This window comes from Ambystoma mexicanum, chromosome 11 (genome assembly GCF_040938575.1).
Source record: "Ambystoma mexicanum isolate Mex_15411 chromosome 11, UKY_AmexF1_1, whole genome shotgun sequence".
Lineage (NCBI taxonomy): Eukaryota > Metazoa > Chordata > Amphibia > Caudata > Ambystomatidae > Ambystoma > Ambystoma mexicanum.
Genome location: NC_090934.1, coordinates 1,447,312,253 through 1,447,384,341, shown reverse-complemented (window position 1 = coordinate 1,447,384,341; position 72,089 = coordinate 1,447,312,253).

Genomic DNA, 72,089 nt, shown 5'->3' with positions numbered 1-72,089 from the left:
AATTGATGCTAGTCAACACTATCTGTCAATACACAGGTCTATGGTAATCCTTTTGATACCATGCATGGCTTCCCTGCATTTGCACTTGGGGGGAGGGGTGGTTTGCTTGTAGGCATGCACATTGCACGTGATGGTTGAAGTTGACCTTGCACTGCCTTCACATTTTCTGATACACATCATGAAGTACTTGTACATGTGGATAGTGAGTAACATACAAATGTGCTGCACTGCATCGACCCACTTCAGAGCGATATAACACCCTTCTACATGCCTAATCACAGAAGCAATGTCAAGTTGACCCAGCATGCATGGCAGGTGCTCTTTTGTGTGTGATATGTCTGCTTCATGTGTTTGGTGTCTGTGTGATGTCTATGTGTGTGTGTTGTGTGCTTCTAACATGTGTAGTGACTTTTTTTTCTCTCTACTTTTCAGATGATGACGCAATGGAGCCAGAGGATGGTGTTGTCATGCCAGGCACAGGGTTGTTATCACTACAGCAACCCGGCACAAGTGGGGGTTGTGGGGTGGTAGGCCACTAAAACCCACATGTGCTACAGTCCATCTTGTCTTTGGCTGGCAATGAGTCCAGCCCTGATGACCACTCTGACGTCCATGTCGAGTTGGATGTGCATCAGGTCCATATGTCAGGGGTGAGTGATTCTGATGTGGGCACTCCTCTGTCCATGACACCTGCACTGAGGTGTCAGACAGTCTTGGAACCTCCGCTTGTGGTGGATTCGGATGCACGGTCACCCTCCACACCAGTCACTGATGTGCCAGAGCCATCACGTCGACGGGGGCATGTAGTCGTGCAGCTGCGGGCGGTGCCAACACAGCAAGGAACCAGGTCCTTGGGTCCCGTAGGTGTCAAGCCCAGCAACGCGGTCGCCGCACGCAACCACTGTATACTGAGTGGGAGCAATACATGACTGCCAATTCTGAATGCAAGGGAGCAGCAATGGAGAACATCGCTGTGAGCATGGAGCGTGTGGGCCAATCCATGCTCCCCCCTGCTAGGCAGGTGCTTCTCCAGCAGCAGGCGGCACGGTCCACGGTCCGCTCACTCAGGCTGGGCATGGCGGCCTCAGACAGGGCACGCCAGGCTGAAATGTTGTCTCTACATGAAGCAATTGCTGCTCACGCAGAGGCACACATGGAGGCCCTGAGGGAGGAGTATGATTCACTCAGATCCTTCTGATGTCCCAGAGGGAGCGGTCAGAGGAGAGGTTTGCACAGCTTGAGCGTACCATCTCGGCTGAGCTACATGCTTGCCGGAAGGTGCATCAGTTGTCCAGCCAGGCCTTGCAGGAGGAACTCCGAGTTACATGTGTTACCTTGCAAGAGGAAGCATGCATATCACGTGAGGTTCTGCATGCAGACCTACGTGTCATCGCCGCACAGAACCAGGCTCACCCATCCGGCAGACTTGCTGCCGACGAGGGGCAAGCTGCGGCTAGCCGTGGTCAGGCTCCTGTGACACGTCCTCCTTTCCAGGAAGAGCCAGACTCGGACGACGAGGTATCTCCCACTTAGGTCTGGCTGTGCAGGCGTTGAGCCCATGGAGGTTTTTGTTTTCCTCAACATCATCGCATTTGGGTGCTGAGCAGCACTGTGTACCTCTGCCCTCCTGGGTACCCCCCCCCCGTGTCGTATGTGGCCATTTTTGATTTTTTTTTTAGTTTAGTTAAGTTTCTATTTGATAGTTAATTTAATTAGGTAATGTAGGTTTTTGATAGTGTAATTAGTTAATATAGTTTCAAATTGCTTGTCTGTTGTGCTTTCATGTGACGGTGTGGTGATTTGTGGCTTTTGAAAGCATCCACTGTCTTTTCCAGCTGGTCCCTTCAAGCTTGTCTCGTGTATGTGTTTGCGGCTTGGGGTCCTGACTCACATATGCCACTCCTGCTTCCCTTATCCATAGGCTCGCAAGGATGGTTCGGTGTTACAGCCTATTACACAAGGGCTTTGGACTGTCATATCTGTGGCATGTCTGCTGCTGTACTACTTGTGTTGACACCCCTAGTGGGGATGATAGGGGTGATTTTGACCACAGTTCTTCCTTTGCTAGATGGGTGGTTTCATGATTCATGTGTGCATTAATTGCTATACATTGTGTAGTGTGTTTCTTATCTTTGCTGTACATGTGCTTCATGCAATTCGTGCTATAGACAGTGGATGACACACTTTGTCTGGGAAAGTTGCACTGATGGAGTAATTTCTGATGTACGTCTCTGACATGGTCCACTCATGACATGCCTGATGAGACACACACAGGGAAATTCCATGCATTAATCATGTGTTTTCTGCCCTTTCTGCAGGGGGATGAGCCTCCAGAACACCTTTCCCAGCAGACATGGCCCATTGGATGTCTGGAAGCTGGCCACGTTCGGTGGTGCAGACATGGGACATGTGTGCGCACGCAGAGCCACAGGGATTGCGCTCATACATCATACAGAAGCTGACATGTTTCAAGGAACTCCAGGCAAGGTGAGCAGCACAAGGGGCCACACCGCAGCCAACCGTCCACCAGGACAGTTGCACATGCATGCTAAGTAGCACCACTGACGGTGAGCTTGGACAGATATTGGTGTTGAAGCGCACAGTACAGCTAAGATGCGATGGTGGAGTAATGGGTAGTTGATGGGAAAGTTGTCAGGGGCACATGCAGGGGCAGTGGCACATATCCTCCAGTCCAACATGGTCCATTGAGGCAGTTGTATTAGCCATGTAGCGTTCCAAGACAGGGAAAGAAGCAGCTCACAGGGACAGACAGCGAGGGACAGACTTGTGTGCAGTGCATTTCATTTACAGGTTTGAATTGCCACATGCACTACCTACTATATTTAGGTCATACTGGAACATGACTTGTTCTGATGTCGTACCTTGCTAAATGCGTCTGGATGCTTACCTAGGGAACATTGGATGTTGTGTGAATCTTGACACATTGGTCTTACATTTGCCACGCACCCACCGGCGTACTACTTACTGCATTGACTGTGTATGAACCATCACGGGGAAATCTTACGTATGGGTACAGAGCACCAAACCAGATAGTTTGTAGAGTATCTTGTTACTTTGGGGCATGCATGGTGGTGTGTGTGTTATGGGCACGCACAGATTAGTGACTCTGGCTCTCTGTGCAGCATTGAACTGCTCATGTTACCGGACCTGAGAGTGCACAGGCAGGAGGCCAGCACTCGCCCCAGAGATAAGTTTCTCTTTGACTTCAATTTGAGTAATTTGGTACTATGTGCATGATGTACACGTTTGGTCTGACTGTGTATGTGTTAATGTGATTATTATGATTTTGTACATTCCCTACTTTCCCTTGTCAATCCTACTCCCCTCTCCTGCCCCTCTTTACGGTTATCCAGTTTACCAATGCCTGTCCTGACTGCATATCCCTGACCCTCCTTCCCCACCAGGGTCTCAGAGGCCTGTGTGAGTTTGTCCTTGCAGGCACCCAGACCACGGTGAGGGTGGTTGGTTCGTGCCACTCCTGCGCCTATACACAGGAGCTGTGACAGTACAGATCTGTTTGTGGTGCATCATTCAATATTATGTACCACACATGGTACACATCCTGTGTGACATTGTTTTACTGTGCTACCTTGGTTGTTCGATCATTGTGCTAGTACTTGGGCTTTGTGACTTACTGCTACTTCAAGTCATCTACTGGAGGATCTTCTGGTTTGTTTTGCTGCCTGCAGGCTTTTTGCTTTTTGCTTGGCTTCTGTGTTGGCCTGCTTTGAGTTCTCTTTGTGTTTTTGCAAGTCATGGTGGCCTCTGAGGGTGCTGGACACTTTGTACACGCAAGGTAGAAGATGGAGACAAAGGGGAAGGGTGATCCTGTGGCCAGGTGAACTTCAAGGATGAAGGCTACATACCCCATGCGCAGTTGTTCAGTGGGTCATGGTGATATTTGAGGGAGGGGGGATATTTTGTTGTTGGACAGTTGCCTTGCACCACAGTGTGATGGGCACCATGACATTGTAATTGTGGTATCCTATGTACATGATGTATTCTGCTGATCAATGGATGTTCATGTGTTGTGTTTACCTTTCAGGTGTGAGGGTATAGTTGTGGTTTGACATGCTGGGATGTACACATGGGCAATGTTCACATGTAATGAGGACACTGATGGTCACTTGATTGCACATGCATGTATTGAGTGCATGTCCCTACTGACACACACACTCGCACTATGATCCACAACATGTACAACCACACTTCCATGTCCACATGTGCACACAGTTAGCCTTCTGGGGACCACTGTGTCCCTGCAGCACATGATCTATGAACATTTGTGGATCCTGTACATGCGTGATTTGTTTTTTTATTTAGTTTGTCATTTTCATGTGATGCTCAGGGTGTGCATCACACACAATGACTGGTCACTATGCTGTGTGCTGAGCAGTGTGTTGCAGGAGATGGACACAGAACACGTATTATGCAGTGTTTATTTTGCCGTGCACACTGTGCATGTGAACAGGCATTCATTGTTATGTTCAAGCTGCAACTGTTGTTATGCATTTGGGTATGACTTGCTTTGTGTGGGAGGTTGTTGGTCAGTCATTTCATCTGATTCCATGTCAGGCATCATTGTCTGACGCCACTTTGCATTTTTCACATGTCAATGTGTACATTATTGTTATTGTGTTGGTGTTTTGCTATTGCTTGCCATGTCATGTAGTGGTTTTGGTGGCTTTGTGTGGCATACCATTGATTGTCATGGCCTGTTTTGCAGATCTGTGTGATACACACCTTGCATGTGTACATTTTGGTGACACAGGATTGGTTGGGTTTGAGTAGCTAGGGATGCACAATGTGGCAGTTCCATGGCAACATTCTCAGGGTGGTAAGGTTGTGACAGTTGACTGTCTCTTTGTCATCATTGATTGTCACATGATATGTGCCAGGCCTGTGTGCACTCCGCAGGGGTGGGAGTTTAGGTGAAAAATGTGGCCACAAGCTGGGTCCAGGCTGCCTCGCCACTTGCTCTATCCCCTCCCATGGGCAGTGCCTGTGCCTGTGGTTGGGGATGTGGGTCACCACCATGTCCACCGGTACGCCCTGCCGTGTTGCAACATTGTGCAGGACACATGCTGCCACAATGATCCTGCACACTACTGGGGGTGCATAGAGTAGTTGGCCGCCAGAGCGGTCAAGGGAGCGAAAGCGTGACTTGAGCACTCCGAATGTCCGCTCCACTATGGCCCTGGTTGCAATATGGGCAGCGTTGTATCTTACCTGGGGTGGTGTGGTGGGGTTCCGGATTGGCATCATCATGTAGTTGCTCAGAGGGTAGGCACTGTTCCCTGGAGAGGTGATAATGGTTGTGATTATTGGGGTTTGTGTATTTGTCTGTGTGTGACATGCATACATGTGCACGGCCATTTGTACTCACCTAGGAGCCATGTGTTGCCATGCTGCCCAGCTTCCAGGGCCCAGATCAGGGCGGACATTTAAGATATATGAAACTGTCAAGGGTGGAGCCAGGGTAGTTTGCATAGACAGAGGTGATGATTCCCTTGGCATCGCATACCACCTGCACGTTGATGGAATGCCAGTGCTTGCAGTTTCGGTAGATGTGCTAGGTGGACGTAGGGCCACATGGGTGCAATCTATGGCACCGAGCACTTTGGGGAAGTGTGCCACCGTGTAAAAGTCCAGGACGACGGCCTGCCTTTCTGCAGGTGGTCTGGGCATGTACATGTGCCTGCGGACTAAGGGGCGCGCAGTCATGATTGCCAACACCTGGTGTAGGCAGCATGACTGCGTGGCCAGTGAGACCCCCCCACTATGGCAGTAGTCCGCTGAAATGACCCAGTGGCTAAAAAATGCAGGACATTGAGCCCCTTATCCAAGGGGCTCAATGCTTGGGAGCAAAGGGTGGGTGATCTAAGGTCATCTTCCCACTCCCTGACCAGGTCTAGGATGATACGAGGCGGAAACCTATACCTGCCGTAGATCTGGTCGTCAGGCATCCCAAAAAAGCTTGTCCGTGGGAAAAAAATGCGGGCCCTGGCTATTCTCCTACTCTTGTGGTGTCCCACGATCAGTTCTGCGACAAATGGGGCATTCATCAAAGCGGTATGTACGTGTTTGTTGTTTGTGCGTGTTTTTATACTGTGCGCGGGGGCGCTTCCGCCTGCCTTCCTGTGGCAGATGTGTTGATGTCTGTGTGCGTCTTTTAGCGTGCGCTTTTTTACCATATTCAAATCCATGAATACGAGTTGTTCGCGTGCATGTGGGCGTTCTGTGTATTTCCCTGCAGTACTTCCCCAGTTACGCCTTCTTTTTCACACGTTGTTCCACATTCCGTGCGTTACGTCCCTTTTTGGTAAGTGCGCGGATGTTGTTCGCTTTCCCTGTGTGCATCGCGCACGTCGTTCGGGATGTTGCAATGACGTGTGCGCCCTTGTGCGTCACGCACAGGTTTGGCGCACATCCCGAGAAAAACGCGCAGGGACTTTCATGAATCGCACACGTGCACGTGCGCTTCCTTTTTCACGCTTGCGCCTGCTTGCGCCATCTTGCGCCACTTTTTTCGGCACACATTTGTTCCATGAATCGGCCCCTCAATATCAAATAAAAGAAGCAGATGGATCAAATAGGCCCAATTGAACTAATGGATCAAATAGACCCAATTGAACTAATTGAATAACATCTTGAGTGTCTTTGAAATATGATTGTATTTTTATACTAACAGTTTGATTAAAAAAGTCAACATATTTTGCTAACATTTTCGCAATTGAACGGGAAACAGTTGGTCTGAGCAGTAAGATTGGATACAAAGAATATGCAACCATCGACGATCGCCGCTATGTTGTATGTATCAGCTATTAGACGGCATGCTCCCTGTACACCCATCAAAAGGGCTGTGATTTTCAATAATGAGGGTCATTCCTAGGAAGTTAGAACACAGAGTACTTGCAAAAAAAGGATGCTATGTCTCTTTTTCATTGTCCATGTAATAAGGAATGTGTGGGAAAGACATCACAAAAAGTGAATGTATTGATAAATGAGCTTCGTTGTTGGAAGCTGTACTGCTTTTCTGGTGTCCCATTATATGGTGAAATCACTTGGGAGTGATGAGAGATTTTGATTTGTATTGGAAAATAATTCCACCAGGGCGTGTGAAGAGCTTGAAAATACAATGGCCTACAAAGGATATATGCAGATGTATCATCCAAACTAATTTGAGCAAGGGTCGAATTCACACGAGGAACACAATTGCCAATTGTGAGATTATTGATGAAACTCAGCAAATATGTGGTGTTCAAACTTTGTTTTTAGAAGTCTGTGCAATTGAGTTGTTTTTTCCTCCTGTTTGATATATTTTATGTGCAAGGAGAGAAATGACGTTTGTGGACTTGGATGTTTTTAGTGGATCTTTTAAGGATGTGCAGTTTGGACTAATCATTTAAATATGGCGTCCTGTCCTTTAAAGATCTGTTTCCTTTTATTCTTGTGATACTTGTAGGTTTGTTATTTTTGTATGTGTAGACAGGACCACGTAAGTATTTTCATTTTTCCTGGGCTTGTAGATTATCTACAAAATAGGAGATGCCATTTTGACAATCTCTGCATAGTGTATGACATCTACCAATATGGAGTAAGTAACCGCTACAATTTAATATGATGGGGTGGGAGAATGTGCAATTCAAAATAGTTCTCATTTTGATTTCCATTATACATATTAGTAAAGAATATATCCAGGTATTTAAAATGTGGCATTCTCCTGGTCACATGTTCATGTTTTTGAAAAAAGTTGATATTGTCCATCTGGTTAACTGCTTTTTTCACATTATTCCACAGAGTATCTTCAATAAGAGAAATACATATTCCAGACTACACCTTGTAGGGTGGTGGATATCACTTCAGGGTGTGGTGAAATAGTGCGTGGGTTTCATGTACACTGTGCAGTTCTTTAGGTATGGCTTCTAAATTGCATTATGAACCCCACGGATTATAAATATCAGTAAATATATGAGTAATGCTGTCTAAAAAAGACTAGTTTGCCATCCAGATTTAAGAAAGTTTGCTGTTTCTTATTAGGAAATTGTATTTATCCTGACGAAGACGCAGACAAAAATAACGTGGTGGTTCATCGAAACCGGTTGTGATTTGGAGATTTTGCGTTGGAACCCCTTTTGAATTTGTAGGGCAGAGCTTTTGCAATTAGTATAGATTAATATCATCAGCAGGATATGTTTTAGATATTTCTATATGATGAATTACTGACATTGAAAACATATTTCTCAGATTGATTTGTATTGAATGTTTTTCCTATCATTGTTGCTTTTTTGTTGTTTTATAAAATATTTATATGAGTGTTAAAATATGTGAGGTTTTGGTGGTAACTGGTAGATGCCAAACCTTATAATATCATGATTTATTCATGTGGCTATCTATGTTTAATTTATATATTTTTATTTCATTTTTCTTTATATTTTAATGCATGCAGCTCGAAATTTGAGCTTTTCGGATTTATATAAATCACATAACATCATTTAGTAAACCTAATAAAACATTTAATCCACTTTAAACATTGAATCCACAAACAAATACAATACACAAACTTTCATATCCTATCGAATTTCATTAAATTTTATTTAACCCAAACTGACATTTGATACTCCTAAAATTACTAAAATCTTCAAATACTTACTTAGTCTTCTATCTTAATTACCTGCTAAAAGAAAGTGCATTGTACAACAAACTGATTCATAACAGATAAAATGATCATAGCAAAACAATACTTTAATTGAAGGCACCTTGCCCCCACTCAAGGTACCTTCTTCCTGATTGCCAAAATATCAAGCCTGTAATTGTTTATTTCTTACTTATTTTGTTAAAGGCACTTAATATGGGACCAACTATCTTCCAGATGATAAATAGTGCTATGTTCAGTGTGTTTAGCCTTCCACTGAAATGGTTCCATATCATTTCCACAACAAATTTCACTTCAAATTATTTCTTATTTAAATTTGAGGGTTCCTCCATATCCCCTATTCCCCTGAACTACTAACCCTACTCCAGCCCAGTCTTCATCCCCTTTTTACCTCTCAACCCACATCTACATGTATTTTTGGAAGTATTTTTAAAATACTTCTTGCTAATCCCTTCTGCATCCTTGACAAATCTCACCAAATATCTAGAATATAACTTGCTTAATTTGGGACAATCAGTGAGAACATGTCTATTTGTTTCTAAAAGCATCATTGATCTACACAAGCTGCCTGTTCTTGCCACCTTACTAATTCCCATTCTAGGTCCAATAACAGATAACGTGGGCAACAGGTTTAACCCAGGCATTAGAATAAATATCCTGCGCACTGGTGACGGGGTCTTCAACAAATATTTCTGTGGGGACCATATGTGCATGGATTTCTAGCCTATCCTATATTTTACTTAAGTCTCTCTAAATGCACATAATTACAGTTCCATTCCCACAGACCAAGTTTATTTTTAAATTGTTCACGCAGTTTCTGAAGTTGCCCAAATCTCTTCCAAGACCCTCCCATTCATATTTTCAAAATCTAACAGGGAGTATAACCTTAGATGATTACATATTCCAGCCCAGTAAGTTTAATGGTGGACAGCTTCATTTATATTGATTCAACCCACAACAATACTATGCCGTTACTTCTGTTATTGTTCCTAGGTTTTGAGGTTTATAGGGCAATCTCTTTTTCTCTGGAATTTGATGGGCCTTTGAGGGCAGCCTGATGAGGCATATGTATGTTCCTAACTCTCCAGATCCAGAGGACAGGCAGCACTGACCAGAACACATTCTTTCTTAGGAATGTAACGGATGGACTGAGAGCAGTTTTAGGTGTCCTCGTGACAAGAATCGTAGATGGTCCCCATTCAGGGAAATGCATGTAACTCAAGACCAGAGTTTATCAGATCTTCTTAACATGATCAGGGCTGGGTCTAATCCTACGTCATCTTTATGAGAACTCCACATCAGTGCTTCCAGTGTTAGGTATTTGCAAGCAGTGACAGCCCAAGGGCATCAGGTAAGTGGCCCTCTATCTCAGTAAAAGGCGAGATAATATACAGATACTTTTTGGTATGCGGTCCTGCACCACAGTTACAAAACTCAAGAAATATAAAATACCCATGCTGAATTCACTCTAATTACCACCTCACAGACAAGCCACGCATGCCTGCTATTACAAGCACATGAAGCCGCATGCCAAAATACCCACGTGCAATTTCCATGGAAAGAGTGTCAGTTGCTGCCTTTGCCTCCACTTACTCTGCTCCTCCTACTCCTGTTGCGGACTCTCACCCTGACACAGCCCTCTCCAAGCTCAATCTCCTCATCTCTAATACTCTGAACACTATTGCCCCTGTCATGAGGGTTTGACTGAAGCCTACCAAAAAGTGCAACTCTTGGTCCGACTCCGAGCTGGCCTCCCTTAAACACAAGTGCAGGGCAGCCGAACAAAAATGGGATTGTTTAATTTAAATTGTAATCAGTTCATAATGTAACTTTTACAAAATCAATATAATATATATATATATATATATATATATATATATATATATATATATATATATATATATTCACATTTATACAAATTCATATATAATATATAATACTATACATACGTAGAAGTACAAAAACAAAGTACATAAACAAAGTGTTCAATATGTTTCTAATTTTAAACTATTCATAGCTGATTAACTTTATCTTCCTTAAATATGTTAAAAGGGTTTTTAATAGATACCTACACTTGATAACACATTATCTTTGGTGCTTTCACAGTTTAATCAATCTTTGGGCAAAGTGTAATTTGGTTTGACACCACACTCTATATAGAGCTATGTGGGTTGCCCCACATTCTGTGTTCAGACAGTAGGTCCAAAAGTCTAATGATTTTATGGATTCATAGTCATATGTTATATAGCCTAATACGGTCATATACACATGCCCTAGTTTTGAACACTCAATCAACACATGTCGTACGGTATCAAAACATTCAGGGGAGTTACAAATCCTACATAGTCTGCCATCTTTAGGAATTTTCCATTGTGTGCCCGAATTGATCTTACAGGCAACTGGTTTGTATGCATCAGTAACCTAAAACGTCGTACTTCTGATCTGGGCAAAGCAACAGATATTTCTGAGGTTTGATGAACGTATGAGCGATTTGGGCCACTTGATTATAATTATGAAGAGTCTGTAAATGCTCACAATTACTTACCCAATCCCATTTGTGTAGACGACGGGAAAAGGCCTCTCATGGGATTCTTCAGGCACACCCTCAGACAAACTGGCCTCTCGCCTCTCTCAAAGGCAATATAGATTCTGCATCCACTCCAAGAAAAGAGTCTTTATTCAAGTCTGCATCTCTGCAACATCTAATAACACGGCCACATTTTTCAAAGTCTGCAAGGAACTAGCCAATCCGGTCACAGCATCCTCCACCATTGCAACCACCCAGGCCCTATGCTCGGCCCTGGCCGCACACTTTACCGCAAAAACACAGGACATCCTAGCTTCACTCTCCTTCCCACCACTTCGGCCACCAACATCACTTGTGCCTCTCTTGGCATCCACCACCCCTCCCCCTCTTCTCTCTTCTCTCTCCCCTGTCCCACCTAAGGAGGTCACCAGACTAGTCCGGTCTATGAAAGCCTCCTCTAAACAGGAGGACCCCTGTCCCTCCAAACCTATCAAGGACAACATTGACTCTCTCACTCCAGCCTTGGCCAACCTCTGCAACCGCTCCTTTGCCACTGGAGTCTTCCCCACTGCTCTCAAGCACTCCTTTTTGCATCCCCTGCTCAAAAAACCTTGTGCTGACCCTTTAATTCCGGCAACTATCACCCCATTTCCATCACCCCCTTCCTGGGCAAATTCCTAGAGAAGTTGGCTATATCTCGGCTCACCCTGCACACCGAATCTGTCGGCTGCTTCCACAACCACCAGTTTGGCTTTAGAGCATCCAGAGGCATAGAAATTGCTCTTGTGAACACCCGTGAAAATCTACTCTCAAACCTTGATTCTAACTCGCCCTCTGTTCTCATTCTACTTGACCTCTACTCCGCCTTCGACACGGTAAACCACAACACCCTGATCGCATGTCTCCGTGATATCCTGGGCATCACTCCTCAGGTCTGGGCCTGGCTAACCTCCTTTCTCTCTGACTGCCCATCCCATGTGGAACTCGGGCCCTTTCTCTCATCTATCACTTTCTCTACTTGTGGTGTCCCCCAGGGATCTAACTTATCCCCCTCGTTCTTCAATGTCTATATGGACATCCTGGCACACAAAATAGCCACTTTTACCTCCAATTTTCAGTGTTATGTGGATGACACACAGTTCTCTTTCTGGCTACCCTGCGCCTCTTCCTCCTCCTCGCTCATTCCTGATGTTTGTCCACAATCCAGTCGTGGTGTGCTGCAAAGAACCTCTGCCTCAATGCCAGTAAGACAGAGATCATCTTCATCAGGACCCCGGCTCCCGCTTTACCTCTTTTTTTCTGGCCGGTCTCCCTGTGCCCTGCACCTCCACCCACAAATTAGGCAAATCACCTGGGCATTATCTTATACTCCACTCTCTCCTTCTCTTCTCAAATCTCTGACATCTCTATAAAGTCCCACCACCAACTGCACCTTCTCTGAGGTATTCTACCTTTTCTCACTTTCCCCCCAGAGACTCACCATCTCCAGAGCCCTGGACCTCTCTAGGCTGGATTACTGAAACAACTTCTTTCTCAACCTCCCTGCCTCTACTCTCCATCCTCTTCAACTCATCCAGAACAGAACTGCAAGACTTATCCTTGGCCTCAAGCCCAGGGACCTCATCTCTCCGGCTGCATCTCTCCGTCTATGAAATCCCTCCACTGGCTCCCTGTGGCTGCAAGGATCAAGTTCAAGACCCTTTGCATTGGCCACAAGGCTTTCTGGGGCCTGGGCCCACTCTACCTGCAACACTCTCTTCCTAAATACTCTCCCTCCAGAGCCTTCCTCTCGTCTTCCTCCAATGCGCTGCGAGTAAGCCGTTTTTCCCAGCAAAAATATGGGGGAAGATCTTTATCATCCGCAGGTGCCTCCCTCTGGAACAGCCTCCCTGATCCTCTCCGTCTTGAACCGGATCACCTAAAGTTTCGGAAGCTCCTCAAGACCTTCCTCTTTGCCTCCTCCTTCTCTTACTCTCTCCGCTGCTAACCACCTCCCCTTGCTTTCTTTCCCTGTAGCCGCTACTCTCTGGCTGTTTGGTGCACCTTCAGAGCCTTACAGGTCCCAAGCTTCTCGCCAGTCTTCTGCACTTGCCTCCGGGCCCTGCTCTGCCACAGCACTTCTGCACTCTCATAATGCTACCCCTTAGCACTTAACTCATGTTCTGGCTAGACTGGGTGCCCTTGATCCCCATTACCCCCCTCAACCTCCTGCACTTCCTGTTTATGGACTACAGCCTGAATGTACCACGCCTAGTGAGCTTGTTTGTCTTGTTCTCCCTTATGTCTCCCCTCCCATGCACGGTTGCGCTATGAAACACTTGCTGTATAAGCACATAATAAATAAACAATCAATTCAATTCAATGGTGCCAAATCTACTCTGAGGGCAAATAAGAGACTTGTTGAATGCATTTAAATGCATTGATTCCTTGCATTTGCTCAGAGGCAAACATTGGTCTTCTTAAAATTGGTATAGTTTGAAGGACTTTTGTAAAAAAGACAGGTTTGTCATGATGCAGAAATTCCTGGGTGGTCAAATCTCATGGCATGGGATTTCACGGTTCAGCAAGATGGGAGAAAAATGATGGACTGTGAGAGACAAAGGTATGATATGGGGTTTCCTAAAGGATAAGTGGGGCAGACTGTGCTGATCTACTGCATAGGTTCTGTGCCGACTGATATGTTAAAATGATACATGGCAGTTTTTAAGGCTTGATGGGAGGGTTTAACAGTGAAAAGTGAAAAGGATAGGCATTGTAATATAGGGCAACACAATATTAGAGCAGGCCTCTACATCATCATGACAGCCCATTACAGCATCAGGCTAGATCTTCTGATGATCAGGAAAGGCCCCACAGCACTATCGAGACAAATTCTCACAGCATCAGGACTAGTGCCACACCATCACAGCATAGACAGAGGGGCTTTTTCACAGAAGGGGGAGGGTAGATATTTCAAATTATGGGGTGAAGCCATTATGAACAATGAGTGTAATTGTGTGTGGATTCAAAGTGGGCTACAACATGCTAGTGCTCACCCTAAATGGAAGCACACTCTGTTCCTGTCAGTGTCAGTGTTGTGCCACGAACGATAACAACACAAATGTAATGTTTAAAAGAAGAATTTAACAATCTCAATCTCAATCAGAATATAATGCTCTGCTCCCTTGCAAGGCTGCACGTGAGCACTGGAGTTTTGACATTGCCATACAATTTAATAGGATGGCAATATGCTCAGAGTCCATATACAGAATGGGCACACATGAACCAACACATTACATCTCCCTATACAACTAGTAGTCCAATATGGCCCCGGCTGCAACCAGTGTTGCCTCCGAGCTACACTGGGGGGGCTTGATGGTCATATGACCGTGCACGTCCAGACTCAAGCAACCTAGCAACCAATAGATGCTAATCCACAACATGGCCGCGATCCGGGTCCATGTAACTGTACCGCAAAACCACTTTATAAGGTAAGTGCATGGGTCCCTGTCGAGAAGGCAGTGGTAGTACCTTGGCTCCTCCCACCCCACCGTGCCAGTCACAGACAAACTCAAAAAAACACAGCGTCTTTCATATCACAGTGTATCAATACCTGTATCCTTTGTTTCTCCTTAGAGTCAGGTGATTTTTGAAACAAGAGACCGCCGACTGCCATTCCGTACAGAACCAGTGCCCATTTAAGTTGGTAGTTAGGGGGGTCTGCAGCCCTTGGGCTTTGTCTTGCCTACAAATACTGCACCATTAAATCATTTGGGCAATGCAAAAATGGAAATAGAAGCTGGCCCATGAAGCATCCTCTTGAATACATGCTCCCCTTTCTATATAGGTCACAGTATGGCCGCAATGCCCTTACCCTTTTGAGCAATGGATCTCTTTGAATAACACATTTATGAACTACTTCTTCCTGAATATGACACAGTAATTGGAGTCAACCTCTTTTCTTTCGATATCCTTTTATTGGTATAGGATACAATCTTTTAGTTTGCACTACCCGCCTTGGGCTTGTGCTTTGAGCGATGTAGGTATCCCATCCCATACCGCTCTTCCTTTTAGTTTTCAATGTACTTTGTAGATACACCTTGCCCACACCTTGTTTCAAGCACACTGCATTGCGTGTGAATAAAGGAAATTCGCTGACATAAATTCCCCTTTGGAATGTTCAGACTCTGTTGAATTAGTGAACTTTTGGTCTCTGACTTTGGTCAAGTCAGTTTTTTTTAGCAGTATCAAAAATCTATTTATTAGTGGAGGGACAGTTTCTCTTCCATTTTGATTTAGATAGGCAGCACAACACAGTGGACCTAGGGACAGCACCACCTGACAGGCATAGCGCGTGCTTCTGTTTAAGGTCAGCATGTTTAGCCGACTTTGAATCCACAAAAAACGACACTAATAGTTTTCATCTCCTTACATCCTAAGTGTGTTTCCACTAGATTATGTTTATAATGGTGAAGAAGTTAATTGTTCTTCAAGTAGCTGTTCAATGTCTGTTGTTTTGGTGAAGCCATTATGGACATTTGTGAAGTGGGACATCCATGTAACTCTCATGGGGCTAGCGGCTCATTGGCTCCTTATGAAAGTGTGTTGGCACTGCAATGATGGAGGAAAAAGGTGGGTACTGATTACATCATTATGGGGTTAGGGAACTAGAATGTGATAGATGAGGGTGGCAAATGGCACCAGATCACATTAAAGTGGCACTGTGGTCCTTATGTTTATTGGTAGGTGAATAGGTATGCGTGAGGTGCTTGATGCAGGGGGTGGGACGTCAGGCCTGATTGTGGATATTGGGCCCATTGGGACCAGATCGGAACACTGTGAACATATGATTAACAGAATGGCCTCAGAGAACCTGATGGTGGGAGGGTGGGCATTGCGGTATATGTGAGAGGAGGATGGGTGACCACAGGTGACCTGATTAAGGAGGTAGTCACCGAGGACCTCATGGGAGAGGGAGGAAACTTGAATCGTTATTGGGTTTGGAACTTGGTATGTTAATAATTAGGGGCTAAGCATTGAGAACATTTGTAAAGAGTGAAATCCTGGGGCCTCATGTTGAGAGGTTTGGCAGTGGGAAGTTGCTGAAAAGGGCATTTAAGATCCAATAATGGACGCCTGCATTGGGAATGTGGCAGTGGGGACTGGGAACTTTACGGGGTTGGGACACTGGTGACCTAATGGAGGTGAAGTGCACCGTTGTTCTGATGACTGCTGGGGAGCATAGTGAATGAAGGTAGTGTGCACTTTGATCCCTATGGTGAATGAAGGTAGTGTGCACTGTGATCTCAATGGTGAATGAAGGTAGTGTGCACTGTGATCCCTATGGTGAATGAAGGTAGTGTGCACTTTGATCCCTATGGTGAATGAAGGTAGTGTGCACTGTGATCCCTATGGTGAATGAAGGTAGTGTGCACTTTGATCCCTATGGTGAATGAAGGTAGTGTGCACTGTGATCCCTATGGTGAATGAAGGTAGTGTGCACTGTGATCCCTATGGTGAATGAAGGTAGAGTGCACTGTGATCTCTATGGTGAATGAAGGTAGTGTGCACTGTGATCCCTATGGTGAATGAAGGTAATGTGCACTGTGATCCCAATGATGAATGAAGGTAGTGTGCACTGTGATCTCTATGGTGAATGAAGGTAGTGTGCACTGTGATCTCTATGGTGAATGAAGGTAGTGTGCACTGTGATCTCTATGGTGAATGAAGGTAGTGTGCACTGTGATCCCTATGGTGAATGAAGGTAGTGTGCACTGTGATCCCAATGATGAATGAAGGTAGTGTGCACTGTGATCCCTATGGGTTTAGGTAGTTATTGGTGATCAAATTACAAGAGTTGGAAACTAGGTGTCACGTTGGGAGCAGGGGTACCTGGGAACTCAGAATTAGAAATAGGAGGTAGGCCCATTAAAAATAAATGGGTCATTGGGGACATATGGCAGTGAGTTTGTGTACAGGCAGTTTTCTGGGGGTGGCACTCTAGACTTTGCCGGGCAGGTCAGTACTAGCAACCTGACATGGGTAGGGACCACTGGGTACCTGATGGTGACCTGGGGCAATGGATACCTGAGGGGGAGGGGGAACAGAGAAGTGAAGAGTGACTATTATGGACCTGATCAAATGTGGTGATGGTGGGCTCAAATGTTGGGGGGATCTGATGGAAGAGTGGGAATTGGGAACAGACTTTATCACTGGTGGCCCATAGCACAGTAAGGCGAGTACTGAGGATCTGTTGATGGACAATAGACACTGGAATCCTAGATGAGGGAGTGTGGAGATGGTGCTCAGTTCTTCCAGGTGATAGTGATAATTGTAAACATAATGCAGGAGATGACACTGTGGATCTAAGGGTAAGTATAGACTCTGATACCTAATGATGGAGGGAGGGACTATGAATCTGATAGCAAGACTGTGTGCACTGGAACCTAGTAGGTGACGGAGGGCAACCAGAATATGATAGCTGAGTTTGGCCACTAAGAACCTAAAGAAGGGAAGAGAAGGGGTCTTGATGGTGGGTGGGAGGTCAGTGCTTGGATGTCATGGTGGGGGTTCCTGAGCCTGGGACATCATGGGTGGCAGACGTGTGAACAGGGGTTCTGATGATGGGAGTGGGCACTAGGTATCTGATCGGTACCTAATTAGGGTAACATGGGTACTGATGATCAAATGATGGCTATGCTCCAAGGACTTGATGGAAGAATATGTAAATTAGGAAACAAGTGGGTGAGTCATGCTCTTGGAATGTCTGTGATATGGATGGGATTGGACAATGAGAATCTTATGAGAATAGGGAGCATTATTAGCGGATGGGCAAGAGGGGCCTTTGACCTTCTTGTGGGGGTATGACCACTGAGGACTTAATGGTGGAAGGGGACACTAAAAAATAAAGGTGGGAGATGGAGCATTATGAACATGCTGGTAAATATCACTGGCTAATTTAGTAATTTAGGGAGAGGAGGTACTGTTAACCCGACATAATAGGGCATTGGGCAACTGATGTGGGAGTGATACACTGCTGTCCTTTTAAGGAATTAAAGACAGTCCGGACCATTGACACTATATCACATATTGGGGACATTAGCAAAAGAATGGTAACTCATTCCCTGAAGGTGGGATTACTGGGAAAATTATGGGGTGGTCGAGTCATCTGGGCATATTATGGGGAGTGGGTGTTCTGATGGTGGTACCTCAGGACTAGACTGAAGAGGCTACTACTGAAATCATGGGGTGTGATGATCACTGTATAGATCATTGGAGAAGATGTGAACTTGGTCGGTGGGGCCTTGGGTACTGGTAGGGGCAGAAGGACCCTAATAACTTGATGAACAAGGGAGGCCACTGCAGCTCTTATGATTGGGCATGCTTTTCCTAACCATGATGAAAGGGCATTTGGAGATGATGATGGGGGCAAGGGACAGTGAAGAGGGGGTGGGCATCACAGGCCTAGAAGGGGGAGGGGGAACTAGGGCCTTAATGAGGGTGTGTGGCACTGGAGACACATTTTGGAGAGGGTGCACTGGGCTTCATGAGGGAAGTGACACATTTGTCCTAATAATTATCCGATGAAGGAGGGTAGACAGTGAGAGCTGCTGAGGAAGCATGTGCAATGGGTGTGTGATAAGGGAAATGGCACCAGTGACTGGCAGGTGATAGGCCCACGAGGAAGTCCAATTGAGGGGGCAGTTGGCATCTGATGGAGTACAGGGGTTCTGTGTGGCATATAGGGAATGATGGACACTGTGTTCCTGTTGATAGGGGAGTTGTACTGTGGACTTAATGAGAGAGAAGGGCCCAGGGCCTTAGAGAGATCTGACACACTGGGAAACTCATGGAGGACAGGGAGTACACTGAAAACTGTATGACATATGATATTAATAACACCCCTGTACACAAATGTTTCTAGGCCTCAGCTAGATGTTGTTGGTAGGCTATTGTGGACCCAAAGAAGGAACATGTATATGGGTGTTATGACATGCATTTCACATACATTCCAAAATCCTGTCAAAATACATTTTACATGCACGACACATATGAGATATCCAGGATATGATTGTGACACTCATGCCACACACATTTCACAAAAATGTAACTATGAAACAGACCTGGCATGCATGTTCGACACATATGAGTTATGTATGAGAGTGAGTCATGAGGCATGTTTTGTTCGAGAGACAGGTGGTATTCATTTTGTGTGGAGACTCCACTTGCACCATTAAACAGCAGGGTTTCTCCAACTGTTAATTGTTGATAACGTGGTTGGTACAACATTCATAATGTACAGAAAGGCAATGTATTGATATATTGAACATACCCATTCTATTTACTGTTCTCGCAAGATGGACATGTTTATTTAGCAAAGTAACACATCAAAACATAATATATGAGGCGCTCTTCTCTCTCCTTCTTCCTCTTCACCCATTAATGGTGGAACCCGATGGGAGATCCTTTTGGCCTCCTTCCATTCCTCCATTCCTCCATAGTCATCATTAATATCTATCTAAATCATGGTCCAAGGGCCTCAGCCCAACCTTCTACTATTTGATAGGTTCCTCCCTCGCCTCATTGACTTCCTTCGTTCTCCTGCTATTCCTGCCACTACTTTCCTGGCTCCTCCTTCACTGCCTTCCTCTACCATTCTGGGTCCCCTGCACTTTACCACCTCTTTGGCTCCTCCTCCACCTGATTCCTCTACCATTCCATCTCCTCTGCCATCTACCACCTCTCTGGCCAGACCTTAAAGACGATTTTTGGAAAAAATCTTCCTCCCTAGGGTGTTATGCGCCTCCTCCCACTGCTGTTTCTCACTGCCTGCTGCTGCCTTGTTTACTTGTTCTCTACTCTCTGTTGTTGTCTGTTTTTTTCCTGTTTTGTCTCCACCCCCTCCTTATCACCTTCATGTGCACCCTGTGAGTTGTAGCCCTGTGCAGACAGCGATCCTTTCACTTCTCTCTCCATCGCCTGCCCCTCCTCCCTCTATCACACCCACTATGTTGCACTCTATTTCCATCATCTTTTTTAACTATTTTTTTTATCTCCTATCCTACTCTTCTCACTAAGACTGGTAGGAAGAAGCTTAAGAAGGACACCCTGGTCTCCAACACAGGCCTTCCCATCCCTGACACCTTTATAAGTGCTTCCTCCAGTGAGACTCTCAGCTATATCCTCTTAGTTGTTGCCTCACCAAATGTATGTACCCTTCATATAAGCGCTCTTCTCTCTCCTTATTCCTCTTCACCCATTAATGGTGGAACCCGATGGGAGATCCTTTTGGCCTCCTTCCATTCCTCCATAGTCATCATTAATATCTATCTAAATGGTACCATCATGGTCCAGGGGCCTCAGCCCAACCTTCTACTATCTGATAGTTGCCTCCCTCGCCTCATCAACATCTTTCCTTCTCCTGCTATTCCTGCCACCACTTCCCCGGTTCCTCCTCCACCAACTTCCTCTACCATTCTGTGCCCCCTGCCATTTACCACCTCTCTGGCTCCTCCTCCACCTGCTTCCTCTACCATTGCGGCTCCTCTGCCATCTACCACCTCTCTGGCTCTGCTGCCCCTTCCTTCCACTACCATCCAGGCTCCTCTGCTATCCACCATCTGTGTGGCCCCTCAGCAACCTCTGCCCTACACCTCTGTGTCTCCCTTGACATTTGTCTCTCCTCTGGCTCTCTTGCCACCTCTGTCCCCCACCTCTTTGGCCCCCTTGCCAGCAACCTATCTCCTGGCTCCCTTGCCACCCTTGGCCTACACCGCTCTGGCTCCTTTGTCACCCATTACCTCCTTAGCTCCTCTACTTCCTCCTCCCTTTACTTCTCAGGCTGCTCTGCCACTTCCGATGGGTACCGCTCTTCTGTGTACCCCTCCATGGAAGTCTTTCAAAAGTGGCAACCTGCTCCACATTGCTTCTCTCAACTCTCGCTCTGCTGTCAAACACTCCTCTGACATCTGCACCTCCTTGAGATCCTGGACCTAAATGTTCTCACAGAGAGGTTTAAGTCCAGATCTGCCACACGTTTTGACACACTCCTCCCTGAGGGCTACAAGATCTTCTCTGAGGCCTGGCCCAACAAGCCCGGAGGCGGAGTGGCCCTGATCTTTCCTGAGTGGATTCCTGCCTCCATCATCCCCCCTCAAACCTACTCCTCCTTTGAATGCCTGGTCTGCAGGCTCTTTATCTCTCCTGGCCTCACTCTGAACTTGGTCACCTTCTACAGGCCGCCTGGCAAGGTTACCCTTCTACTTTCTGAATGGGCTGGCCTCACTTCCTCTCTAATTTCCTCTAGCTCCAAGCTTCTCCTCCTTGTGGATCCCAACATCCACTCAGACACTCCAGACTCTCCAGACTCCTCTGGGCTCTTCCACAACCTATGCGACTCTTTGACTCTTTCCGTTCTACCCTCTGGTCTGACTCACTCTGCTGGGCACACCTTGGATGCTCTCATCTTTTCAGACATCCCCCTCTGGAAATCCTCTTACTAGTCCTCTGTCCTGGACCGACCACACTCTTTTTTCTCACTTGAAGCTTCTTGTCCACTTGGCAAAGGCCCACCCAGCAATGCCACCTTCCTTCATGGTCGTTCGACCTATGAAGCGAGTGTCAGTTGACGCCTTTGCCTTCACTTTCTCTCCATCACCTATTCCTGCGGCTGACTCCCATCCTGACACAACGCTTTCCAACCTGCACCTTTCTATCTCTAACACTTTGGACATCCTTGCCCCTGTCATGAGGGTACACATGAAGCCTGGAAAAAAGTGCAACTCATGATCAGACTCTGATCTGGCCGCCCTGAAACGCAAGTGCAGAGCAGCTGAAAGGAAATGGAGAGCTTTGGTGCATCTTTTAACAAACTTCTCTCCTTCCTCTCTCATGTCACACCCGAAAATGTTTCCAGACAAGTCCGGTCTATGAAAGTTTCATCCAAACTGGTGATCCCCTGTTCCTCCAGAACCATTAAGGACAACATTGGTTCTCTTGCACCATCCTTGGCCGATTTCTGCAATCATTCTTTCGCCACTGGAGTTTTCCCCTCTACTCTCAAGCACTCCCTTGTGCATCCCCTACTAAAAAAGCCTTCTGTTGACCCCCCCCCCAAAATATCACCCGATCTCTATCACTCCATTCCTGGACAAACTCCTGGAGAAGTTGGCTGTCTCCCAGCTAACCCTCCACACCAAAGCTGTTGGTTGTCTCCATGACCATTAGTCTGGCTTCAGAGCAGCCAGTGGTATGAAACTGCTCTCTTGAACAACCATAAAGATCTGCTTTCTAACCTTGACTCTAGCTCTCCTTCTGTCCTCATTCTCTTTGACTTATCCTCTGCTTTTGACACAGTGAACCACAACATCCTGATCACTCATCTCAGCGATGCCCTGGGCATCACGGATCAGGGTCTGGTGTTGCTGTCCTCTTTCCTCTTGGACCGACCTTCCCAGGTTCAACGTGGGTGCTTCCTCTCCACCATATCTCCCTCTGCCTGGCTTTCAATGTCTACCTGGCCCCTTTGGCCACCTCATCTCTACCTTTTTTCTAACTTTCAGTGTTATTTCGGATGACACACAGCTCTCTTTCAGGCTACCCTTGGCCTCCTCTCTCATCCCTCACTGTCTATCCACTATGTAGGCACGGTGCAGCTCTAATGATCTCTGCCTTAATGCCAGTTCTCATTGGGACGCCTGCTCCCTCTTTTCCCCTCTCACTCTGGCTGGCCTACCTAGGCCCTCTACCCTCACCCTCTTGTGAGGGAAACATCCTTGGGGTAATCTTTCTCTCCTTCTTTCCACACATGACAGACCTTGGCAGAAAGGCCCATTTCCAGCTGCACCTCCTTAGAGGTGTTCTCCCTTTTCTCACCTACCCACAGAAGCTCGCAGTCTCCAGAGCCCTGCCTCTCTCTAGGCTGGACTACTGCAACAGCCTTTTTCTCAATCTGCCTAACTCTACGCTTCGCCCTCTCCAACTCATACAGAACAGGACCGCAAGACTTATCCTTGGCCTCAAGCCAAGGGACTGCATCTATCCACCCCTGAAATCCCTCCACTGGTTCCCGGTGGCTGTAAGGATCAAGTTCAAGATCCTCTGCATCATCCACAAGACTTTCTGGGGCCGGGGCCCTCGTTATCTCCAAATCTCTCCTTCTTCCTAAGTACCTTCCTACTAGAGCACTCTGCTTATCTACTTCTAATTCTCTGCGGGTGAGTCGCTTCTCCAAGCAGAGATTGGGGGTTAGATCTCTCTCCTCTGCAGGTAACTCCCTCTGGAACAACCTCCCTGTCTCTCTCAATCTTGAGCAGGATCTGCTTAGGTTCTGGAAGCTCCTCAAGACCTGCCTTTTGTCCTCTTCTTTTTTGCTTCCTCTCCCCTGCCAACCTTCCCTTGCTCATGCTCCGTTCTGCTGACTGGATGCCTGTTGTTCTCTGAGTCTTACAGGACACCAGCGCCCCCCTGACCAGTCCCCCTGTACTTGCTGCCTGGTCCACCTTGCACTGCCACCTGGCTAACCTTGCACTGCCGGGCTTGGATTGACCCCTGTAGTCACAACCTTGCTTGCACTTAACTCAGGGCCCTGCTGCTCTGGGTGCACTTCTCCCCGTACCCTCTGCCCTGCACTTCTTGTCTAAGCACTGGCACGATATAATTGATACTAGGCCTAGTAAGATTGTTTGTCTTGTCCTCCCTTGTTCCCCCTCCCTTGCCTGGTTGAGCCTTGAAACACTTATGTGTAGGCGCATTATAAATATCATATCAATCAATTAATCAATTTAAACGCCAACGATGGAACGCTTCATGCGCCCACTCAAACAGGGCTGGGAGGGCACTGTCAGAGGTGGTCCTGACAACATTCATCACTGTTTTCTTTAAATATTAATGTTAATGTTAAAGGATATTTGTACCGCGCACTATCACCACCGGCGTGGTCCCCTGGCGCTCATGAGATCTGTTAGCAACTGATATCATTTTCGTACTGCAGAAGTTGGAATGGTGAACAGCTGTTGCTGCCTTGCTCCTTGGAGCAACAGAACAGCAGAGAATCAGCTGTCAGAATCAGTGAAGGTATTGTTTTGCTCATCCTTCCAGAACTGCAGACCTTTAATCCTCTACAAAACTGGTTGGCTTCTTCATCGCTGATGGGGCCTGGAAATGCGCCAAAAAGCTGGAGGATAGCCCTGCTGTACCATTATTATTTCACAGTTAAATTGACATTTCATTTTGCAGTGAAATAGAAATTCTGAGTAGCTTAAAAAGTCCTTTTAATGTGCACATTTTTGAGGTTTGGAAGAGCCTGCAGACACAGATTAGCAAGCGCGTTTACAGACACCGCTTATTTCAATGATACCCTAAAAGGATTATATAGAAATTTAAAAAACTAAATATGCTCAACATATATTTTGAATGACACATGCCAAATTTTAGTAAAATATTGTTTTCTCACTAAATTACCCGGAATGACTCCTGCTCGGGGCACACTGTTTTTCGGAATTTCTGGTACTGGCTTTTCAAATCCTTATAGCAGGATCGTTCTGAGCCAGAGCATGTCAGCAATTTGCAAGACGAAAGGACTTACCTGCAAAATTCATGCTTGCGCACGTATCACGTTCGTATTATTTTCTTTTTTTGTACTTGTACCCTGCATCAAAGATTTGTATGTATATGAAGAACAGGGGTGAAATTTTAATCAGAAATTACTTACAATAGTACATTTACATATGGTGCAAACGTTCTCACAAAAGGGTGCCTGCTTAATGATGAGAACAGGTAGTGAGCCAGTGTATGAGGGTTTTACAAAGAAATTAGGTCATATATCAGGGACAAAACAACAGAAACAGAAACAAAATCTATATTTGAAAACAGGTGGCTTATAAAGTAACATGAATCTAAAGAGGAGTACTAATTAAATGTACAAAATTGCATTATTAAGCATCACTGGAGGCAGTGGTAGGGTCAGGAAGGGAGGATAAGGGAGAGGGCGGGGTGAGCTCCCTCTTTAGCAAGTATGTGTAGTTTAAGCCAAGCTTAGAAGTGATCCACGCTTGCGCTGGCTTTGATTTTTATGGGAAGGTGGTTCCAGTGGAGGAGGTGATTGGGGATAAGGAGCAGAAGGTAGAAGAGGTACAGGGAGGGTATGGACGGTGAGGTTGATTGCAGAGGAGGATCGGAAAAAAACTGAGATACAATCACACAGGTATTGAGGAGCAAGACCATTGACAGCTTTGTAGACTAGGGGGGAGGGCATTGAAAAGAGAGCAGTTGTGCATGGAGAGCCAACCAGCATTTTCTTGGTAGGTAGACGTGGGGGAGGATCTGGGTAGTTTGTAGAGAGTGTGGGTAGCAAAGTTGAAGACTTTTTCTACAGCAATGAAGGAGTATAGAGGAAGGCCAATGAGTAGGCTTGAGAAATAGTCCAATTTGCTGAGGACGTGAGTGGAGATTAGAATTTTTGTAGAGTGATTAGTAAAAAAAAGAACATCTTTTTCAAATGTTGTTGACGTTATAGCGAGCAGCAGAGATACTGGTAGGGATGATTTGTTGCAGTCATTGGTTGCTATCAAAGTAGACCCCATGATTGCGAGCCTTGTGTGAGGGAGCAAAAGGTCAGACAGGAAGGAGAGACGAGGGGAGGGATGGCATTGGAAGGTTAGAGAAAGATGTCTTCATATTTTGAAGAATTCAGCATGCGCCATCCAGTGTCAAATTGCAGTGAGGCAGTTTGTAATCTGCTCCAAGATTGCCAGATGAAACCTAGGAAAGGTGAAACATTTTTCAAGTGTTATTAGCAAAAAGATGATACTGAAAGCCAAAGGACGAGATCAGTCTTCCTTCGGCAGAGGTATAGAGGGTTAAGCGCAAAGGTGCGAGAACAGATCCTTGAGGGATGGTGTACGGTAGGCCCAAAAATCAATCAAAAAAATCAATCTAAGGAAGCAATAATGGAGTACACAATTTGCAAGGAAAACAGGTTTTAATACATGCAAATTATGGCCGGGAGGGTCAGTCAGCTCCATAGAACTGAAAACTGAAAACACTTGCTATCCACCAACATCGAGTTACAGTATTTGAGGACAAAAAATATTAATCTAAATTGCAAGTATCAAGTACATGTTAATCCCATTTTCCCTATTGGCTAACGTTATAAATGTAACATTTACTAAAATGGGTTACCCTCATTGGTCAAGCAAGTTTATGTAACTTATGATGTGCAGCCCACCCGAAACGATCCAATCAGGTAGTGAGTGTGAACAGTGAAGTCAGCACATTAGACACAGCAATATCCTGTCCCTTGAGCTCAACCAATTTGGCAATCCCATGCAGTTCTCCTTGTAGTGGTTATCATCTGCAACACTTTTTGGAACTCCCGTTTTGAAACATGTTGCTATCCTCATGCACATTCTTCAGGCTATGAGAACAAGGTGGCTTAATAAAAAACTTAACTAACGTGCTAACAAGCCATTCTAATGGAGACCCAGTTGTCCTAACACTCCTTATGGGGCAGTATGACCATGATTTACTTTTGACGCTTTGGCAATGCCTTCACCCAAGGATTTGTTCGCACCAAGATGTGTCCTTCACAACTAGTGTATTTTATCTATCATCAAGAACACAAATCGTTATTCTACATCTCACTAATAGCTCCTGAGAACAGCTAAGCCCTGCAACAATAACTAATATGTGTGCTGCACCTCACCTTTCCTCCAAGGAACTTGGCATGCTGAACACTTGCAGGGGGAAGCAGGAATCGAGTTTATGACATTAACCTGTCCAGGCAATATGGTATCAGGAGTGATAGTAGAGGAGATCTCTGGGTCAAATAATCACACATCTGGCAAAGCTAAATCTTCACACAGACCATCTCAGTGGATGTTTCCCAAAATGACAGAAATGACAGAAATACAGGAAGTATAAACTGCTGCTGTCTGACAAATCCAAACCTATACAAGCCCACCAACCATCAAGGCCCTCTGGTCGACAGGCCTAAAAGTAAAATGCATGAACTTTTGGATTCTTTTTCACAAAGACTGGGACATTTGTTCATCCAAAAAGTGAAACCTAGGCCGTCCAATGCCGGACCAGATACCGGTATAGGAAATATAATGGCAGCACTACTGATAAGCCAGGGACAGACTATCCTGCCATTGGTGGCTGGATTGCAAACTGTCTTAGTGTAGGGCTTCAAATCTGCTAAACTGGCGACTAAAACCTGTGATTATAAGATGAACTGTAACTGTTGTAACTGTAACTGTCTGTCATGGCCATCCATAAGAAGCAGTGTTTCAGTTTGTGCAACCGCCACAGTCAGGGCACCTGGGGGAATTATATTCTAGGACCAGATGCTATTCAACCAAATGGAGCTCCACCCAGACCAGTTGACTCCAACGGCAGGATTGATGCACACAACATGACTAAGGTTCTCTCATAGATCTCTGAAACACGGAGCAGCACCATAAAAGCAATAGAGAGTATTCAGAGTGAACTCTCCAGATTAGAGGTTGCGGCAAAAGACATATTGCAAGCAGTTGGGTCCATCAGAAAAGAGCGAAAACAAGACCAAATTGGATTGGAGAAAAGCTCAGATCTAATCAATGATTTGGTAAACCATGGAAGGCTGACATATGATACAACTGGTATACACACTATTTCGCCGACCTATTTTTGGTTGTGGTACTTTTCATCGCCGGATTTTACATCGCCAGAAACCCCGTTTTTAATTTTTTTTATTTTGGCGGGTGTTTTGTTGGGGTTGGGGTATTATTATAATATTAAGGGCGGATCTGGGGACCCCCCCAGAATAAAACAAAAACAAAAACAGGGTTTCTGGCGATGTAAAATCCGGCGATGAAAAGTACCACGACCAAAAATAGGTGGGCAAAATCACGTAGAACCGATACAACTATCAATTTAAATGGGCTTGCCAGTGCCCATCATCTGAATCATATGCTGGATGCCAAGGAAGATGATGATGGTGCCAAAGGGGGGGGGCAAATACTGTGCAATTACAGTTAAAGAGGCCCCCCAACAAGAGGCCCAGAACACCCAGAACACTGCTTCTCTGAGGACTCAACACGACCCAATTGAAGCAGAAAGAACAAGGATGCTGGTTCACACAGGGATAAGCAGTGAGCAGGGCAATTTTCAGGTTGGCCTCATTTGCAGGGCATACATTCCAATGTCTCTAATAAGGCTGATGTCTTTCGGCCCCAGCTATATATTGATTCCCAGGCCAGAAAAAGAATATTGGAACCTGCAGTATGCAATAGCATGGTTCCAAAAACAGGAATGAGAACAGGATTGCATGACTGCAGATTAAGTACCCAGGCGGACCAACTGGATGTCTGGTGAAAACGGAATCTCATCTGTACCTTCAAAGGTTGTTTCCACGACTACAAGAATGCCTACAGAACGAGACAAGACAAAGTACAGAGCGATCATCTGTGCATCATTGGGAGCTCCAATCAGATGTTACCTCTTCTACGATTCGTAGACTGTACTGTGGCGGCTACAGTGTAAGAGTGACTTTTGCAGATGCCAGTATACGCAACACATTTTGGAATAAGTGTGAAATTCTTTTATCTACTGGCATCAAAACCTTTTTTTTAACAAGGGAGCAAAGCAATGTCATCTTCATGAACACTGGTAGTTACCATCTGTGCCCCAGAAGATCAGGCAGGGAAATTCTGGCTACAAAGATATACAAACAACGGGGCATGGCTGGTCATATTAAACTCTTTTTATAATGCCACAGTGTATGTTTTTGGGGTATAACCTAACTACTCTATTGAATTGCCTAGATAGTCAAAGAACTGTTACACTTGTAAAATGTTCTGTGAACCCAATTGTAATTCTGGGGAATGATTTTAATAAAAGGCTTGGTGATTGCAGGTCAGCAACAGATGCAATGCAGAAAATGGACATTGCTCTTAATATACCCCCCAACCATGACAGATGGGTCTTCAAGCAGGGTGGGTGATATGCTTCTGGTGAACTTTGTCGATTGTAGTCTGCGATCAGTAAATGGAAGGCTACCGGCTGATAAGCCGGGACACTACACTTTTTGCTCACCTAGATGTAGTTCAACAATTCATATTTTTATAGTGTATGCACATAATTAGCATTTCCTGCACGATCTAAGAATCGAACAACGCCCAGAAAGTGATCATGACCCTCTGAAATTGTCAGTGCTCTGCGGCCATAGCAATATTCACACAATCCAGCCAGATAGTGATTACCATATTGTTAGGCGGAAACCTGTGCAGTTCCCTCTGGGACCACTGCAAAAGATTTAGGACTACATGTGTTTGGCAGTAAACCCACTTGGTAGCAGTCTGTACCACACAGATTCACTTGGTAGCTGTGGCTGAGCAGTCAGACTTCTCTCAAGAAGAGTTAAGCAGTATGTGGAGTATACAAGATAGGGCAATTCTTCACAGCAAGACAAGCAAACACGCAACAAGGCTTAGTGTAAAGATATTAAGGTATTTATTTATAACGAAACATCTATCAAAAACACTATGGCACTATCACGGCACACGAATCAAATACAATTACTCTACGAAGAAGAAAACGTTCAACCGCCCTAACAATACTTCGACAAGTCTAGGTTCTACCAGCACCACTTATTTGCAGACAGAGGTGTGTGCCTCAACCTAGATGGCACTCTAATATTAGTTAGGACGGGAGAAAAAAAATAAGCAAGTTACGAAATCAACACAGCTCAATACTCCATGGGAAAAAAATGCAAGGCAAGAAGGCAAGAACCACAATAGATCATAAAGTTCAGAGGCCAGGCCCACTCGGGGAGAGGCAAGGCGATATGTCCCAAAAGTCTCTTGTGGAGAAGCGTTCGAGTCTTTGTAGCAAATTGTTATCGGCAGATTGAACTAGTTCAGAACAATACATGAGAAAGCTTAGAGGCGACCCAACGGAAAGGAGAGGATTAAGACACCTCACTCGAACCGATCGAAAGGGAAGCCAGGCGGACACGGTACCTTGTTGTGGAGGGCAGCTCCGGCGGGGGCAGTTGTTCCTGGTGGTGGATGCACGTCGGGTCTTTGCCAAGAGTAGAGATGATCTCGTCGTCGAAGAAAAGTGAAGTCCGGTGCACCACCAGGGAAGAGACCAGCCGCGGAGTGCTCCGTCACAAGGCACCACCTTTTGGTCGCGGTACAGGGGTAGTGACTATCCGGTTGCCGAGGTGCTCTGCACGGGCAATTCAACCACTGCGTCCTGAGGCGAAGAAAAAGCAAAGGGGACTGGTTGTTTCCACCAGTCAGGGGAAGAGACTCTCCGGCAGGGAGATCACCTCTGTCGTCGGGAAGTGGTGAGTCGGTTCCGCAGGGCTCCACCGGAGGTGTTGTCGTTGCAGGTTGGCTCAGCTTTACCCTCGTCGGATTCTTAGGTCCTGTGGCGACTTCTCAAGATCCAGTCCCAAAAGCCCTGCTTTTATGCAGAAAACCCCCATTCATTCAGCCTAGCTGTCAATCAACACATGCTAAGTGGTGAGCGGGGAGGCTCACCACTTGGGCCAATCACTCCAGAGTGCGACCGGAGTTGGCAAGGCAACTCGGTCCAGGGTGCCTAAACCCCCTCCCACACCCCTGTGGTAACCCAGACAGAATAGCACCACTTTGTAGGGTCTCTTGTACAGAGCCCGCCAAAAGTGGAACAAAGGGCTCGACCTTTGGTTTAGGAGTCACAGAGACGAACACAGACGCCATTTTACAAACTGAGTTCTGGCAGAAAATACCATCCGATAAACCTATTTAAGATAAGTAGACCGGTGGTACGTTAGAGATTAACGAGAAAAAGTATCAATCTCCAACAATGGGACGAATCCCATAGGGTTATGTTCGGGGTTGAACATAACAAGTAGTTTCCACTGCCACCAGCCAAAACTCGACAAGGGGGGACGGGACAGTGCCCCCTCGAATAACAGATCCAGGAGTAATCGAATTACCCCTACTAGTAAGTCCACAATAAGATGGTTTGTACTAGTTCTGTTAGTAAATTTAGGTCTAGTAAAGCCAATGGTAACTTTACATGCCCGGGGAGACAGTAGTCAGTCCCCGGGTATGGAGTCTATGATGGAGGTCCGCTAGGATGCCCCAGTGTTACAGCACGTAGGGTGCGGTGTAACACACATAGAAAAACATATGAGACCCTATGGAATAAAAGACCCCATAGCCCATAGAACACATTGACATTCAAAGGAATTACACACATACATGTCCAAGAGTGGGAGGAAAAGAGTCTCACTCTTGGCAGGATGGAAAAAAATACAAACTCTAGAAATCCAGCAAAGCTGCTGGAGGACTCACTAGGTTAGGAAATTCAGCCTAAACAGAGAATTCTCCCTAACAAGGGGCACCTGCCAGCAGGCCCCCACTCATGTCCCCTTGCACCCCCACCCCCCAGCTGTGCAGGGCACCTGCCAGCAGGCCCCCACTCATGTCTCATTGCACCCCCAGCCCCCAGCACTGGGGGGCACCTGCCAGCAGGCTCCCACTCATGTCCCACTCATGTCCCAATGCACCCCCAGCCCCCAGCAGTGCAGGGCACTTGCCAGCAGGCCCACACTCATGTCCCATTGCACACCCACCCCCCAGCAGTGCGGGGCACCTGCCAGCAGGCCCCAACTCATGTCCCCCAGCACCCCCACCACCCAGCAGTGCGGGGCACCTGCCAGCAAGCCCCCACTCATGTCCCATTGCACACCCACCCCCCAGCAGTGTGGGGTACCTGCCAGTAGGCCCCCACTCATGTCCCCCAGCACCCCCACCCCCCAGCAGTGCGGGGCACCTGCCAGCAGGCCCCCACTCATGTCCCCTTGACCCCCACCCCCCAGCAGTGCGGGGCACCTGCCAGCAGGCCCCCACTCATGTCCCATTGCACCCCCAGCACTGAGGGGCACCTGCCAGCAGGCCCCCACTCATGTCCCATTGCACCCCAGCCCCCAGCAGTGCAGGGCACCTGCCAGCAGGCCCCCACTTATGTCCCCATGCACCCACACCCCCCAGCAGTGCAGGGCACCTGCCAGCATGCCCCCACTCATGTCCCCTTACACCCCCACCCCCCAGCAGTGCAGGGCACCTGCCAACAGGCCCCACACATGTCCCCTTGCACCCCCACACCCCAGCAGTGCTTGGCACCTGCCAGCAGGCCCCCACTCATGTCCCCTTGCCCCCCCAGCAGTGCAGGGCACCTGCCAGCAGGCCCCCACTCATGTCCCATTGCACCCCTAGCCCCCAGCACTGAGGGGCACCTGCCAGCAGGCCCCCACTCATGTCCCACTCATGTCTCATTGCACTCCCAGCCCCCAGCAGTGCAGGGCACCTGCCAGCAGGCCCCCACTCATGTCCCCTTGCACCCCCACCCCCCCAGCAGTGCAGGGCACCTGCCAGCATGCCCCCACTCATGTCCCATAGCACACCCACCCCCAGCACTGACGGGCACCTGCCAACAGGCCCCTACTCAAATCCCCTTGCACCCCCACCCTCCAGCAGTGCAGGGCACCTGCCAGCAGCCCCCACTCATGTACCCTTGCACCCCCACCCCCCAGCAGTGCAGGGCACAGCCAGCAGGACCCCACTCATGTCCCATTGCACCCCCAGCCCCTAGCAGTGCAGGGCACCTGCCAGCAGGCCCCCACTCATGTCCCCTTGCTCACCCACCCCCCCAGCAGTGCAGGGTACTTGCTCACCCACCCCCCCAGCCAGCAGGCCCCCACTCATGTCCCATTGCACCCCCAGCACTGAGGGGCACCTGCCAGCAGGCCCCGACTCATGTCCCACTCATGTCCCATTGCACCCCCAGCCCCCAGCAGTGCAGGGCACCTGCCAGCAGGCCCCCACTCATGTCCCCTTGCACCCCCACCCCCCAGCTCTGAGGGGCACCTGCCAACAGGCCCCCCACTCATGTCCCACTCATGTCCCCTTGCACCCCCACCCCCAGCACTGAGGGGCACCTGCCAGCAGGCCCCCACTCATGTCCCCTTGAACCCCTACACCCCAGTACTGATGGGCACCTGCCAGCAGGCCCCAACCCATGGTCCCTTGCACCCCCAGCCGCCACCAGTGCAGGGCACCTGCCAGCAGGCCCCCCTCATGTCCCCTTCTACTCCCACCCCTAGCAGTGCAGGGCACCTGCCAGCAGGCCCCCACTCATGTCCCCTTGCACCCGCAGCCGCCAGCACTGAGGGGCACCTGCCAGCAGGCCCCCACTCATGTCCTCTTGCACCCCCACCCCCCAGCAGTGCAGGGCACCTGCCAGCAGGCCCCCACTCATGTCTCATTGCACCCCCAGCCCCCAGCACTGGGGGGCACCTGCCAGCAGGCTCCCACTCATGTCCCACTCATGTCCCAATGCACCCCCAGCCCCCAGCAGTGCAGGGCACCTGCCAGCAGGCCCACACTCATGTCCCCTTGCACCCCCACCCTCCAGCAGTGCAGGGCACCTGCCAGCATGCCCCCCACTCATGTCCCATTGCACACCCACCCCCCAGCAGTGCGGGGCACCTGCCAGCAGGCCCCAACTCATGTCCCCCAGCACCCCCACCACCCAGCAGTGCGGGGCACCTGCCAGCAAGCCCCCACTCATGTCCCATTGCACACCCACCCCCCAGCAGTGTGGGGTACCTGCCAGTAGGCCCCCACTCATGTCCCCCAGCACCCCCACACCCCAGCAGTGCGGGGCACCTGCCAGCAGGCCCCCACTCATGTCCCCTTGACCCCCACCCCCCAGCAGTGCGGGGCACCTGCCAGCAGGCCCCCACTCATGTCCCATTGCACCCCCAGCACTGAGGGGCACCTGCCAGCAGGCCCCCACTCATGTCCCATTGCACCCCAGCCCCCAGCAGTGCAGGGCACCTGCCAGCAGGCCCCCACTTATGTCCCCATGCACCCACACCCCCCAGCAGTGCAGGGCACCTGCCAGCATGCCCCCACTCATGTCCCCTTACACCCCCACCCCTCAGCAGTGCAGGGCACCTGCCAACAGGCCCCACACATGTCCCCTTGCACCCCCACACCCCAGCAGTGCTTGGCACCTGCCAGCAGGCCCCCACTCATGTCCCCTTGCCCCCCCAGCAGTGCAGGGCACCTGCCAGCAGGCCCCCACTCATGTCCCATTGCACCCCTAGCCCCCAGCACTGAGGGGCACCTGCCAGCAGGCCCCCACTCATGTCCCACTCATGTCTCATTGCACTCCCAGCCCCCAGCAGTGCAGGGCACCTGCCAGCAGGCCCCCACTCATGTCCCCTTGCACCCCCACCCCCCCAGCAGTGCAGGGCACCTGCCAGCATGCCCCCACTCATGTCCCATAGCACACCCACCCCCAGCACTGACGGGCACCTGCCAACAGGCCCCTACTCAAATCCCCTTGCACCCCCAACCCCCAGCAGTGCAGGGCACCTGCCAGCAGCCCCCACTCATGTACCCTTGCACCCCCACCCCCCAGCAGTGCAGGGCACCTGCCAGCAGGACCCCACTCATGTCCCATTGCACCCCCAACCCCTAGCAGTGCAGGGCACCTGCCAGCAGGCCCCCACTCATGTCCCCTTGCTCACCCACCCCCCCAGCAGTGCAGGGTACTTGCTCACCCACCCCCCCAGCCAGCAGGCCCCCACTCATGTCCCATTGCACCCCCAGCACTGAGGGGCACCTGCCAGCAGGCCCCGACTCATGTCCCACTCATGTCCCATTGCACCCCCAGCAGTGCAGGGCACCTGCCAGCAGGCCCCCACTCATGTCCCCTTGCACCCCCACCCCCAGCTCTGAGGGGCACCTGCCAACAGGCCCCCCACTCATGTCCCACTCATGTCCCCTTGCACCCCCACCCCCAGCACTGAGGGGCACCTGCCAGCAGGCCCCCACTCATGTCCCCTTGAACCCCTACACCCCAGTACTGATGGGAACCTGCCAGCAGGCCCCAACCCATGGTCCCTTGCACCCCCAGCCGCCACCAGTGCAGGGCACCTGCCAGCAGGCCCCCCTCATGTCCCCTTCTACTCCCACCCCTAGCAGTGCAGGGCACCTGCCAGCAGGCCCCCACTCATGTCCCCTTGCACCCCCAGCCGCCAGCACTGAGGGGCACCTGCCAGCAGGCCCCCACTCATGTCCTCTTGCACCCCCACCCCCCAGCAGTGCAGGGTACCTGCCAGCAGGCCCCCACTCATTTCCCCTTGCAGCCCCACCCCCCAGCACTGAGGGGCACCTGCCAGCAGGCCCCCACTCATGTACTCTTGCACCCCCACCCCCCAGCAGTGCAGGGCACCTGCCAGCAGGCTCCCACTCATGTCTCATTGCACCCCCAGCCCCCAGCACTGAGGGGCACCTGCCAGCAGGCCCCCACTCATGTCCTACTCATGTCCCATTGCACCCCCAGCCCCCAACAGTGCAGGGCACCTGCCAGCAGGCCCCCACTCATGTCCCCTTGCACCCCCACCCCAAAGCAGTGCAGGGCACCTGCCAGCAGGCCCCCACTCATTTCCCATTGCACCCCCGCCCCCCAGCACTGAGGGGCACCTGCCAACAGGCCCCCACTCATGTCCTCTTGCACCCCCACCCCCCAGCAGTGCAGGGCATCTGCCAGCAGGAACCACTCATGTCCCCTTGCACCCACCACTCATGTCCCCTTGCACCCACACCCCAAAGCAGTGCAGGGCACCTGCCAGCAGGCCCCCACTCATGTCCCCTTGCACCCCCACCCCACAGAAGTGCAGGGCACCTGCCAGCAGGCCCCCACTCATGTCCCATTGAACCCCCACCCCCCAGCACTGAGGGACACCTGCCAACAGGCCCCCACTAATGTCCCCTTGCACCCCCACCCCAAAGCGGTGCAGGGCACCTGCCAGCAGGCCCCCACTCATTTCCCATTGCACCCCCGCCCCCCAGCACTGAGGGGCACCTGCCAACAGGCCCCCACTCATGTCCTCTTGCACCCCCACCCCCCAGCAGTGCAGGGCATCTGCCAGCAGGAACCACTCATGTCCCCTTGCACCCACCACTCATGTCCCCTTGCACCCACACCCACCAGCAGTGCAGGGCACCTGCCAGCAGGCCCCCACTCATGTCCCCTTGCACCCCCACCCCACAGAAGTGCAGGGCACCTGCCAGCAGGCCCCCACTCATGTCCCATTGCACCCCCACCCCCCAGCACTGAGGGACACCTGCCAGCAGGCCCCCACTCATGTCCCATTGCACCCCCTTGCCCCAGCACTGAGGGGCACCTGCCAGCAGCCCCCCACTCATTTCCCACTCATGTCCCATTGCACCCCCAGCACCTAGCACTGCAGGGCACCTGCCAGCAGACCCCCACTCATGTCCCCTTGCACCCCCACCCCACAGCAGTGCAGGGCACCTGCCAGCAGGCCCCCCACTCATGTCCCATTGCACACCCACCCCCCAGCAGTGCCGGGCACCTGCCAGCAGGCCCCAACTCATGTCCCCCAGCACCCCCACCCCCCAGCAGTGTGGGGCACCTGCCAGTGGGCCCCCACTCATGTCCCATTGCACACCCACCCCTCATTAGTGTGGGGCACCTGCCAGTAGGCCCCCACTCATGTCCCCCAGCACCCGCACCCCCCCAGCAGTGCGTGGCACCTGCCAGCAGGCCCCCACTCATGTCCCCTTGACCCCCACCCCCCAGCAGTGCGGGGCACCTGCCAGCAGGCCCCCACTCATGTCCCATTGCACCCCCAGCACTGAGGGGCACCTGCCAGCAGGCCCCCACTCATGTCCCATTGCACCCCAGCCCCCAGCAGTGAAGGGCACCTGCCAGCAGGCCCCCACTCATGTCCCCTTGCACCCACACCCCCCAGCAGTACAGGGCACCTGCCAGCAGGCCCCCACTCATGTCCCCTTGCACCCCTACCCCCCAGCAGTGCAGGGCACCTGCTAACAGACCCCCACACATGTCCCCTTGCACCCCCACACCCCAGCAGTGCAGGGCACCTGCCAGCAGGCCCCCACTCATGTTCCCTTGCACCCCCACACCCCAGCACTGAGGTGTACCTGCCAGCAGGCCCCCACTCATGTCCCCTTGCCCCCTGACCCCCCAGCAGTGCAGGGCACCTGCCAGCAGGCCCCCACTCATGTCCCATTGCACCCCTAGCCCCCAGCACTGAGGGGCACCTGCCAGCAGGCCCCCACTCATGTCCCACTCATGTCCCATTGCACCCCCAGCCCCCAGCAGTGCAGGGCACCTGCCAGCAGGTCCCCACTCATGTCCCCTTGAACCCCTACACCCCAGTACTGATGGGCACCTGCCAGCAGGCCCCAACTGATGGCCCCTTGCACCCCCAGCCGCCACCAGTGCAGGGCACCTGCCAGCAGGCCCCCACTCATGTCCCCTTCCACTCCCACCCCCAGCAGTGCAGGGCACCTGCCAGCAGGCCCCCACTCATGTCCCCTTGCACCCCCAGCCGCCAGCACTGGGGGCACCTGCCAGCAGGCCCCCACTCATGTCCTCTTGCACCCCCACCCCCCAGCAGTGCAGGGTACCTGCCAGCAGGCCCCCACTCATTTCCCCTTGCAGCCCCACCCCCCAGCACTGAGGGGAACCTGCCAGCAGGCCCCCACTCGTGTCCCCTTGCACCCCCACCCCCCAGCAGTGCAGGGCACCTGCCAGCAGGCTCCCATTCATGTCTCATTGCACCCCCAGCACTGAGGGGCACCTGCCAGCAGGCCCCTACTAATGTCCTACTCATGTCCCATTGCACCCCCAGCCCCCAACAGTGCAGGGCACCTGCCAGCAGGCCCCCACTCATGTCCCCTTGCACCCCCACCCCACAGCAGTGCAGGGCACCTGCCAGCAGGCCCCCACTCATGTCCCATTGCACCCCCGCCCCCCAGCACTGAGGGGCACCTGCCAACAGGCCCCCACTCATGTCCTCTTGCACCCCCACCCCCCAGCAGTGCAGGGCATCTGCCAGCAGGAACCACTCATGTCCCCTTGCACCCACCACTCATGTCCCCTTGCACCCACACCCCCCAGCAGTGCAGGGCACCTGCCAGCAGGCCCCCACTCATGTCCCCTTGCACCCCCAACCCACAGAAGTGCAGGGCACCTGCCAGCAGGCCCCCACTCATGTCCCATTGCACCCCCACCCCCCAGCACTGAGGGACACCTGCCAACAGGCCCCCACTCATGTCCCCTTGCACCCCCACCCCCCCAGCAGTGCAGGGCACCTGCCAGCAGGCCCCACTCATGTCCCCTTGCACCCACACCCCCCAGCAGTGCAGGGCACCTGCCAGCAGGCCCCCACTCATGTCCCCTTGCACCCCCTCCCCCCAGCAGTGCGTGGCACCTGCCAGCAGGCCCCCACTCATGTCCCCTTGACCCCCACCCCCCAGCAGTGCGGGGCACCTGCCAGCAGGCCCCCACTCATGTTCCATTGCACCCCCAGCCCCCAGCACTGAGGGGCACCTGCCAGCAGGCCCCCACTCATGTCCCACTCATGTCCCATTGCACCCCAGCCCCCAGCAGTGAAGGGCAACTGCCAGCAGGCCCCCACTCATGTCCCCTTGCACCCACACCCCCCAGCAGTACAGGGCACCTGCCAGCAGGCCCCCACTCATGTCCCCTTGCACTCCCACACGCCAGCAGTGCAGGGCACCTGCCAGCAGGCCCCCACTCATGTTCCCTTGCACCCCCACACCCCAGCACTGAGGTGTACCTGCCAGCAGGCCCCAACTCATGTCCTCTTGCCCCCTGACCCCCCAGCAGTGCAGGGCACCTGCCAGCAGGCCCCCACTCATGTCCCATTGCACCCCTAGCCCCCAGCACTGAGGGGCACCTGCCAGCAGGCCCCCACTCATGTCCTATTGCACCCCCAGCCCCCAGCAGTGCAGGGCACCTGCCAGCAGGCCCCCACTCACGTCCCCTTGCACCCCCACACCCCCAGCAGTGCAGGGCACCTGCCAGCATGCCCCCACTCATGTCCCATAGCACACCCATCCCCAGCACTGAGGGGCACCTGCCAACAGGCCCCTACTCAAGTCCCCTTGCACCCCCACTCCCCAGCAGTGCAGGGCACCTGCCAGCAGCCCCCACTCATGTCCCCTTGCACCCCCACCCCCCAGCAGTGCAGGGCACCTGCCAGCAGGACCCCACTCATGTCCCCTTGCACCCCCACACCCCAGAAGTGCAGGGCACTTTCCAGCAGGCCCCCGCTCATGTCCCCTTGCACCCCCACCTCCCAGCAGTGCAGGGCACCTGCCAGCAGGCCCCCACTCACGTCCCATTGCACCCCCAACCCCCTGCACTGAGGGGCACCTGCCAGCAGGCCCCCACTCATGTCCCATTGCACCCCCAGCCCCCAGCAGTGCAGGGCACCTGCCAGCAGGCCCCCACTCATGTCCCCTTGCACCCCCACCCCCCAGAAGTGCAGTGCACCTGCCAGCAGGCCCCCACTCATGTCCCATTGCACACCCACCCCCCAGCAGTGCGGGACACCTGCCAGCAGGCCCCCACTCATGTCCCCCAGCACCCCCACCCCACAGCAGTGCGGGGCACCTGCCAGCAGGCCCCCACTCATGTCCCCTTGCACCCCCACCCCAAAGCAGTGCAGGGCACCTGCCAGCAGTCCCCCACTCATGCCCCATTGCACACCCACCCCCCAGCAGTGCGGGACACCTGCCAGCAGGCCCCCACTCATGTCCCCCAGCACCCCCACCCCACAGCAGTGCGGGGCACCTGCCAGCAGGCCCCCACTCATGTCCCCTTGCGCCCCCACCCCAAAGCAGTGCAGGGCACGTGCCAGAAGGCCCCCACTCATGTCCCATTGCACCCCCGCCCCCCAGCACTGAGGGGCACCTGCCAACAGGCCCCCACTCATGTCCTCTTGCACCCCCACCCCCCAGCAGTGCAGGGCATCTGCCAGCAGGAACCACTCATGTCCCCTTGCACCCACCACTCATGTCCCCTTGCACCCATACCCCCCAGCAGTGCAGGGCACCTGCCAGCAGGCCCCCACTCATGTCCCCTTGCACCCCCAACCCACAGAAGTGCAGGGCACCTGCCAGCAGGCCCCCACTCATGTCCCATTGCACCCCCACCCCCCAGCACTGAGGGACACCTGCCAACAGGCCCCCACTCATGTCCCCTTGCACCCCCACCCCCCCCAGCAGTGCAGGGCACCTGCCAGCAGGCCCCACTCATGTCCCCTTGCACCCACACCCCCCAGCAGTGCAGGGCACCTGCCAGCAGGCCCCCACTCATGTCCCCTTGCACCCCCTCCCCCCAGCAGTGCGTGGCACCTGCCAGCAGGCCCCCACTCATGTCCCCTTGACCCCCACCCCCCAGCAGTGCGGGGCACCTGCCAGGAGGCCCCCACTCATGTTCCATTGCACCCCCAGCCCCCAGTACTGAGGGGCACCTGCCAGCAGGCCCCCACTCATATCCCACTCATGTCCCATTGCACCCCAGCCCCCAGCAGTGAAGGGCAACTGCCAGCAGGCCCCCACTCATGTCCCCTTGCACCCACACCCCCCAGCAGTACAGGGCACCTGCCAGCAGGCCCCCACTCATGTCCCCTTGCACCCCCACACGCCAGCAGTGCAGGGCACCTGCCAGCAGGCCCCCAATCATGTTCCCTTGCACCCCCACACCCCAGCACTGAGGTGTACCTGCCAGCAGGCCCCAACTCATGTCCCCTTGCCCCCTGACCCCCCAGCAGTGCAGGGCACCTGCCAGCAGGCCCCCACTCATGTCCCATTGCACCCCTAGCCCCCAGCACTGAGGGGCACCTGCCAGCAGGCCCCCACTCATGTCCCACTCATGTCCTATTGCACCCCCAGCCCCCAGCAGTGCAGGGCACCTGCCAGCAGGCCCCCACTCACGTCCCCTTGCACCCCCACCCCCCCAGCAGTGCAGGGCACCTGCCAGCATGCCCCCACTCATGTCCCATAGCACACCCATCCCCAGCACTGAGGGGCACCTGCCAACAGGCCCCTACTCAAGTCTCCTTGCACCCCCACTCCCCAGCAGTGCAGGGCACCTGCCAGCAGCCCCCACTCATGTCCCCTTGCACCCCCACACCCCAGAAGTGCAGGGCACTTGCCAGCAGGCCCCCGCTCATGTCCCCTTGCACCCCCACCTCCCAGCAGTGCAGGCCACCTGCCAGCAGGCCCCCACTCATGTCCCATTGCACCCCCAACCCCCTGCACTGAGGGGCACCTGCCAGCAGGCCCCCACTCATGTCCCATTGCACCCCCAGCCCCCAGCAGTGCAGGGCACCTGCCAGCAGGCCCCCACTCATGTCCCCTTGCACCCCCACCCCCCAGAAGTGCAGTGCACCTGCCAGCAGGCCCCCACTCATGTCTCATTGCACACCCACCCCCCAGCAGTGCGGGACACCTGCCAGCAGGCCCCCACTCATGTCCCCCAGCACCCCCACCCCACAGCAGTGCGGGGCACCTGCCAGCAGGCCCCCACTCATGTCCCCTTGCACCCCCACCCCAAAGCAGTGCAGGGCACCTGCCAGCAGTCCCCCACTCATGCCCCATTGCACACCCACCCCCCAGCAGTGCGGGACACCTGCCAGCAGGCCCCCACTCATGTCCCCCAGCACCCCCACCCCACAGCAGTGCGGGGCACCTGCCAGCAGGCCCCCACTCATGTCCCCTTGCGCCCCCACCCCAAAGCAGTGCAGGGCACGTGCCAGAAGGCCCCCACTCATGTCCCCTTGCACCCCCACCCCCCAGCAGTGCAGGGCACCTACCAACAGGTCCCCACTCATGTCCCATTGCACACCCACCCCCCAGCAGTGCGGGGCACCTGCCAACAGGCCCCCACTCATGTCTCCCAGCACCCCCACCCCCGAGCTGTGCAGGGCACCTGCCAACAGGCCCCCACACATGTCCCCTTGCAACCCCACCCCCAGCAGTGCAGGGCACCTGTCAACAGGCCCCCACTCATGTCCCACTCATGTCCCCTTGCACCCCATCCCCAGCAGTGCAGGGCACCTGCCAACAGACCCCCACTCATGTCCCACTCATGTCCCCTTGCACCCCCACCCCCCAGCACTGAGGAGCACCTGCCAGAAGGCCCCCACTCATGTCCCCTTGCACTCCCACCCCCAGCACTGAGGGGCACATGCCAGCAGGCCCCCCACTCATGTCCCCTTGCACCCCCACCCCCCACTCATATCCCCTTGCACCCCCACCCCCCAGCAGTGCAGGGCACCTGCCAACAGTCCCGACACTCATGTCCCACTCATGTCCCCTTGCACCCCCACCCCCAGCAGTGCAGGGCACCTGCAAGCAGGCCCCCACTCATGTCCCCTTGCACCCCCACACCCCAGCAGTGCTGGGCACCTGCCAGCAGGCCCCCACTCATGTCCCCTTGCACCCCCACCCCCAGCAGTGCAGGGCACCTGCCAGCAGGCCCCCACTCATGTCCCCTTGCACCCCCACCCCCCAGCAGTGCAGGGCACCTGCCAGCAGGCCCCTACTCATGTCCCCTTGCACCCCCACCCCCCAGCACTGAGGGGCACCTGCCAGCAGCCCCCCACTCATGTCTGCTAGCACCCCCACCCCCCAGCAGTGCAGGGCACCTGCCAGCAGGCCCCCACTCATGTCCCACTCATGTCGCATTGCACCCCCAACCCCCCAGCAGTGCAGGGCACCTGCCAGCAGGCCCCCACTCATGTCCCTTTGCACCCTACCCCCCAGCAGTGCAGGGCACCTGCCAACAGGCCCCCACACATGTCCCCTTGCACCCCCACCCCCAGCAGTGCAAGGTACCTGCCAACAGGCCCCCACTGATGTCCAACTCATGTCCCCTTGCACCCCCACCCCCCAGCAGTGCAGGGCACCTGCCAACAGGCTCCACTCTTGTCCCACTCATGTCCCCTTGCACCCCCACCCCCCAGCACTGAGGGGCACCTGCCAGCAGGCCCCCACTCATGTCCCCTTACACCCCCACCCCCAGCACTGAGGGGCACATGCCAGCAGGCCCCCACGCATGATCCATTGCACCCCCACCCCCCGGCAGTGCAGGGCACCTGCCAACAGGCCCCCACTCATGTTCCCTTGCACCCCCACCCCCCAGCAGTGCAGGGCACCTGCCAGCAGGCCCCCACTCGTGTCCCCTTGCACCCCACCCCCAGAAGTGCAGGGCACCTGCCAGCAAGGCCCCCACTCATGTCCCCTTGCACCCCCACCCCCCCAGTGCAGGGCACCTGCCAGCAGGCCCCCACTCATGTCCCCTTGCACCCCCACCCCCCAGCAGTGCAGGGCACCTGCCAACAGGCCCCCACTCATGTCCCACTCATGTCCCCTTGCACCCCAACTCCCCAGCACTGAGAGGCACCTGGAGCAGGCCCCCACTCATGTCCCCTTGCACCCCCACCCCCCAGCAGTGCAGGGCACCTGCCAGCAGGCCCCCACTCATGTCCCCTTGCACCCCCACCCCCCAGCAGTGCAGGGCACCTGCCAGCAGGCCCCCACTCATGTCCCATTGCACACCCACCCCCCAGCAGTGCGGGGCACCTGCCAGCAGGCCCCACTCATGTCCCCCAGCACCCCCACCCCCAGCAGTGCGGGGCACCTGCCAGCAGGCCCCGACTCATGTCCCCTTGCACCCCCACCCCCCAGCAGTGCAGGGCTTCTGCCAACAGGCCCCCACACATGTCCCCTTGCACCCCCACCCCCAGCAGTGCAGGGCACCTGCCAACAGGCCCCCACTCATGTCCCATTGCACCCCCACCCCCCAGCAGTGCAGGGCACCTGCCAACAGGCCCCCACTCATGTCCCACTCATGTCCCCTTGCACCCCCACCCCCCAGCATTGAGGGGCACCTGCCAGAAGACCCCCACTCATGTCCCCTTGCACCCCCACCCCCCAGCACTGAGGGGCACCTGCCAGCAGGCCCCCACTCATGTCCCCTTGCACTCCCACCCCCAACAGTGCAGGGCACCTGCCAACAGGCCCCCACGCATGTCCCCTTGCACCCCCACCCCCCAGCAGTGCAGGGCACCTGCCAGCAGGCCCCCACTCATGTCCCCTTGCACCCCCACCCCCCAGCTGTGCAGGGCACCTGCCAGCAGGCCCCCACTCATGTCCCCTTGCATCCCACTCCCCCGCAGTGCAGGGCACCTGTCAGCAGGCCCCCACTCATGTCCCCTTGCACCCCCACAGCCCAGCACTGAGGGGCACCTGCCAGCAGGCCCCCACTCATGTCACCTTGCACCCCCACTCCCCAGCAGTGCAGGGCACATGCCAACAGGCCTCCACTCATGTCCCACTCATGTCCCCTTGCACTCCCACCCCCAGCAGTGCAGGGCACCTGCCAGCAGGCCCCCACTCATGTTCCCTTGCACCCCCACACCCCAGCACTGAGGTGTACCTGCCAGCAGGCCCCAACTCATGTCCCCTTGCCCCCTGACCCCCCAGCAGTGCAGGGCACCTGCCAGCAGGCCCCCACTCATGTCCCATTGCACCCCTAGCCCCCAGCACTGAGGGGCACCTGCCAGCAGGCCCCCACTCATGTCCCACTCATGTCCTATTGCACCCCCAGCCCCCAGCAGTGCAGGGCACCTGCCAGCAGGCCCCCACTCACGTCCCCTTGCACCCCCACCCCCCCAGCAGTGCAGGGCACCTGCCAGCATGCCCCCACTCATGTCCCATAGCACACCCATCCCCAGCACTGAGGGGCACCTGCCAACAGGCCCCTACTCAAGTCCCCTTGCACCCCACTCCCCAGCAGTGCAGGGCACCTGCCAGCAGCCCCCACTCATGTCCCCTTGCACCCCCACCCCCCAGCAGTGCAGGGCACCTGCCAGCAGGACCCCACTCATGTCCCCTTGCACCCCCACACCCCAGAAGTGCAGGGCACTTGCCAGCAGGCCCCCGCTCATGTCCCCTTGCACCCCCACCCCCCAGCAGTGCAGGGCACCTGCCAGCAGGCCCCCACTCATGTCCCATTGCACCCCCAACCCCCTGCACTGAGGGGCACCTGCCAGCAGGCCCCCACTCATGTCCCATTGCACCCCCAGCAGTGCAGGGCACCTGCCAGCAGGCCCCCACTCATGTCCCCTTGGACCCCCACCCCCCAGAAGTGCAGTGCACCTGCCAGCAGGCCCCCACTCATGTCCCATTGCACATCCACCCCCCAGCAGTGCGGGACACCTGCCAGCAGGCCCCCACTCATGTCCCCCAGCACCCCCACCCCACAGCAGTGCCGGGCACCTGCCAGCAGGCCCCCATTCATGTCCCCTTGCACCCCCACCCCAAAGCAGTGCAGGGCACCTGCCAGCAGTCCCCCACTCATGCCCCATTGCACACCCACCCCCCAGCAGTGCGGGACACCTGCCAGCAGGCCCCCACTCATGTCCCCCAGCACCCCCACCCCACAGCAGTGCGGGGCACCTGCCAGCAGGCCCCCACTCATGTCCCCTTGCGCCCCCACCCCAAAGCAGTGCAGGGCACGTGCCAGAAGGCCCCCACTCATGTCCCCTTGCACCCCCACCCCCCAGCAGTGCAGGGCACCTACCAACAGGTCCCCACTCATGTCCCATTGCACACCCACCCCCCAGCAGTGCGGGGCACCTGCCAACAGGCCCCCACTCATGTCTCCCAGCACCCCCACCCCCGAGCTGTGCAGGGCACCTGCCAGCAGGCCCCCACTCATGTCCCCTTGCACCACCCCAGCAGTGCAGGGCACCTGCCAACAGGCCCCCACACATGTCCCCTTGCAACCCCACCCCCAGCAGTGCAGGGCACCTGCCAACAGGCCCCCACTCATGTCCCACTCATGTCCCCTTGCACCCCCACCCCCAGCAGTGCAGGGCACCTGCCAACAGACCCCCACTCATGTCCCACTCATGTCCCCTTGCACCCCCACCCCCCAGCACTGAGGAGCACCTGCCAGAAGGCCCCCACTCATGTCCCCTTGCACTCCCACCCCCCAGCACTGAGGGGCACATGCCAGCAGGCCCCCCACTCATGTCCCCTTGCACCCCCACCCCCCACTCATGTCCCCTTGTACCCGCACCCCCCCCGCAGTGCAGGGCACCTGCCAGCAGGCCCCCACTCATATCCCCTTGCACCCCCACCCCCCAGCAGTGCAGGGCACCTGCCAACAGGCCCGACACTCATGTCCCACTCATGTCCCCTTGCACCCCCACCCCCAGCAGTGCAGGGCACCTGCAAGCAGGCCCCCACTCATGTCCCCTTGCACCCCCACACCCCAGCAGTGCTGGGCACCTGCCAGCAGGCCCCCACTCATGTCCCCTTGCACCCCCACCCCCAGCAGTGCAGGGCACCTGCCAGCAGGCCCCCACTCATGTCCCCTTGCACCCCCACCCCCCAGCAGTGCAGGGCACCTGCCAGCAGGCCCCTACTCATGTCCCCTTGCACCCCCACCCCCCAGCACTGAGGGGCACCTGCCAGCAGCCCCCCACTCATGTCTGCTAGCACCCCCACCCCCCAGCAGTGCAGGGCACCTGCCAGCAGGCCCCCACTCATGTCCCACTCATGTCCCATTGCACCCCCAACCCCCCAGCAGTGCAGGGCACCTGCCAGCAGGCCCCCACTCATGTCCCTTTGCACCCTACCCCCCAGCAGTGCAGGGCACCTGCCAGCAGGCCCCCACTCATGTCCCCCAGCACCCCCACCCCACAGCAGTGCGGGGCACCTGCCAGCAGGCCCCCACTCATGTCCCCTTGCGCCCCCACCCCAAAGCAGTGCAGGGCACGTGCCAGAAGGCCCCCACTCATGTCCCCTTGCACCCCCACCCCCCAGCAGTGCAGGGCACCTACCAACAGGTCCCCACTCATGTCCCATTGCACACCCACCCCCCAGCAGTGCGGGGCACCTGCCAACAGGCCCCCACTCATGTCTCCCAGCACCCCCACCCCCGAGCTGTGCAGGGCACCTGCCAGCAGGCCCCCACTCATGTCCCCTTGCACCACCCCAGCAGTGCAGGGCACCTGCCAACAGGCCCCCACACATGTCCCCTTGCAACCCCACCCCCAGCAGTGCAGGGCACCTGCCAACAGGCCCCCACTCATGTCCCACTCATGTCCCCTTGCACCCCCACCCCCAGCAGTGCAGGGCACCTGCCAACAGACCCCCACTCATGTCCCACTCATGTCCCCTTGCACCCCCACCCCCCAGCACTGAGGAGCACCTGCCAGAAGGCCCCCACTCATGTCCCCTTGCACTCCCACCCCCCAGCACTGAGGGGCACATGCCAGCAGGCCCCCCACTCATGTCCCCTTGCACCCCCACCCCCCACTCATGTCCCCTTGTACCCGCACCCCCCCCGCAGTGCAGGGCACCTGCCAGCAGGCCCCCACTCATATCCCCTTACACCCCCACCCCCCAGCAGTGCAGGGCACCTGCCAACAGGCCCGACACTCATGTCCCACTCATGTCCCCTTGCACCCCCACCCCCAGCAGTGCAGGGCACCTGCAAGCAGGCCCCCACTCATGTCCCCTTGCACCCCCACACCCCAGCAGTGCTGGGCACCTGCCAGCAGGCCCCCACTCATGTCCCCTTGCACCCCCACCCCCAGCAGTGCAGGGCACCTGCCAGCAGGCCCCCACTCATGTCCCCTTGCACCCCCACCCCCCAGCAGTGCAGGGCACCTGCCAGCAGGCCCCTACTCATGTCCCCTTGCACCCCCACCCCCCAGCACTGAGGGGCACCTGCCAGCAGCCCCCCACTCATGTCTGCTAGCACCCCCACCCCCCAGCAGTGCAGGGCACCTGCCAGCAGGCCCCCACTCATGTCCCACTCATGTCCCATTGCACCCCCAACCCCCCAGCAGTGCAGGGCACCTGCCAGCAGGCCCCCACTCATGTCCCTTTGCACCCTACCCCCCAGCAGTGCAGGGCACCTGCCAACAGGCCCCCACACATGTCCCCTTGCACCCCCACCCCCAGCAGTGCAAGGTACCTGCCAACAGGCCCCCACTGATGTCCCACTCATGTCCCATTGCACCCCCACCCCCCAGCAGTGCAGGGCACCTGCCAACAGGCTCCACTCTTGTCCCACTCATGTCCCCTTGCACTGAGGGGCACCTGCCAGCAGGCCCCCACTCATGTCCCCTTACACCCCCACCCCCAGCACTGAGGGGCACATGCCAGCAAGCCCCCACGCATGATCCATTGCACCCCCACCCCCCGGCAGTGCAGGGCACCTGCCAACAGGCCCCCACTCATGTTCCCTTGCACCCCCACCCCCCAGCAGTGCAGGGCACCTGCCAGCAGGCCCCCACTCGTGTCCCCTTGCACCCCACCCCCAGAAGTGCAGGGCACCTGCCAGCAAGACCCCCACTCATGTCCCCTTGCACCCCCACCCCCCCAGTGCAGGGCACCTGCCAGCAGGCCCCCACTCATGTCCCCTTGCACCCCCACCCCCCAGCAGTGCAGGGCACCTGCCAACAGGCCCCCACTCATGTACCACTCATGTCCCCTTGCACCCCAACTCCCCAGCACTGAGAGGCACCTGGAGCAGGCCCCCACTCATGTCCCCTTGCACCCCCACCCCCCAGCAGTGCAGGGCACCTGCCAGCAGGCCCCGACTCATGTCCCCTTGCACCCCCACCCCCCAGCAGTGCAGGGCTTCTGCCAACAGGCCCCCACACATGTCCCCTTGCACCCCCACCCCCAGCAGTGCAGGGCACCTGCCAACAGGCCCCCACTCATGTCCCATTGCACCCCCACCCCCCAGCAGTGCAGGGCACCTGCCAACAGGCCCCCACTCATGTCCCACTCATGTCCCCCTTGCACCCCCACCCCCCAGCATTGAGGGGCACCTGCCAGAAGACCCCCACTCATGTCCCCTTGCACCCCCACCCCCCAGCACTGAGGGGCACCTGCCAGCAGGCCCCCACTCATGTCCCCTTGCACCCCCACCCCCAACAGTGCAGGGCACCTGCCAACAGGCCCCCACGCATGTCCCCTTGCACCCCCACCCCCCAGCAGTGCAGGGCACCTGCCAGCAGGCCCCCACTCATGTCCCCTTGCACCCCCACCCCCCAGCTGTGCAGGGCACCTGCCAGCAGGCCTCCACTCATGTCCCCTTGCATCCCACTCCCCCGCAGTGCAGGGCACCTGTCAGCAGGCCCCCACTCATGTCCCCTTGCACCCCCACAGCCCAGCACTGAGGGGCACCTGCCAGCAGGCCCCCACTCATGTCACCTTGCACCCCCACTCCCCAGCAGTGCAGGGCACATGCCAACAGGCCTCCACTCATGTCCCACTCATGTCCCCTTGCACCCTCACCCCCCAGCAGTGCAGGGCACCTGCCAGCAGGCCCCTACACATGTCCCCCAGCCAACACGTCACCACAATCTGGATCCCTGGCCGTTACGGCCAGCCTCCACATGTCAAAGACCCACCCAAGTATTCCATCCACCCACATAGAAATGCCAATTACATGATAAAACCCCAATGGCAAGTATGTAAATGAACACATGTCCGTCACACACACACAATGGGTGCAAGTGAATGTCAAAACCCATATCATGACATGCATGAAACCAATGAGATAATACCACAAATGGAAGTATAAAAAAATATATATTAAAAATAACATGAACGTAAATCAAATTAAACACACAACAATGGGAATAACAAAATAAATAGTCCATGTCCGAAAAAATAATGAAAATCCAGAAAACATAAGCAAAAGAAATCCAAAAAGAAATGTTGTCCAAAGTCACAGTTCAAAAAATTAAATCCAAGGGGAAATAAAAAGTAAAAACCATTGCTCCATGGTGAACACAAAAAAAATATTAAAAAAGATGAATCCAATAAAGAACTATGTACAATTGAAGAATCCAGGGTCCATGAGCCCAACTTAAGAAATGAAACCTACCAAAAACTACTACCTAATAAAAAAACTATATACAAAAATGTGGTGCATTGTCCAACAGGTCCAACATAAAGAAAAAACTAAAGGAAACCTAATACTAACTAACTAACTATTTGAAAGGGCAGTGGGCAAGTCCAACGGATCACTTGGTAATGTCCCTGGCCAAGGCATCATCGAACTCCTGCTCGATGTCCCGGAGTCGGTCCTCATCCATGGCCCGGAGGGTTCGCAGGGACGATGACATCTGGATCTCCAGGTCCCTGCGAATGGCCTCGAGGCACTCGGCCCTCCTCAGGGCCCTATGCATGGAGTTCTCTGCCCTGACCATCGTGAGCCGTGCCTCTTCCGCCCGCTGCCGCTCCGCATCTATCGCATGGCCCAACCGCTGCCACACAGAAGACACTTCCCGTCCAGGGTCCTCCTGCCCTATGGCCGATGCCTGCCCCTCCGATGATGAAGGCCCCGAGCCATCATGGCTCCCACCTTGTTGCCTCTGCTGCTGTGCCGCTGCCTGTGCCCTGGCTCCTGCTGCCTGCACATCCTCCTCCAGCTGGAGTGCAGTTGTTGGGGTGGCCACCCCTGCTGGACGTCCGACTCCCGACTGTGGCAGGGATGTGTCCTCCACCAGCCTGGCCGCAGGGTCAGAGGCAGCTCCACAGGGCATCCAGGTGACGCATGGGTGGGAAGATGGCACGGAGGACGACTGGCACATAGGGGGTTCAGTTGAGGAGGGGGTCGGAACAAGGTACAGAAAAAAGAGGAATCCTCCCCTGGTGAGCTGTCCCAGTGGGTCAACGCGGTCAACGAGCCATGCGAGAAGACGTGCACTCTCCTCCTGAAAAGACTGCAGGTCAGCTTGCATGGCACGTTGACGCAACGCCACCCCACCCAGGACAGGCTCAACCCGGTGCCGGATAGCCACATCCGCAGGGAGAGGAAGGCCAGTTGGTGTAAGCCGATCCCCTCCCTGAGAACGGGTCTGGATGTAGGTATCCCTGCTGGTGCAAGATGATGCAGTCACAGGATCGGGGACAGGATTACACACAGGCACCTCCTGCAGTGGCCTGTGCTGTCTCCTGTCCCTGCCCCTGCACTGCACCACTAGCACCAGTGGAATCCCCACCTCCAGACCCCGTCTTTGTCCCTTGCACAGCCTCCTCCTCCACCAAACCCCCCACCAACCTAGATGACTCCGTGCCATCTTCCTCCGTCGGGCCCTGTGGGGTCTCAGCTGCCCCTTCGGCTGCCGAGGAGTCCAACTCCAACCTCCGCCTCTTGGACCTCCCCTCATCAGCTGCGACCTGAGACGTGGCACTGGACTCCTCACTCCCCGACGAGATGACAACCTGAGAGGGGAGCCGGGCCTTGCGTCTCCGGCTGCCGGTGCGATCCCTGCCGCTGTGCTCCACAGCACCCTCTCCGCCCTCTTCATCAGTCGACGCGGCAGACAGGGAGAGATAGGACACAGGCATCAGGGCACTGTACAATGGACTCATACACACATGACAGTTGCACACGAGTGTCATTGTCAAACTTCAGACATGGCATCACAATCCCCAACACACATGTCATTTCAAATCACACACATGAGCTATTCCACAGCCATATCTCAACAGCCAGCACCATCCATACACATACAACAGCATGAGCAGGCAAAGGTGAGCCAGACATCACATGAGACACAGGGAGTGCACTAGACATGCACACACGCCACCACACTTACATGCATGTGTACACCTCCACCAAGTGTCGCAGTGATGAGATCAGCATCCATGTCACATCTGGCAATCAGTCTTCTACATATCAGTCTCACATGCATCCATGTTGCATGACAGTTGCACACTTGTCAGATACACATACATGCACATGTACACAGTGCAGATACATGCAGCTGGAACTAACATCCATGTGTGACACCACAACCTTGACAACTGACCTACACAGTCATTCAAACATGTGTTCTCACACATCTGCATTTGGCCTGCATGCTTACCCACAAATACACCATCCATGCGTCTCACACATGAAAGGACTTGCATGTGTCAGCCTCACGGCCCTGTACATACACATCCATGCATGGCCCTACAAAACCACATGTGCAACCTGCACACTACTGGCACACCACCACACGCACAGCTTCCAATCAGTATGCATGTACACTTATCGCTCGACTCCAGACGGGTCTGCTTCTCAAGGACCTGTATGTGGAGCGCTGGGCATACGCGTTCCAGGACCCTCATTTGGTCTTCCGACAGGTGGCCCCGGCGCCCCTTAGCATCCGCTGCCTTCAAGAGGCGCCGGGCCTTGTTGAGGGTCCTGGACCTGAAGTCCTCCCAGCGCTTCTTGACATGATGGAATTCGCGGATGCCACCCCCTCTACGTTGATGGCAGTCACGATGTCCGTCCAGATCCTGGTCCGTCCTTCCTTGTGGGTGCGCGACCTTCCAAAGAGGGCATCATACTGCCCCAGGACTTGCTCCACCAGGACACCAACTTCGGTGGCAGTGAAGCTAGTGGCCCTCTGCCTCTTTGGCTGGGGGTTGCCAGTGGTCTCAGATGGTGGTGTGCCCGACATCGCAACCCCAGAGGCAGGAGTGGGTGGGCAACTGGGTCCTGGGGCTGGGCTGTGGAGCTATGGAATCCCAGTCAGAGGTTTTTGGTTCCAGCAGGGGTGGTCACAGCAACAGCACCCCTGGCTGACGTGCAGGCAGCAAATGGCAGGGCACGTGGGCAGCAGGCAATCAGGCAGCAGCAGATGGCAGGTGGGAGCATGCTCGTGGCTCTGGGGGGCAGTAATTCGGCCTTCTGGGCAGGAGCATGGTCTTCCGTGTGCGAACGCGTGGCCAGCTTGATACGGAGTGATTTGCATGCCATTTCCTTGTACGTGCTTTTTGTGGAGAGCGAGTGGGTGGATTCTGTACTTCTTGTCGGTTCACACGCGATTACTTCAGAGCGTTTCAAGTTTGTACTCCCTGTTACCTCTGACAGCTTTCATTTTTCTACTTTTTTTTGGCCTGTTTCCTCAAACAGTGTTCACTTCACCTTTTGTCCTGTCTCCTCAGACAGTGTACAATTCTTCTTTTGGCGGGGGTGTTGCCAACGCGCACAAGCGCATATTTTTCACGTTCTTTTTCCAGCAGACGTTGAGTTGTGCACATACTTAGCAACTGTGGTTGCCCCGTGTGTCGCGTACCCCTTCAGAGGTCATTGTAGGCTGCGTGTATTACGCGTACGCTTATTTTTGTGTTTCTGGGTGCCACAGCGTAGTGCAGGTTCATTTTTCCACACACATGGTCTATGAGGGGTTGCGTGCACGTTTATTTTTGTTTTTGGGCTGCCTGTGCATTGCGTGACCCGTCATCTTCCCCCAGGGGTCACAGACAGCCTTGTTCGAGCACTATGGTACGAATTCCATCTAGTACCCTACCCCTTTGACCCCCAATTGCCCAGAACAATAGTTTACTGCTCCTCCCATACGCCCAACAACATCAGTGCCATGGTTGGGAGGCGACCAAGCGGTAAGGGAGGCAAAGGGGGCCGACCTTCAAAAGGTGGACGTGGTGATCGTGGTAGGGGACGTGGCCAGGATTTGCAGGGTGCCCGTAGACCCTCATGTGTGGAGGAACAATCAGGGACACCCATGCCCCCCACCCCATGGTTGAGGTAAACGTGGCTGAGACCATCCCCGCTCAGCCCCTATTGGACCAGCCCATTGCGGCACCTGACCTGCAACAGGATGACTCCCTGGCTGACTTACAGGTCAGCAAGTCTAGGCCACGTGTGGCGGTGCAAGTTCTCACCAAGGCACGTGGATCTGGGGCAGCTATGTCATCTGCTGCCCCAACTATGCAGGGTGGTGAAGCTGCAGGTGCAGCTGCAGCTCCATCCGCCCCAGCTCTGACTCTCCCAGCCAGGACAGTGTCGGTCTTGGTCCATCATACTGATGTTGCCCCTGCCAACATCACACTTCAGACAATGCCTGCACCAAGTCCTACGGTCAATGTGCATTTGCACACTCAAACAACCCAGTCCACCGGTGATTCTGCCCCTACTGACCAGAGTGGCGTTAGCCACTCTGGCTCCGCTCCACCTTCTAAAAAGAGGAAGAAGGGTGCTCTGGCATGACAGGCTGAGACCCCAGGCATGGCTACACACTCCGGCACGTCAAGGAAGCCTTGCTTTAATGACGCGGAGCTTAATGCACTTGTGAGCTATGTGTCGCAACATAGCCACGAAATGGTGGTGACTGCAGGGTCCAAGACCACACCTGGTCAACGTAAGGAACACTGGCAGACCATCGCCAACGACATAAGTGCCCTTGGATTTGTGAGGCACTCAGCTGATGATTGCTACAAGCGGTGGAACAACCTGAAACGCAGAGCAAAGGACAAGCTGGCCTCAAGTCATGCCGCTACTCTGGTGACTGGCGGTGGGTCTCCACAAGAGGACAACAAACTCACTGAACATGAGTCTGTTGCTGGGACCTTCGTCACAGAGGAACAGATCTGAGGTGTGGGAGAACTACCCGGTTATGAAACATTGTCTCCGGTGAGTGCCCATGCGTGTGTGTAATGCATGTGTATGTTGTTCGGGTGACGGGTTCTGATTGAGTGGCAGGTGAGGGTGTGTGTGACTGAGTAGTATGGGTCACCCATGTGCTTCATCCAAAACATTCTGCACCCTTGAATTTGGGTGTGACACTATCCCTTCTGCCCACAGTAGTAATTTAGCGCAACATTACGGCAGTTGCCCTTGAGGTGGCATCATGCAACAACATTGTTTGTATTTTTCAGTGTTCTTTCAGGCTGATTGTTTCAATTTTCCCACTTTTGCAACACATTCCTCAGCTCTATTATGACATATGTGACATGCTTCTGTCAGTGAAGAACCCCACATAGGCCCACATGTGTCACCTTGGTAGTTGAAAGATTTAACCATTCAGGCTGAATGAGTATTGTCCTGATCACATGATGTTTTTCGGCCTGTTTGAATGTGGAACATGCTAGTTGTTTCCTGTCACGTTGAAGTGCACAACCATTGATGTGTACATGGCCCTGCAATCACTGTATTTTTGTACACTGGATGTGTTGCAGTGTGTGGCACATGGCGTATCTTTCCACACTATGTGGCATTTTTCATCTCTTCATGTCCATCTCACATGGATGGGTGACAGTTCTCATTCACTGACATATGGATGTACTTGTGGAATGTACCATGGCTACGGTACATGCAATCTGTTTGATGGCATGTGTCATTTATGTGTATAGGTCATGCCACTCACAGGCCAATGTGTGATGGCAGTGCTACCCAGCATGCAGCAATTGTGTTGCTCTTCCATCTTGGTGTCATCAGTGTCTGCCATTTGCTTCCCCTTCCAACTCTGTGACAGTGCATGCATGGGAGGGTTATAGTCATGTGGGACATGTGTAAATCATGAACTGGTTCTGTAGCTTGTCAGGCCTATTTGTGGGCTATGGTGCTAATGCCTGTTTCCATTTTTTGTCTTTCATGTTTTTGCAGGGGATGACACACTTGATGCTGGTGAGGTTGAGGAGATGGTGCAGACCCAGGAGGAACCTGAGGCACAACCAGCCACTAGTGGGGAACGTGGTGTGGTGGTGGGTGAGAACCCACTCTTGCTGCCGACGATACTGTCAAGGGGTGTCTCTGGGTGCACCTCCCCAGACCTCTATTCAGGTGTTGATTCGGATGATGAGACCTATGTGGCGTCGCAGGTAAGTGTTTCTGGAAGGGGTTCTGTTCTGTCCAACCCACGTGCACCAGGGATAGAACCCTCTATGGGGATGTCAGTGTTGGTTAGTCAGCCTTTGGCGGTTACGGGTGCAGGGTCACACTCCACAACATCTGATCCTGTTCCTGGGCTAGCAGATCATAGGGGGAATGCAGTCCTGCAGCCTCAGGCAGTGCCGGCACAGCAAGGCGCAGATCGCCTTGCCCCAAACAGGTGTGGTGCCCGCCGACGCAGTGGCCGTACGCCACCAGGCAATATCGCATGGGAACAATCCATTTACGGTATGTCAAACCAATAGGCACAATCAGTTGAGATGATAACTCAAGCAATGGAGAGGGTGGCCACTTCCATTGTCCCCCTGAAAGGCAGATGGAGCTACTGGAGCAGGCAACAGACACCATTTGCCAATCACACAGGGAGGACATGTTGGCGTCCAACAGGGACAGACGGGCGTCACTGGAGACTCTACGCCAATCGATTTCAATAGAGTCCCAGGGCCACAGGGAAGCCCTGTGGGTAGAACTCCATCACCTCAGGGAGACTCTTGTTGACCTTGAGACTTCCACTAACTTGAGGACAGAACAGCAGCTGGAGCAGCTCACACGTTCGCTCTCAGCTGAGATGCAGGCAACTCGGGAGGAGATCCGGGCATCACGTCAGGTGCTGCATGGGGATCTCCGCACTATAATCCTCCAGAACGAGACCTTCCACACCCGCATGCTTGCTGCCATGGAGGACCATACCAGGGCTTTGGGTGGGCTGCTTCCTATAGCACCACCACCTCCTGTGGCAGCAGCAGAGGGTGTTCACAGCGACAGCAGCAGTTCTCCCACATTGGCATAGCGGTGCAGGCCATGAGCCCATGGAGGTGTTTTTTTTCCCAACATCCACACAGGCAGCTGTTGGTGCGCACCCTGTCCTCGGACCTCCTGGGTGCCCCCCCGCCGGCACCCACATGGCCATTTTTGATTTTTGATTATTGCTTTTTTGATTTTTGATTTTTGATTTTGGATTATTTTTTGACAGTGTGTTGTCTTGTGTGGTCCCCGTGGGCATCCACTGGATTCCGGCTGGGCACATGCAGGCTTGTCCTGAGTTTGGGTTTGATGCTTGAGTTCGTGAGACACACACCACTCCTGCTTACCATTTCCATGCGCTTGCAAAGGGTGTGACCAAGTGACAGTGATGTACACAGTGATGTTGGGCTCCCATGAGCTGTGTGGGCAGTCTGTAGTCAATACTGTGTAGACATTCCTTGTGTATATTGTAGTTGTATTGTACACTGCATGTTGGAATTATCTATGCTTCTGCTTCCATGTCTCCCTCTGAATTTGCAGGTTCATTCCTCATGTCTTCACAAGGCCATCTACTTTGGAGATGAAGTTCATGTTGTATGCAGTACACAGACAAGTTTTGAAGCCTGCAAGACTACAGTTGGAAGGGGGCAATGTGGTGGCATATTCAGGTTGTAAGACTACGACTACTTTAACTTAGTACTGTCATGTTTTAGTTATGTTTGAGCTTGTGTAGCTGCATTGTATTGTTGGTAAGTTTTTGGTCATGTGTGTTGTTAGTTCAACATTACTGGGAGCATATTGTTTGTGGCCAGTTTCCATTAGGGACACTGTACTTTGTGACACGTGTGTCAGGTTTTCGGGATTGCTTTGTTTGCTCTCACATAGCATGACATGCCATGGTGTGTTGGGTGGTGGTGCTGGGGAGGGGTTGGGTGACATGGCACTGTTCTCATGTTGTATTTTGCAAGGGGGTAATGCATTTAGCAGCATATGTGTCTTTTGATGACACAGCATTGGTAGTGTTTCTGTAGGTAGGTATGCACACATTGTGACACTTCCAGGTGACCAATCTCAGGCTGGTATGGTAGTGACAGTTGACTGTCCCTTGAGTCATCATCATTGATTGTCAGATGGTATGTGCCAGGGCTGTGTGCACTCCACAGGGGTGTGATTCTAATTCCGGCAGGCCCCGGCGTGTTGCAACGTTGTGCAGGACACATGCTGCCACTATGATCCTGCACACTACTAGGGGAGCGTATAACAGCTGCCCGCCAGAACGGTCAATGGAGCGAAAGCGTGACTTGAGCAATCTGAATGTGCGCTTCACTATGCCCCGGGTTTCAATATGGGCTGTGTTGTATCTTACCTCGGGTGGCGTGGTGGGGTTCCGAATTGGCGTCATCATGTGGGTGCTCAGAGGATAGGCACTGTCCTCTGGGGAGGTGGTGATGGGTATCATTAGTGGGGTTGTGACATTACTCAGTATCTGGCATGCATGCATGTGCTGTGGCATTTATACTCACCAAGCAGCCATGGATCGCCATGCCGCCCAGCTTCTATGTCCCGGTTTAGGGTTCACATTCTGTAAAAGAAACTGTCGTGGGTGGACCCTGGATAGTTGGCATATACTGAGGTGATGATTCCCTTGGCATCACATATTACCTGGACGTTGATGAAATGCCAGTGCTTGCGGTTTCTATAGATGTGCTCTGATGCCCTGGGGGGACGTAGAGCCACATGGGTGCAATCAATGGCACCTAGGACTTTGGGGAATTGTGCCACCCTGTAGAAATCCTGGACAGCAGCCTGCCTTTCTGCAGGTGTTCTGGGCAGGTATATGTGCCTGCGGACTGATGGGCGTGCAGTCATGATGGCCAAGACCTGGTGTAGGCAGCGTGACTGCGTGGCCTGTGACACCCCCCCCCACTATGGCACTTGTCTGCTGAAATGATCCAGTGGCCAAAAAGTGCAGTACATTGAGGACCTTCTCCAGGGGGCTGAGTGCTTGGGAGCAGAGGCTGGGTGATGTGAGGTCATCCTCCCACTCACTGACCAGGTCGAGTATTATGTGAGGTGGAAACCTGTACCTCCCATACACCTGGTCATCAGGCATGCCAAAAAGGCTGGTTCTGGGTGTGAAAATTCTGGGCCTGACTATCCTCCTCCTCCTCCTCCGCCTGCGGTATCCCACGACCACTGCTGCTAGGAACGGTATGTTCACCCTGGCGTCTGAGCTTGCTTGTTGTTTGCGCGCACTTTTATGCTGCGCGGGTCCACGTATGCCTGCTTCCTGCTGGCGTACGTGTTTCCGGATTAGCGCATCTTTTTTCGCGTGTGGCACATATGCGTGTGGCCGTTCCGCGCATTTGCCTCCTGTACTTCCCCGCCCACCCCAGTAATACACGTACTGCGCTCGCCCAGGCCCAATCGCGTGTAAAACTTCATGCGAGCCCCTGAAGTACACGTACCCCACTCACCCAGGCACAATCGCGTGTAAAACTTCCCACGAGCCCCTGAAGTACACGTACCCCGCTCACTCAGGCACAATCCCGTGTGAAACTTCCTGCGCACCCCCGCAATACACACTTTTTTTGACACAGCTTGTGTCCATGTTTGTCCCGTAACCCTTTGCACGTCATTTGTCCTAGAAGGCCACAGTATGGGACATTCATCAGAGATTTATATACAGGCTTTTTCTTAGCGCATGGACGCTACCGCCTGCCTTCGTGTGGCGGACATGTGTTGATGTACATAGTTGACCTTTGGTTTGTGTCATGAGGTCGCCATTTCGCTGCTGGGGGGTGGGGGTGCAAGGGGACATGAGTGGGGGCCTGCTGGCAGGAGCCCTGCACTGCTGGGGGTGGGGGTGCAAGGGGACATGAGAGGGACATGAGTGGGGGCCTGCTGGCAGGTGCCCTGCACTGCTGGGGGGTGGGGGTGCAAGGGGACATGGGTGGGGGCCTGCTGGCAGGTGCCCCTCAGTGCTGGGGGTTGGGGGTGCAAGGGGACATGAGTGGGATATGAGTGGGGGCCTGCTGGCAGGTGCCCTGCACTGCTGGGGGGTGGGGGTGCAAGGGGACATGAGTGGGGGCCTGCTGACAGGTGCTCCTCAGTGCTGGGGCTTGGGGGTGCAAGGGGACATGAGTGGGGGCCTGCTGGCAGGTGCCCCTCAGTGCTGGGGGGTGGGGGTGCAAGGGGACATGAGTGGGGGCCTGCTGACAGGTGCCCTGCACTGCTTGGGGGTGAGGGTGCAAGGGGACTTGAGTGGGACATGAGTGGGGGCCTGCTGGCAGGTGCCCCTCAGTGCTGGGGGATGGGGGTGCAAGGGGACATGAGTGGGGACCTGCTGGCAGGTGCCCCTGACTGCTGGGGGGTGGGGGTGCTGGGGGACATGAGTGGGGGCCTTCTGGCAGGTGCCCTGCACTGCTTGGGGGGGTGCAAGGGGACATGACTGGGACATGAGTGGAGGCCTGCTGGCAGGTGCCTTGCACTGCTGGGGGGTGAGGGTGCAAGGGGGTAATGCGTTGGTGATCACTAGTGCAAGGTGACATGTGGCTTGGCTGGGGGGGCATGCCCATGGTGGATGGGCTGCCTGCGGGACATGACCAGGGGTGCAGGGTAGTCCCCTGTGGTGTGGGCTGCCTGCAGGGGCTGTGGAGGGTGTAGAGGGAACACCTGGGATGACCCACACTGGCAATTCACGTGTAGGACTCTTCTGCCCCCCGAAATACACGTACCACACTCGCACAGGACCTATCGTATGTGAAACTTCACGCGCACCCCAGTAATACACGTACCCTGCTGAAATTGCGTGTTAAACTTCCCCGCACCCCAGAAATACACAAACCCTGCTGAAATTGCGTGTGGAACTTCCCGCACACCCCAGTAATACACGTACCCTGCTGAAATTGCGTGTTAAACTTCCCCGCACCCATAAATACACGTACCCTGCTGAAATCGCGAGTGGAACTTCCAGCGCATCCCACTAATACACGTACCCTGCTGAAATCGCGTCTTAAACTTCACCGCACCCCAGAAATACACGTACCCTGCTGAAATCCTGTGTGGAACTTCCCACGCACCCCAGTAATACACGTACCCTGCTGAAATCGCTTGTTAAACTTCCCTGCACCCCAGAAATACACGTACCCTGCTGAAATTGCGTGTGGAACTTCCCGCGCACCCCAGTAATACACGTACCCTGATGAAATTGCGTGTGGAATTTCCCACGCACCCCAGTAATACACATTGCCCGCTCGGCGTTTGCTGTTTGGCAGCCCTGTATACTGGTCCAGGGTTAGCGCAGCCCTTTGCGCTGAATTGGGAATTTTGATGGCTTTTCCTTGCGCAAGGGCGTTCTTGGGGGCGTAAATGGCGCTGCTGCAGGGTCGCTGTGCCACTATGCGCCGCGGCTGGTTTTGGAGGCTAAAATCCATGAATGCGCTGTGCGCGGATATCGATTTTAGCGCACGCGGCTGGCGCAGTCATTCGCACGCGCACACTGTGCGCCAGGCGCATGCGCCACTTTTGTGTGAAATTCTATGAATTACCCTGTCTGTCTGAAAACTTCTCAGTATTGATCGACTTTATTCATGAAATGACAGAATCTGGGACTTTGCAAAAAGAATACTGCAAGAGGTCAATCAACATCATTATCACCAGGTTAGTGTAGAGCAATCACTCAGTCATGCAGACTGTGATAGTTCTGTCAATGCTCAAATGCCTATTTATTGGGTATTTATAATAAGCCTATACAGCAAATTGTGTTTCAATGTGCAATAAGACAAAGAGGGAGGGGGAACATGGATGAAGAAAACAAAAAACCGTCCTTTTAGGCCTTGTGACATTTGGGTTGTGCAAGTGCAGTAACAAGAAGTGTGGGGCGAGAGGATATGGGGGAAGTGACGGTTAAAGAGGAATGCGCTAATGCTAAGGAGAGAAGGAAGTGCCGGTCGGAGTGGCAAGTGCATAATAGCAGGGGGAGGGGGATGTATAGGGGAAAGGCCCAAGGGTTAGGCAAGTGCTAAGGGGAGGCCAGGAGGACAAGTGCTCAGGGGGTGCAGGCCCAGCAAGGCTAGTGCAGGGGGAGGGATCCTGGTAGGGCAGGTGCAAGTAAGGGGGGGTCAGGGGAGACCAAGTGCAGGGGTCGACTGGTCGTGTAGGGCATGGTGCACTGTAGGAATCTGAAGGAACCGGACAGCCAGTCAAAAAGAGGCAGAGGGGAACATTAGCAGGAGAGGGTGAGGGGGAAGGAGGAAGAGAATAGGAGGGTCTTGTGAAGCTTCTGGAACTTAAGGAGTTCCAGGTTAAGTCTGAGAGGGACAGGGAAGCTATTGCAGAAGGCGGCACCTGTGGAAGTGAGAGCTCTTCCCCACACTCTCAGCTTGGAAAGCATCTGATCTGCAGAGAGCTGAAGCTAGAAGACCGAATGTCTCTAGCAGAGAGGTATTAAGGGACGATGCAGAGGGTCTTGAACTTGATCCTTGCCACAACCCGGAGCCAGTGGAGAGATTATAGGGCTGGGGAGATGCGGTCCCTGGGCTTAAGGGCAAGGATAAATCTTGCAGTCCTTTTCTGGATTATTTGAAGGGGGAAAGGGAGGATTTAGGCAGATTGAGGAAGAGGCTGTTGCAGTAGTCCTATACAGAGAGGACCAGAGCTGTGGAGACATTGAGTTTCTGGGGGAAGCTTCACAAAGGGATAATGACTCTGGGGAGGTGCAGCTGCAAGTGGGTCTTCTTGGCAAGGTCTAAGATGTGTGGAGATAAAGAGAGAGAGGACTCAAAGATGACACTAAGGTTTTCTGCCTCACAGGAGGGTGGGCATAGAGTAGGATGGAAGGAGGGAGCTGGGGCCCCAACGAGAAGAATCTCAGTCTTAGTGGCATTAAGGCAGAGATGGTTAGCAGTACACCATGCCTTTATATCAGTCAGACAGTCGTGAATGAGGAGTCAGTGGAGGGAAGCTTGAAGGAGAGCTGCATACCGTCTGCATAACAATGGAAGTGATGGGAGAAGTCAGAGATCAAATGGGCTAGATGGGCAAAGAAGATGTTGAAGAGCCAGTGCGAGAGGATAGAGCCCTGGGGGACGTCACAGGTGTAGAGTGTGACAGAGGAGAGAAAAGGGCCCAGTTGAACCTGGGATGGTCAGTCGGATAGGAAGGAGGTCATCCAGTCTATTGCCAGGACCGTGATGCCAAGGGTATCATAAGAACTGGAATTTAGGGGAAGAATAACTGAAGGGAGAAGAGTTGGGGCTCAGTGTCTGGAAAAATGTGACCACATTAATAGTGTTTTTCGGGGGTGACAATAAAGCCTATCAATGTAGTTGTATATTTATTTATGTATTGCTTTATTTATTTAAGATATTTGATATAGGGCCTCATCACAAGTCTGGCGGTAACCCTTAAATGCGGCGGTAGGGCTATTACCGCTGCATTTAAGGGTCCACCAGATCATGGCTTTGGTGGATTTCCCCCAGCTCTGAGCTGGGAGGAAATCTGCAGCAAAATTGCCGATTTTCGGCACGATTACCGCCGGTGGGAAATACACCGGCGGTAATAGCGCAAATGTTCCCCATTGGGCCCAATGGGGAATGAGCAATAACCCTTCCGCCAAACCCGTGATCCGGCGCTAATTGCGCCGGGGGATTTGGCGGTAGGGCTAGCGCCGGCGTTACCGCCCAACTTGTGATGAGGCCCATAGTATGGACTTGCCCAAAGGGATTCAAGGCACTGTACAAAAATAATTATAGATAAAAACTATATAAAACAGAAAATTCAAACCATAAACACATTTCAAAATACAGGTTACATCTGTGACAAAAGTTTCAAATTCCTTCTGGAATGAATGAAGGGTATACGCAGGATGCAAAGAAACTGGGTTGGAATTCCAGATTCAGGGGAGAATTCAGGAGAAAGCTAGGTTGGCTGTAAGGGAGTGTTGTACGGTAGCCTAGAGGTCTGTACATCTAACACATGTGCATGTAGTCGAATCATGTAGCACTGCTAATATTCTGTATCAAAGTTGGTCTCAGGCTTCTCCAGCAAACAGTTTTCCCACACACAGTGCATGTGGTGAGACATTTTTGATCTTTCTCCTGGTTGAAATAAGACTACATTTTGGATTTTCGTGGTGGGTTAAGACATGGCCCATTACACACATTTCATCATCGATCAAAGTTTATTTGGGAACAAGAATTCCATAAAAACACAGGAACCATTCACAAAGCATTAATGTTAATGTTAAAGGTTGTTATACCGTGCACAGGTGGGGGAGAGGGTAGGTTAGTGACAGGAGCGGGAGAACGTGCAAGGGAACTGTGATGTGCTGTTGGCACCTTCAGTTCGGATGAAGCGTTCAGTGAACTTGAGGGCGAGATTCGGGAGGCGGGCGTCCTGTGGTGTTGTGCAAGGCTGTGTGTGCTGTTTTGTTGTGGTGTTGTAAAGTGTGTTCAGTTTGCATTGCTGAGGACCTCTGGTTGTTTTAGTGCAGTATGTGAGAGGTGTATGCAAAGGGTTGATTGTGAGTAACAGTTTGTGTTGTTAGTGGCATGTGGCTGATCTTCTTCAGCTTTTGCAGTTTATTAGTTGTATCCTACCTTCTTTGATATGATATGATATGATATGGCATTTGTAACGCGCCTATACACAAGTGTTTCAAGGCACGACGAGGCAGGGAGGGGGGAACAAGGGGAAGACGGACAACGATCCTACTAGGCCAGGTGATATTCAGACTGCGCAAGTCCAGGGGTAGGGGGAAGGGAAAAAGTGCAAGGGGAGGGGGAAGTGCAGTACAAAGTAAGTAGAATAAAAAATAAATAAATAGGGCCAGCTGGTGGCAGGTGCAAGGTAAGTGCAGACAAGTGCTGGGAAGGGGGGGCTGTAGAGATACAGAGACAGTCCCACAGTGCAGGGGTTGCCAGGGAGGCAGTGCAAGTGGAGAGTGGCTGGGCCCAGGACCGAGGTCGGTGAGGGTGGCCCAGTTGCAGATTCAGTGCAGTTTCAGTGAAGAATTTAGCAGGGGAGAGGTAGAGAGAAAGCAGAAGCAAAGAGCAAGGTTTTGAGGTGCTTCCGGAACCGGAGATGGTTCTCCTCAAGTTTCAGGGAGGCAGGAAGGCTGTTCCAGAGGGAAACCCCTGCCACGGAGAGAGATCTACCCCCAGCTCATTGCTTCGAGAAGCGGCTGACCCTGAGGGAGTTGGAGACGGATGAGCGAAGGGCTCGGGAAGGAAGATATTTAGGAAGAGAGAGTTGAAGGTATTTAGGCCCCAGGCCCCAGAAGGCCTTGTGGACAATGCAGAGGGTTTTGAACTTAATCCTCGCAGCCACTGGGAGCCAACGTAGAGATTTCAGTCCTGGAGAGATACGGTCCCTGGGCTTGAGGCCAAGGACAAGTCTCGCAGTTCTGTTCTGGATGAGTTGCAGAGGGCGGAGAGTGGAGGCAGGCAGATTTAGATAGAGGCTGTTACAGTAGTCCAGCTTCGAGAGAACCAGGGCTCGGGAGACAGTAAGCTTCTGGGGGAAGGAGAGGAAGGGAAGAATACCTCTGAGGAGGTGCGGCTGGTAGTGTGACTTCTTAGAGACGTCAGATATATGAAGAGAGAAGGAGAGTGTGGAGTCGAAGATGACGCCAAGGTTTTTTGCCTTGCAGGTAGGAGCAGGAAGAGGGCCAAGCAAGAGAGGCTGGCCAGAGAGCTGCAGAGAAGGTGGGAGTGGGTCTGCCGATGAGTAGAATCTCAGTCTTACTGGCATTAAGGCAGAGGTCATTGGCGGAACACCATTCCTGGATAGCAGACAGACAGTCAGAGATGAGGGAAGGAGAGGAGGAGGCCGAGGGTAGCCTGAAAATGAGCTGGGTATCGTCCGCATAGCACTGAAAGTTGGGGCAGAGGCCGGCGATGCGGTGGGCAAGGAGTGCCAGATACTGGTTGAACAGCCAGGGAGAGAGATTAGATCCCTGGGGAACACCACATGAAAAAGATGTCAGAGTGGAAGCACCCAAGTTTGACCTGGGAGGGTCGATTGGAAAGGAAAGAGGTCAGCCATGCCAGAGCCTGACCAGTGATACCCAGGTTATCACGGAGACGGTTGAGCAGGATGGCATGGTTGACAGTGTCAAAGGCAGAAGAGAGATCGAGCAGAATGAGAACACATGGAGTGTTGGAGTCGAGGTTCGAGAGCAGGTCCTCACGGATGTTCAGGAGAGCAGTTTCCGTGCTTCTGGCCGCTCTGAAGCCAGATTGATGGTCATGAAGACTACCAACAGATTCAGCATGGAGGATAAGCTGGGAGATGGCCAGTTTCTCCAGGAGCTTGCCCAGGAAGGGAGTGATGGAGATTGGGCGATAGATAGCCAGGCAGGAGGGGTCGGAAGAGGGTTTCTTGAGAAGAGGGTGCACAAGGGAGTGCTTGAGGGGGGATGGGAAGACTCCAGAGGCGAAGGAGTGGCTGCAAAAGTCAGCCAGGGCAGGAGCCAGGGAGTCAATGTGCTCCTTGATAGTTTTGGAGGAACAGGGGTGAACCTGTTTAGACAAGACTTTCATAGATCGGACTTGTCTGGAAACCTCGTCAGCAGTAAAAAGGGGAAAGGCAGCGAAGGAGGGAGGCGGGGTGGCTGCAGAAGGGCCAGAGGAAGAGCCGGGAAGAGAGGGAGGGAGGTGATAGGAGGAGAGTGAGGACAGGATGTCCTGAGTTTTAGAGATGAAGTGAGAGGCCAGTGCAGTGCAGAGGGTCTGGGAGGGGACAGGAGAGGTAGAGACTGCAGCATGGTTGGCAAGCTCCTTGCAGATTTTAAAGAGTTCGGCCGAGTTGTTAGATGCCGCAGAGATGCGGGCTTGGATAAGGGCTCTCTTCTTGGTGAGAACGGAGAGACGGTATTGCCTTTGGAGCAGGCGGCAGGCCAGTTTGTCAGAGGATGAACATGAAGCACGCCATTTCCTCTCTGCCACCCTGCACTTGCGTTTTGGGGTGACGAGATCCGAGTCATACCAGGAGTTACATTTGGCTTTGGGCTTCAGGCAGATTCTCATGACAGGGGCAAGGATATCAAGAGTATCAGATATAGCAGAGTGGAGCATGGAGAGGGCTGTGTCAGGGTGGGAGTCAGCTGAAGGGGGAGGGAGGGGCGAGAAGGTGGCAGCGAAATCCTCAACTGACACGCGCTTCATGGGTCAGATGACCGAGAAGGTGGGTGGCAGTGATGAGGGTGGCTTTGCCTGTGGGGTAGGGAGGGTGAGGTGGGAGGATAGGAGAAAGTGATCACTCCAGGAGAGAGGAGTAGAGAGAGGGACGGAGAGGGGAAGGTCAGTAGAGATCAGAGCATCAAGAGTGTGCCCTGCAGAATGAGTAGGCCCAGACGGGAGAATAGAGAGTGAGAGAGAGTCGCAGAGGTCACGAAAGAGTCCAGTCGGGGGACAGGAGGCATCCAGGTGGATGTTGAAGTCACCAAGAAGGAGGAGTTGAGTGGTAGAGGACAGGAGTGAGGAGGAGAGGTCAGCCCACTCAGAGAGTAAGGAGGAAATTTGACCAGGTGGCCGATAGATAGTAGCCACGGTAAGGGAATGGCTAGGAGAGAGAGAGAGTCGGCAGACAAGACATTCAAAAGAGGAGTAGTTCTGCGTAGGAGTGACAGTGGCAGGAATCCACTCAGGGAAGATAAGGGCAACACCTCCCCCTGCACGGTTGGCCCTGGGCACGGAGAGGATCTTGTAACAGTCAGGTAGGAGTGTGTCAAAGCTGGTGACAGAGCTGGCCGTGAACCATGTCTCAGTGAGACCGAGGACGTCAAGGTTCAGTTCCTTAAGAAGGTGACAGATGTCAGAGGAATGCTTGATGGCAGAGCGAGAGTTAAGAGTGGCAATGTGGAGAAGGTTGCCATCCTTGAAGGACTTCCGGGGAGGGGTACAGATTAGAGGTACGCCCTGCGGAGGTGTAGCAGAAGGAGGTGAAGAAGGAGCACGAGAGGGGGCAGGGAGGGAGGGTAGAGGCAAGGTAGCCGAGGACAGAGGAGGGGGGACAGCAGGAGAGGAAAGGAAGTTGATGAGGCGTGGGAAGCGTCTATCAAAGAGGTGAAGGTTGGCCTGAGGGCCTTGGACCAAGACGGTCCCATTAGCGTAGACATTAATGATGGCCTTAGAGGAGCGGAAGGGGGCCAAGAGGACATCCCAACGGGTGCCACCATTAATGGGAGAAGAGGAAAAAGGAGAGAGCACAGAGACCATATGAAGGGTCCATAGGTCAGGCGAAGGCACGAAAAAGAGGATGTCAGTGAGAGTTTCCTTAGAGCAGGCACTAGTGTAGGTGTCAGCGATAGGGAGGCCTGGGCTGGAGACCAGGATGTCCTTTTTAAACTTTTTCCTACCAGATTTAGTGAGGAGAGCAGGATAGTCAATAGAGAAGCAGTTTGCGAAGATAGGCGAGATAGAGAGCACCATGGAGTAGGAGGGAGTGGGGGCGGGGGAGACAGACAATGCGAGAGCACGCAGACAGGAAGAGAGCGGCAAGTACAAGTTTGCCACATTTCAGAACAACAACAGTAATGCGTATTAGGTGCACAGTGAAGAGGCCACCTAAGTTTGAGAATCCTGCGAGGGGAGAAAAACCCTAGTTTACCACAGCTGTTGAACACAGTGAGGTGAAGACACCATGCGAATGCAGTGGCCAGGTGTAGGGGGGGGGGCAGGAGAAGGAGGAGATAGCAATTGACCTTGCGCCTTACGTCCCCTGCGGATACTTGCAGACACAGTGGGAGCCGCAGCTGTAGGAGCCGCCCTTTGCCTGAGGAGCCCTTAGCCGTGGGGGCTGCTGGGCAGTGGGGCTGCCCAGGAGGGACAGTAGATAAGGGGGGGTGGTGGGCAGGGAGGCGGGCTGGAGGAGGACACCAGGAAGAGGCTGCAAGGGGAGGGTGGAGGGAGAACACACCAAACACGCGCTCGGAGCACAATCAAAAACGAAACAACAACAGGGATAATCTTACTTCTGGCCCAGATGGACTGGCAGGATATCAATCCTGCAGCTGGGCTGCCCGGCGAGCTGCTCTCACCCCAGGAACTGCGCAAAGAGGCCTTTTGTGTGCCCTTTGTAGTTACATCAGTAAAGGCGCCTCTGGGTGAAGGGTTCTTGTGCTTCTTTGCTACTCTGTCTGTTGCCTGAATTCTGAGTGCAGTCCCAATTTGTGACTAAATGCCCGTTCCTAGCCCAGAGAGTGATCAACTGGGTGGTATTTCTTAACTGGATACCCTTGGCGGGTTAAGTTCCAGTAGGGGCCTAGTTAGTGTTGGGTCCAGTTCCCTCTTGTTGTCCTTATGTGTCTGGGGGTGACCCTCCCTTTCCCATTTCCACCCCTGGAAAAGAAAAACAAATGATTAGAGATAAACCATTTTATCATTCTCGCTCAAAGTAATTATAAAATACATACTATGTCGTATTAGTACCGGCAAGGGGGGCAGCAACCTCTGATACAATGAGGATGCTTGGAACGGGGTCCTTCTCACACAGCAAAAGACCCAGCTCTAAGCCTCCTCGAAGTCACCAGGACCAAAGATAAGTGCGCTCCCTGCATTCCCTGCCCCTTCCCACCGCTCCACCCCCTTTTTCCACATATACAACCCCCCTACCCAAATCCCACTTAACTGCACTCCTCTGTCCATCGATGGTGCTAGGAAAAGGACTGTTTCCAGCGCATCACTAGCGTGCGATTAGCCACCATGGAAAGTGAAGGGACTACTTGTAGTCCCTTCTCCACTTTCCATGGCGGCTATGCTGTTTGTTTATTTTTTTCATTAATTTCAATGGCCGCCATGGAAAGGTGGCTTTTTTTTAACTTCATTTTTCTCGTGTCAAGAATAGAATTTCAATGCTGTTTCTCAGCTCGAGAAAAAAATGCTATTAGTACACCATGCCCGGGTACCAATAGCAATGGAACCCTTGGAGGGGGGTATTACCGCTTCTCTCAGGCTTGTAACTATCGCCGCAGGGGCATTACCAGACCGGTAATGCCCCCCCTCCTCGGGTTCTATTAGTTCATTAAAGCATGGAAAGCAAACTAAATTTGTCTTGCAGGACAAAAATGACCTGATACTTATTCAATAAAAACACAGAATTTGTAGAGCAGAATCAATGGTTAAAAGATTAGTTGTTCTGCTAGCGTTGCATTGAGCACACACCCCCGAGACCATGTATAAACATACATTGTATGTATGACTGTTGATTTGTCTGTGTTTACTTGCAGGCTCAGGTTGTTCATAAAATTGGTGTACGCTGTGATTAATTGTTCAAGTGCCTGAGGCCTACAGGCTATGAGCACCATATCACCGGAGTAAGGTAAAACAGCCAAGGACATGTTCCCCAATTTTAGTGTGTTGGTGCTGATATGCAGCAAGGACAAAAAGCCCATTTATGTATTGGGAAAACTGTAAGGGGGCCAGGATGCACCCCTGTCGTACGCCTGCGCTGACAGGAAAATACTAAATGTGATGTCCTTTTGCCCCGCTCCTAACACAAGACTTTGTGTCCTCAAGTGAATCAGAAGATTTACTATTTACAATGGGCACTTTAAGGACCTGGGCATGAGCCCCAGACTTTGCTGATTAACCTTGTCAAGCGCTATTTGCATTTGACTGCAAAGGGGTGGATAGGTATTTGTTTTGGTGATGCTGGTAATTGTGCTATGTGCAATGTGTGATAATTGTCTTGGATTTCTAGTGGAGGATATTATCAGATCCCCTCTTCTCCCACAGAGAGAGTGAACAGCACTTCTCCCTCTTCCTCCAACTGCAATATCAGAGAATGTACTACTATTGGCTGTGCACCAGGTGTAGCTGAATGCAAGATTGATACCTTCAATTAGCCATGAACAATTCTGGCCATATCACTGCAGACAGCATCTACAGTAGCTCTTGAAAATCACTCCTGAGCTGCCTGCCTCTGCAAACTACCTTGCACGGATCGGTGCTCCATACGTACGCGTGGGAACCCAAGGTGGTTGGAACATAATCTCCCTTTGACCTCCAAGAATTATCATGCTTTTTTATGCGACCCTCAAGTATGTGCACTGTCCAAAGGACAAAAACACATTTGCTAACAAGATTTAGAAGGGTTTTCATTGGTAAAAGAAAATGAAAATACTTTTCATTTGCAAAAAAGCGTTAAAATAATTTTGAATGACAGATTTATTTCTAGGAATTTTGATTGCCCAAGGGAATTTAAAGATATTTCTATGCAAGCAATGAGTATGTCACAAAACGAAGGCACACTTAGTTGGGTACACAATATCATCTCCTACCTGCCGCTACCTCCAAATCATTTTGTCATCTTATTCTTCCCAATTGGACAAGCAATGCAACATGTTTTTTAATGTAATGTAAGGTTCTCTCCTCCATTATACTGAAATCACACACTCAAATAGAGCCACTGAAAATGATAGACATGTTATGCAGGCAACAAATGTGTGGATTGATCACAAAAAGGAAACGGTCTCAGAAAATCAATTGAATGCACTCTCTTGCCTTAAAGGGTTTCTATGACTTTTCACTCATAAAACGATGTGTAAGATGTTTCATGGGCAAGGACAGTTCAAAGAAGTTTCATTCACAAGAAGATCATAAAGACTTTTCAGTTGATATGATATGATATGATATGGTATGATATGGTATTTGTAACGCGCCTAAACACAAGTGTTTCAAGGCGCGACGAGGCAGGGAGGGAGGGAAACAAGGGGAAGACAGACAAACGATCCTACTAGGCCAGGTGTCATTCAGATCGCGCAAGTGCAGAGGTAAGGGGAAAAGGAGAAAGTGCAGGGGGAGGAGGTGGGGGGGAAAGTGCAGTACAAGGTAAGTAGCGTAAAAAAATAAAAAAAAATAAAAAATAATAATAAATAAAAAGGGCCAGCTGGTGGCAAGTGCGAGGTAAGTGCAGAGCAAGTGCTGGGAAGGGGGCTGTAGGGATACAGTGACAGTCCCACAGTGCAGGGGGAGCCAGGGAGGCAGTGCAGGTGGAGAGTGGCTGGGCCCTGGACCGAGGTCGCTGAGAGTGGCCCAGATGCAGGTTTAGTGCAGAATTCAGTGGGGAGTTAAGCAGGTTTAGCAGGGGAGAGGGAGAGAGAAGGCAGAAGCGAAGAGGAAGGTTTTGAGGTGCTTCCGGAGCCGGAGATGGTTCTCCTCAAGTTTCAGGGAGGCAGGAAGGCTGTTCCAGAGGGAGGCCCCTGCTGCGGAGAGAGATCTACCCCCAGCTCGTTGCTTCGAGAAGCGACTGACCATGAGGGAGTTGGAGACGGATGAGCGAAGGGCTCGTGAAGGAAGATATTTAGGAAGAGAGAGTTGAAGGTATTTAGGCCCCAGGCCCCAGAAGGCCTTGTGGACAATGCAGAGGGTTTTGAACTTAATCCTCGCAGCCACTGGGAGCCAATGAAGAGATTTCAGTCCTGGAGAGATACGGTCCCTGGGCTTGAGGCCAAGGACAAGTCTCGCAGTTCTGTTCTGGATAAGTTGCAGAGGGCGGAGAGTGGAGGCAGGCAGATTA